At 45.9% G+C, this 64098-nt stretch overlaps 2 protein-coding genes across 2 annotated transcripts; both read left to right on the plus strand.

Annotated features, from left to right (window-relative positions):
- The first annotated feature begins 7111 nt into the window (after nt 1-7111).
- On the plus strand, nt 7112-28203 carry PYCR1 (pyrroline-5-carboxylate reductase 1). The gene is made up of 8 exons (XM_077251310.1): nt 7112-7261; nt 9894-10018; nt 17991-18061; nt 21068-21247; nt 21400-21621; nt 24072-24164; nt 24252-24415; nt 27406-28203. The coding sequence occupies exons 2-8, from the start codon at nt 9952-9954 to the stop codon at nt 27566-27568; spliced, it is 960 nt and encodes a 319-aa protein (XP_077107425.1). The 5' UTR covers nt 7112-7261; nt 9894-9951; the 3' UTR covers nt 27569-28203.
- A 14018-nt stretch (nt 28204-42221) lies between these two features.
- On the plus strand, nt 42222-53738 carry MAFG (MAF bZIP transcription factor G). The gene is made up of 3 exons (XM_077251311.1): nt 42222-42360; nt 50746-50809; nt 51439-53738. The coding sequence occupies exons 2-3, from the start codon at nt 50771-50773 to the stop codon at nt 51889-51891; spliced, it is 492 nt and encodes a 163-aa protein (XP_077107426.1). The 5' UTR covers nt 42222-42360; nt 50746-50770; the 3' UTR covers nt 51892-53738.
- The last annotated feature ends 10360 nt before the right edge of the window (nt 53739-64098 follow it).

The raw sequence follows: 64098 nt of genomic DNA on the forward strand, positions 1-64098 counted from the left end.
TCCTTAGTGGTTGAGGATCACAAATTACTCCAGCTAAGTAACAAACATAGGACAAGCTCTAGGGAGGTGGCAAACTGGACTGACCGCAAATCTGAACCTATCCAAACACACTAGAAGTAGCCGGTGAACGTGCCTAAATATCCTAGACGTCTCGAGCCAGCCTGAGGAACTAACTACCCCTAGAGAGAAAGAAAGACCTCTCTTGCCTCCAGAGAAATGATCCCCAAAGATATAGAAGCCCCCAATAAATAATAACGGTGAGGTAAGAGGAAGGCACATACACAGGGGTGAAAGCAGATTCAGCAAATGAGGCCCACTAATACTAGATAGCAGAAAACAGAAAAGGGAATCTATGCGGTCAGTAAAAAACCCTTACAAAATATTCACTCTGAGATTTCAAGAACCCCCGCACCAACTAACGGTGTGGGGGGAGAAACTCAGTCCCCTAGAGCAAACAGCAAGCGAGGAAATCACATTTTAGCAAGCTGGACAAGAAACATGATGAATGCTGATAATCAAAAAATGAACAAACAAAAACTTAGCTTGTCTTGGAGAGACTGGGAGCAAGGTAGTCACAAGGAATCTGAAGAGCACTGAATACATTGATAGCAGGCAAGGAACTGAGTATCCAGGTGAGCTAAATAGGAAACCAACCAAGGATAACGAACCAGCTGATGCAGCCAACCTGCAGAAAGACAACACTACACAGTACCGCTTGTGACCACTAGAGGGAGCCCAAAAATAGAGTTCACAACAGCATGGCTCATATCCCCCCTCCTGTATGCATGGCTCATATTCCCCCCCCTGTATGCATGGCTCATCTCTCAACCCCCCCGCTCCCGCTCCTGCTCCCATCTTGCATGGCTCGGCTTACCGTCCTCCTTCATCCCCCCGTCCCCTGTCCCCCCTGTCCCTCATACCTTTCCCACACCGCGCGGCCGCGCCGAACATCCTTCTGGCTCTGTCCTGACTCCCGGCGCAGCACCTTCTTCCTGAGTGAGCGGTCATGTGGTACCGCTCATTAAGGTCATGAATATGCCCATATTCATGACCTTAATGAGCGGTACCATGTGACCGCTCACTCAGGACGAGCTGCAGACGCTGAGACCAGGCGTCGCTGGAGCAGGGTGAGTATGACGTCTTCAAGGAGGGTGGGAGGCAGGCAGGCAGGCAGGCGGGCAGGTGGCCGCCCCCCGCATCGTCCCGCCCTAGGCACGTGCCCTTAAGTGCCTAGTGGCAAATACGGCCCTGACAGTAACCTGAGTTCCCTTATAACAACAAGTGCCCACTTTACATGTAATAATGTCCCGAGCCTCCCCCCTGTACTGCTCCACTATGCACAGCATGATGCTCTCTTATACACAGTATAATGCCCCCTCACTGTATAGTACCACCCACACAGTATACTGACCCCTTAGCAGCCCCCAAACTGTTTGATGGCTCCAACACTGTATGATGGCCGCTGCACTGTAATCCCCACTGTATGATGGCCCCCTAGATAGCTTCCATATAGTATAATGCACCAGATCATCCTAAATATAGTATAATGCACTCCCCATAAGCAGACTCTATAGCACAAGACAGCACCCCATAGGCAGACTCTGTAGTATAAGGCAGCACCCCATAGGCAGATCCTGTAGTATAAGGCAGCACCCCCATAGGCAGACCCTGTAGTATAAGGCAGCACCCCCATAGGCAGACCCTGTAGTATAAGGCAGCACCCCCATAGGCAGACCCTGTAGTATAAGACAGCACCCCATAGGCAGACTTTGTAGTATAAGGCAGTACCCCCATAGGCAGACCCTGTAGTATAAGGCAGCACCCCCATAGGCAGATCCTGTAGTATAAGGCAGCACCCCCATAGGAAGATCCCGTAGTATAAGACAGCACCCCCATAGGCAGACCCTGTAGTATAAGGCAGTACCCCATAAGCAGACCTTGTAGTATAAGGCAGCACCCCATAGGCAGACTCTGTATTATAAGGCAGCACCCCATAGGCAGACCCTGTAGTATAAGGCAGCACCCCATAGGCAGACCCTGTAATATAAAGCAGCACCCCCACAGGCAGATCCTGTAGTATAAGGCAGGACCCCCATAGGCAGACCCTGTAGTATAAGGCAGGACCCCCATAGGCAGACCCTGTAGTATAAGGCAGCCCCATAAAAAAAACAATACTCAACTCTCTTCCTCCTTGTTCCAGCAGTGCTCTGAGCTCCCGCTCATCTCCTGACAGCGGGCGCTGGGTGGTGATGCCATTGTGCCCCCTGTCAGTGTCAGTGACTTCAGATCAAATGCTAATGCTAAATGCCGAAACAGCTGACCTTGTGGTGGGGGGCACTGTTGGCACCGCCCCCCCCCCCCATGGCGGGCGGGCGGCAGAGCAGGGAGATTGATTCACCGATACAGTTACAGTAGCGTAGCTCCGGGTGGTCCCCCTCTGAGCTCCGGGCTCAGGGCGATGGCCCCCTCTGCCCCCCCCGGTAGCTACGTTACTGATTTCATCCCAGTGGGAATGGCAATTGGTAATAAATCTCACTTGCTTTTTCTTGATTTGAGGTTTCTGTAAGGCCAGGATCACACATGCGAGAAATACGGCCGAGTCTCGCATGTTAATACCTGGCATTGCCGCCGTCACCCAGGAGCGGAGCGTGCGGCTTCGTGTATTGCTATGCGGCCACACACTACGCTCCTGAGTGACGGCGGCAATGTCGGATATTAACATGCAAGACTCGGCCGTATTTCTCGCATGTGTGATCCCGGCCTGGTGGGGTGTTTGTTTGGCCCTCAGGTATCCCCTTTTAACAGATTGGAGGCTATGGTCGAGGAATCGGCCTGTAAGGTTATTGGCTTGTCTCTCAAAATCTTGATCTGTTGGAACTAAATCTTCTCATTCTAAGAAATGACCCATAGGGATAGATCTGATGGTCTGTATCAGATGAAGCATGCAGAAGAGCATTAGTAGATGTCTTCTTCTGGAACACATTTGTCTGCATGATGTCCCTTCGTGTGGTCACATCTATCTCATGTATTTATTTGGGTTGTTGGACAGACGAATATCATACGTATTGTTATTGAGCTCATTCATGAAGTGGTCCAGTTGCTCGATGGATCCCCGCAGGATCCAAAAGATTTCATCCGTGAACTGCACCCAAAGGTTGACGAGATCCATCTGGTCCTACAGGAGCAGGACCCTCTCCCAAAGACCCATGAAAAGATTCCCATGGTACATTCATGACTAAAAGCTGACAACTCCTGTGAGAAATACTCTACTAAAACAGACTAAGAGGCCTTTTTTTAGGAAGCCTTTGCAGGTGTTTTTTGTTAAAGGGAACCTGTCATCCCCAAAATCGAAGGTGAGCTAACCCCACCAGCATCAGGGGCTTATCTACAGCATTCTGTAATGCTGTAGATAAGCCCCTGATGTATCCAGAAAGATGAGAAAAAAAGGTCCCCTGTTGAGGGCAGAGCAAAGTACTGCAGTGCGCAGGCGCCGGGAAAGGTCAGAGAGGCCCGGCGCCTGCGCACTGCAGTACTTTGCTCTGCCCTCAACAGGTCAGACAAAGTACGCCTGCGCCGGAGCCGCAGTGTGAAGACAAGAAGAGGACGTCATCGTATGAAGATGGGAGGCCCCAGACCAGACCGCGACGCCCATCGGACCGGACCGCAGCGGGACCGCCCCGGGGTGAGTATAATCTAACCTCTTTTTCAGGATACATCGGGGGCTTATCTACTGCATTACAGAATGCATTACAGAATGCTGTAAATAAGCCCCTGATGCCGGTGGGCTTACCTCACCATCGATTTTGGGGGTGAAAGGTTCCCTTTAATTATTCTAATTTACTGAGATAATGACTTTTGGGTTTCAATTGGCTGTAAGCCATAATCATCAACATTAACAGAAAAAACACTTGAAATAGATCACTCTGTAATGACTCTATATATGAGATTCACTTTTTGTATTGAAGAACTGAAATAAATTAACTTTTTGATGATATTCTAATTGTGTGAGAAGCACATGTATACTGTATATATATATATATATCTATATATCTATATATATATATATATATATATATATATATATACTAGCTATTGAACCCGTTCTACGCCCGGGTGGCGAGCATTTATATTGGTATATGGTCTCCATCCTGGTATGTGCTGCTCCCATCTTGCTCTCCCATCATGTCATGTGCTGCTCCATCCTGCGCCCCCATCCTGTCATGTGCTGCTCCACCGTGTCATGTGCTGCTCCATTCTGCATCCCCATCCTGTCATGTGCTGCTCCACCGTGTCATGTGCTGCTCCATCCTGCGCCCCCATCCTGTCATGTGCTGCTCCACTGTGTCATGTGCTGCTCCATCCTGCATCCCCATCCTGTCATGTGCTCCCATCCTGCGCCCCCATCCTATCACGTGCTGCTCCATCCTGCGCCCCCATCAGTGCGGGCAGCTGTGCGGAGTGCGGGCGGCTGTGCGGAGTGCGGGCGGCTGTGCGGAGTGCGGGCGGCTGTGCTGAGTGGGGGCGGCTGTGCTGAGTGCGGGCGGCTGTGCTGAGTGCGGGCGGCTGTGCTGAGTGCGGGCGGCTGTGCTGAGTGCGGGCGGCTGTGCTGAGTGTGGGCGGCTGTGCTGAGTGCGGGCGGCTGTGCTGAGTGCGGCGGCTGTGCTGGGTGCGGCTGCTGTGCGTGGCTGTGGGCGGCTGTGCGTGGCTGTGGGCGGCTGTGCGTGGCTGTGGGCGGCGGCTGTGCTGGGTGTGGCAGCTGTGCGTGGCTGTGGTGGGTGCGGCGGCTGTGGGTGGCTGTGCGTGGCTGTGCTGGGTGCGGCGGCTGTGGACGGCTGTGCTGGGTGCAGCGGCTGTGCGTGGCTCTAGGCGGTTGTGCGTGGCTGTGGGCGGCTGTGCGTGGCTGTGCTGGGTGCGGCGGCTGTGGACGGCTGTGCTGGGTGCGGTGGTTGTGCTGGATGCGGCGGCTGTGGGCGGCTGTGCGTGGCTGTGGGCGGCTGTGCGTGGCTGTGCTGGGTGCGGCGGCTGTGGACGGCTGTGCGTGGCTGTGGGGGCTGTGCGTGGCTGTGCTGGGTGCGGCGGCTGTGCTGGGTGCGGCGGCTGTGCGTGGCTGTGGGCGGCTGTGCGTGGCTGTGGGCAGCTGTGCGTGGCTGTGCTGGGTGCGGCGGCTGTGCTGGGTGCGGCGGCTGTGCGTGGCTGTGCTGAGTGCGGTGGCTGTGGTGGGTGCGGCGGCTGTGGGTGGCTGTGCTGGGTGCGGCGGCTGTGCTGGGTGCGGCGGCTGTGGGTGGCTGTACTGGGTGCGGCGGCTGTGCTGGGTGCGGCGGCTGTGTGTGGCTGTGGGCGGCTGTGCGTGGCTGTGCTGGGTGCGGCGGCTGTGGGCGGCTGTGCTGGGTGCGGCGGCTGTGCGTGGCTGTGCTGGGTGCGGTGGCTGTGGTGGGTGCGGCGGCTGTGGACGTAAGTGGCGTAAGTAACAAATAGCTGTGGCATGAAGTGCCACAGCCTCATGGCACAGCAATTTGTTACTTGCGGTACCTTATTCATTTCCGGCGCCATTTTCTGTGTCCTCCTGGTGCCGGAATCGGCGCCTGCGCAGTCTGCGCTTTCCGGCGCCATTTTCTTGAAGACACACTGCAATGTGTCTTCAAGAAAATGGCGCCGGAAAGCGCGGACTGCGCAGGCGCCGATTCCGGGAGCAGGGGGATATTCATGGCCCGGAATGGCGTCGGTGGAACGGGACAGGTAAGTATACTCACCCTCCGCCTCCTGGCTCGTCCCTGTTTCTCCGTTGGAGATCGCGGTGTGCGTTCAGCGCTTACGCATACCGCGATCTCCTGGGAGCGTCGCTCTGTGGGGTCCAGACTGCGCCGGCGCTTGCGCTTGCGCAATCTATAGAGGCTTCGGACGGAGTGACGCTCCCAGCGTTATAATATATATATATATATATATATATATATATATATATATATATATATATATATATATATATATATTAGGATGGGCCCAGGATAGGGGAGAGTACTACATAATGTGGGGGGAGGTGTAACCTGTATGTCCTTATAGATTTTAGAGCGCAACAAGGGCCAATACGTATAGCATGCGAGGAGGGGGGTGTCCGGTCCAAATCTGGCATCAAAACTCTAGTTACGCCACTGTCAGCAGCTGTGCTCCCATGCTGTCCTGTCTGTAGCCTCTTCTGTCGCTTCCCCTGCCCAGGAGCTGTGGTATATACAGACCGTGGCCCTGTACTACCAGACACAGCCAGCAGAGGGCAACTATATGACCGAGCTTGCCTGGAGGACTGGCCACACTCCCTTATGGCCTTATTAACACATGCGCTGCCAATGACCGTGACCCTTCACCCCTTAAGGCCGTGATAATGGAACTGTATGAAGGACGGGGTTTTTTTTAAGCTTCCGGAGATATAGGCCTTTTTATTTAGTGCTATTAATACAAATCTATCCTCACCTACTGTATCCTCACCCATCCCTTGTAGATTGTGAGCCCTCGCGGGCAGGGTCCTATCTCCTCCTGTACCAGCTGTGACTTGTATTGTTCAAGATTATTGTACTTGTTTTTATTATATATACCCCTCCTCACATGTAAAGCGCCATGGAATAACTGGCGCTATAATAATAAATAATAATAAAAAGGAAGCTATAAAATATATATATATATATATATATATATATACAAGGGATTAATCAGTAGTTAGCTTCTCCGCACTGGACCACCTCTTTAACCATAAGTTGCTGAGGTGGCACAGTGCCCTAATGCCAAGCTGGCAGCCAGAGGTGCCGGAGGCTTCTCTCACTGTATGAGGTGGTCCTCCAGGGGCAGCTGACGGTGACCACCAGCAGGGAGCTGCGTCACGTGCTCCTATCACAGGGAACAACGGTCCCGCACATTCAGCCTCGGACCCGCCCCCTACTGCTCCACTAGCTGTCACTGGCTCTTTAGAGAAACAGGCGGGGCTTTCTCGGACTTCTGTTATTGGTGGCACACGATAAAGGGGCGGGCCGACTTGACCTAAGCCATGCGGCGTGAGGGCGGTGCATTGGCAATAATACAGGGGGCGGGGCCTCGGAAAGGTCCTATAGGGAAACGCTAATAGGGCGTGGCATGCATAATCTAGGATTGAGGGCGTGGCTTCCCCTGGCACCCGGTAATTCGGTACCGGTATTGTTCTGCAGCGTGTGCAAGACGAGGAGGAGGAGGACGCGGAGCAGCTGACGGCCGAGGCAAATTGGTGGAAGCCGGAGAGGAGGTAACGGAAAGGGAGCGGGTGCTGGGAGGCCACGTGTCATGGAGTTACATCAGACACGTCACACACAGATTTCTTCCCCCCTCTGGCAGTGATGCCACAGAATTGCATCATTCTTACTGCGGGTGTGTGGACCTACTCCATACCAGGCACCAAGTCAGGTCTGCACCTGTGGGGAACTACAACTCCCAGCGTGCAGAATGCAGACTTGTCATTCCACATGTTGTCACCCTCTGGTGCTGAATCCTGGCACCTGTAGCTAGCTGAGACTTGTGGTTCTCCTTATCACCCCTTAGTAGGACTACAGGTGGTCACCTGACACGAGGACCACCGCCACGCTGTGACGTCACGTGCTGAAGCCCACCCTGGTGGACCCTCATAGCCAGGCGGCCCCTCACTTGTGACCCGGCTGCTGCACTACTGTATTCACAATACGAGTGCCCAGCTGCAGGATGTATGGGCGACCTGCGTGTCCCTGCGGACTGGGGATAGCGCCTGGGGGCACGCGGGGTCTTCTGCTGGGGACAGGACATGGCTGCTGCTTCCCCAGCGCCCATCGAGGCCGCGGTCACATGAGCCAATATGCCCTTGTGGGAGAGAATCGGGTCAGTTACGCTAATGACACCCGGATCAAACTGTGTGAGCCGATTCTCTCCCATGAATGGCAGCACAGGTGCCGAGAAGGTGGAGAGCAACATTTCTCCATTGTCTCTGTGCGAGTACATTGGACTGCACTCTGATGACATCCGAGTGCAGTCAGATTTTTCACTCACACCCATAGACTTGAATGGGCAAGTGAAATCCGATCATCAATGTGCAAAACATTCATCTGAGTGCTATCTGACTTTTTCTGGGATTGTACTTGGCCGTGTTTTACTGGTGTGAGCGAGCCCTAACTGCAATTTCCCTCCTGCTCCCAAGTGATACAGCGCACCTAGAGAGCATCTTGGTGCCCCTGGCATCTATTTCTCTTAATAATGGTATGCACACTAATGGCCCAGTGTCTCATACCACCACGAATTACAGAACTGTGCCAAAGGTTTAGGCAGCCGTGAAAAACAACCTTTATTCCTCCCAGCAACGTTCCAGTTTGTCACCGTGGCGACGTGGGCACTGGTTCAGCCACCACTCTGTATGGTGGCTGTATCCGCGCCCCTGCACTGGTCCTGGGGGCACAGTTAGAGCCATGCCGATACCCCCGTGCATGTAGGATTAGTATCGGCCTGTATTTCTCAGCATTGAGGCCGCCAAGAAATGGCCAACATTGAGGACCATGGATGCAGTGGGTGGCCAAACTTAGTGCAGCAGATAAGACACGTCATAATTACATCCCTTTAAATTGGATGCTGTCCAGCAGTGCCATCAGCTCAGAAGTAGCAGCCACCGCTGGGACCCAGCTACACCCCTGTACTGTTCGGAGAAGTCTGTCCAGAAGAGGTCTTCATGGAAGAATTGTGGGTAAAATCCAAGAAACAAGGGCAAGAAACTCAACTATGCACGAAAACATAAAAACTGGATGCAGAAAATTGGTCGTCAGGAGCTCGGCACTGATAGGTCACTATGTGAAATATTTGGCTGAAACAGAAGGCAGTTTGTTCAATGAAGGTCTGGAGACCACTATAGTAATGAATCTGCAGGCAACAGTAAAGCATGGTGGAGGCTCCTAGCAAGTTTTGGGCTAATTGAGTCCTTAGCCATAGAACTGGAGACAAATTACGCGATCGCTAAGGTTCCAACCTCTTGGGACTCCGAGCGATCATGAGAACGGGGCGATGGTGATGGGCATGCTTGGCTGCCGCTTATTCATGGTCTATGGGACTACTAGAGACAGCAGAGTAAAGCTGGCGCCGGGAAAGGTCCGAGAGGCCCAGCGCCTGCGCACTGCAGTACTTTGCTCTGCCCTCAACAGGGCAAATCAGTACGCCTGCACTGGAGCCGCAGCGTGAAGACAAGAAGAGGACGTCATCGTATGAAGATGGGAGGCCCCGGACTGGACACCCATCGGACCAGACCGCAGCGGGACCGCCCCCGGGTGAGTATAATCTAACCTGTTTTTCTTACCTTTCAGGTTACATCGGGGGCTTATCTACAGCATTACAGAATGCATTACAGAATGCTGTAGATAAGCCCCTGATGCCGGTGGCCTTAGCTCACCGTCGATTTTGGGGGTGACAGGTTCCCTTTAAGAGACCTTGTCACGTTACTTTAGTGTCTCCTGGACTAAGATCCACATATGAAATGCTTGTATTGCTACATTCCCCTCATAGTTCTCTACCTGGTGTTTTCATCAGCAGTATAGGTAAGGATTCTTTACAATAAGTTCTATATTAAAAATAAGAGAAATACTAAGACATTTATCTTATGACTTCTAAAGATGGATCATCACTTAGAATAAGGCTTTAAGAGCAGTGTGGACTGCAGGTGGTCTTTTAGGTGTGAGGTGGTCTTGGACCGCACTTGCCACCCAGTAAATGGCTGTGTCTGCTGTTTCCATTGCGTGTCCATGGCATGCTGCAGGTCCGGGGCAGGTGTGCGGTGCCGGCTGTTCAGTGGGCAGGCTGCCTGTCTGGGATGTGTGTATATATATATTATTGCACCATGACTGCTAATCACATGTTGCATGTCCACTTTGCAGGCTCTAGTCTGCACCCGCTGACTTTGTGACCACGGTATTGATCGTACCAAGGATCATCATGAGTGTGGGGTTCATCGGCGCTGGACAGCTGACCTATTCCCTAGTCAGGGGCTTCACTGCAGCAGGTATATACAATTCATCTATTTCTTTTCTGAGATTGCAAGATATTTGCTTAACATTCAGTTCCTACACATACCTTATATAGGAAAAAACCAATACAGGAACATAATGATTAGATAAATAGCATAGTGCATAACAATAATGCGCGGTATTTAGTTAACATGTTTTTTTTTTTAATCAAAAAAATGCGAAAGCCATCCCACCTTCCTACCTTTATATAGGTAGATATATTGCCTTATTATCATAATAAAATTGTGATAATCTGAAGACCTTATTATTGGAGAATTACCTCCTACAGGTAGGGGGCTCCACAGCTCTACACTATGCTCTATGGCTAGTGCACACCTCAACAGCTAGGGGGCTCCACAGCTCTACACTATGCTCTATGGCTAGTGCACGCCTCAACAGCTAGGGGGCTCCACTGCTCTACACTATGCTCTATGGCTAGTGCACACCTCAACAGCTAGGGGGCTCCACTGCTCTACACTATGCTCTATGGCTAGTGCACGCCTCAACAGCTAGGGGGCTCCACTGCTCTACACTATGCTCTATGGCTAGTGCACACCTCAACATCTATGGGGCTCCACTGCTCTAGACTATGCTCTATGGCTAGTGCACACCTCAACAGCAAGGGGGCTCCACTGCTCTACACTATGCTCTATGGCTAGTGCACACCTCAACAGCTAGGGGGCTCCACTGCTCTACACTATGCTCTATGGCTAGTGCACACCTCAACAGCTAGGGGGCTCCACTGCTCTACACTATGCTCTATGGCTAGTGCACACCTCAACAGCTAGGGGGCTCCACTGCTCTACACTATGCTCTATGGCTAGTGCACACCTCAACAGCTAGGGGGCTCCACTGCTCTACACTATGCTCTATGGCTAGTGCACACCTCAACAGCTAGGGGGCTCCACTGCTCTACACTATGCTCTATGGCTAGTGCACACCTCAACAGCTAGGGGGCTCCACTGCTCTACACTATGCTCTATGGCTAGTGCACACCTCAACAGCTAGGGGGCTCCACTGCTCTACACTATGCTCTATGGCTAGTGCACACCTCAACAGCTAGGGGGCTCCACTGCTCTACACTATGCTCTATGGCTAGTGCACACCTCAACAGCTAGGGGGCTCCACTGCTCTACACTATGCTCTACGGCTAGTGCACACCTCAACAGCTAGGGGGCTCCACTGCTCTACACTATGCTCTACGGCTAGTGCACACCTCAACAGCTAGGGGGCTCCACTGCTCTACACTATGCTCTACGGCTAGTGCACACCTCAACAGCTAGGGGGCTCCACTGCTCTACACTATGCTCTATGGCTAGTGCACACCTCAACAGCTAGGGGGCTCCACTGCTCTACACTATGCTCTATGGCTAGTGCACACCTCAACAGCTAGGGGGCTCCACTGCTCTACACTATGCTCTATGGCTAGTGCACACCTCAACAGCTAGGGGGCTCCACTGCTCTACACCATGCTTCATGGCTAGTGCACTCCTCAACAGCTAGGGGGCTCCACTGCTCTACACCATACTCTATGGCTAATGCACTCCTCAACAGCTAGGTGGCTCCACTGCTCTACACTATGCTCTATGGCTAGTGCACACCTCAACAGCAACGGAGCTCCACTGCTCTACACTATGCTCTATGGCTAGTGCACACCTCAACAGCTAGGGGGCTCCACTGCTCTACACTATGCTGTATGGCTAGTGCACACCTCAACAGCTAGGGGGCTCCACTGCTCTACACTATGCTGTATGGCTAGTGCACACCTCAACAGCTAGGGGGCTCCACTGCTCTACACTATGCTCTATGGCTAGTGCACACCTCAACAGCTAGGGGGCTCCACTACTCTACACTATGCTCTATGGCTAGTGCACACCTCAACATCTACGGGGCTCCACTGCTCTAGACTATGCTCTATGGCTAGTGCACACATGAATAGCTAGGCGGATCAACTAATAATAATAATCTTTATATAGCGCCAACATATTCCGCAGCGCTTTACAGTTTAACAGTTTCAAACACAACAGTCATAAGTAACAATGTTAACAATACAATAATTAAAGCAAAATAAGACGACCCTGCTCGTGAGAGCTTACAATCTACAATGAGGTGGGGAGTTACAAAGTACAGGTGTGTATTTACAATGATGTGTTTACAATGATGGTCCAGCCATCTTCAGGGGGTGGGGGATAGATGGTGATAGTGAATAGGCTACACACAAACATAAAATGACTTTGATTAGTGAATGGGATAGGCCGCTCGGAACAAATGAGTTTTGAGGGAGCGCCTAAAACTATGCAAATTGTGGATGGTCCTAATATCTTGGGGTAGATCATTCCAGAGGATTGGCGCAGCACTGGAGAAGTCTTAGAGACGGGAGTGGGAGGTATGGATTAGTGCAGAGGTTAGTCGAAAGTGATTTGCAGAGCGCAGCGGTCGGTTAGGCCGATAGACAGAAATGAGGGAGGAGATGTAAGGGGGGGCCGCACTGTGGAGAGCTTTGTGGGTGAGAACAAGTACTTTGAATTGTATCCTGTAATGAATGGGCAGCCAGTGTAACGACTGGCGAAGAGCGGATGCGTCTGAGTAACGATTAGCCAGATGGACAACCCTGGCTGCTGCATTAAGGATAGACTGGAGAGGGGAAAGTCGAGTAAGGGGGAGGCCAATTAATAGAGCATTGCAGTAGTCCAGGCGGGAGTGGATCAGGGCAACAGTGAGGGTTTGTGTTGTTTCCATGGTGAGAAAAGGGCGGATTCTAGAGATGTTCTTTAGGTGTAAGCCGCAAGAGATTGTATATGGGTTGTGAAGGAGAGATCTTGAGTCAAACATAACACCCAGACAGCGCGCCTGCTGCCGAGGTGTTATTATGGTGCCACCCACGGAGAGGGAAATGTCAGATTTAGTAGATGTCGGGAGCAGAAGAAGTTCCGTTTTGGAGAGGTTGAGTTTCAGATAGAGAGCGGACATGATGTTGGAGACTGCAGACAGTCACTGGTGTTCTGTAGTACAGCGGGAGTAAGGTCAGGGGATGACGTGTATAGTTGTGTGTCATCAGCGTAAAGATGGTACTGAAAGCCAAATCTGCTCATGGTCTGTCCAATTAAGGCCGTGTAGAGGGAGAAGAGAAGGGGCCAAGGACTGAGCCCTGAGGTACACCGACAGCGAGAGGAAGAGGAGATGAAGTGGAGCCAGCGAACAGAACACTGAAGGAGCGGTCAGAAAGATAGGAAGAGAACCAGGAGAGAGCAGTGTCCTTAATGCCTAGTGACTGGAGCCTAGAGAGTAGGAGAGGGTGGTCAACAGTGTCGAAAGCTGCAGAAAGGTTGAGAAGAATGAGCAGAGAATGGTCACCATTGCATTTTGCTGTCAGAAGGTCATTGGTCACTTTGAGTGCAGATTCTGTCGAATGTAGGGGGCGGAAACCGGACTGTGAAGGGTCTAGGAGGGAGTGAGTGAGTGGAGAGGTAACGGGTAAGGCGGGAGTAGATCAGGCGCTCCAAGAGTTTAGAGATGAAGGGGAGATTGGAGACCGGTCTGTAGTTATTTGTGGAGGATGGGTCGAAGGCGGGTGTCTTTAATAATGGAGTAATGAAAGTGTTTGAAGGAGGAGAGGAAGATGCCAGAGGAGAGGGAGAGATTAAAGATTGTAGTTAGGTGAGTTGTGACAACTGGAGAGAGAGACTGGAGCAGATGTGAGGGAATGGGGTCAGTAGTGCATGTAGTCGGATGAGAAGAAGAGAGGAGCTTGGAGATGGGATCGAATGTGGAGAGTGAGCCAGGGGAAATGCAGGGAGGGGATGGGAGTCACTGCACTTAGTGGCTGGGAGCGGATTTCCTAACAGATGGTATCTATTTTGTCTATAAAGTGGGAGGCCAGGTCATCAGCACAAATGTCTGTGATAAGGGCTTGTGCTTTTGGCCTGAGGAGGGAGTGAAAGGTGTCAAAAAGTTTCTTGGGGTTGTTTGGATAGTGAGGAGATCACGGTGGTGTAGTAGGTCTGTTTGGTGAGGTGAAGGGCACAGTTATAGGTCTTTAACATAAATTTGAAGTGGATGAAGTTTTCTGGTGTGCGAGTTTTCCTCCGTAAGCGTTCAGCACACCTAGAGCATCGCTGGAGAAGCCGAGTTTGCGATGTGAGCCAGGGCTGTTTTACTCTGTGTTTGGAGGTTCTGAGGGTGAGGAGAGCTACTTGGTCCAGGGTGCTTCTAAGGGTATGTGCACACGTTCAGGTTTTTTCGCGATAAAAACGCTATAAAAACTCATTAAAAACGCATGCATTATGCATCCTATAATTTAGAATGCATTCTGCAATTTTTGTGCACATGATGCGTTTTTTTTCCGCAAAAAAAAACGCATCGCGGTAAAAAAAAAAAAGCAGCATGTTCATTAATTTTGCGTTTTGTTCGCGTTTTTCCCGCTATTCTATGCATTGGGAAAAAACGCAAAAAAACCGCATCAAAAACGCGGTAAAAACATATGCGGATTTCTGGCAGAAATGTCCGGTTTTTGTCAGGAAAATTTCTGCCAGAAATCCTGACGTGTGCACATAGCCTAATAGTGTCATTGAAGTGATGTACAGCGAGATCAGGACAGGAAAAAGAGGAGATTGGGGACAATGATGAGTGTAGGGAGTCTGAGAGCGTATGAGGGTCAATAGCATGTAGATTTCTGACAGAATGGTAGGTAGGAGTGTTCTGGGGTGGGCGAGGATTTGTGAGCGTGAAGGAGAGAATGTTGTGGTCAGAGAGGGGAAGCGGTGAGTTATTTCGGCAGGAGATTGAACAGAGCCGGACAAAGACCAAGTCAAGGCTGTTACCGTTGTGTGTCTCAGAGGTTGAGAGCTGTGAGAGGCCGAGAGAAGTGGTTAGTAATAGAAGCTGGGACGCAGATGTGGAAATGGGGCTGTTGATGGGGATGTTGAAGTCTCCCAGGATAAGGGTTGGAAGTTCTGAGGACATAAAGTACGGCAGCCAGGCTGAGAAATGGTCCAGGAAGTGGGTGGGCAAACCTGAGGGCCGGTATATGACCGCTACTCTGAGGGAGAGGGGCCGAAAGAGCCTGATGGTGTGGACCTCAAAAGAAGGGAATGAGCGTGACGGAACTGGGGGATGACCTGGAAGAGGTGCATTGTGGGGACAGGAGTATGCCGACTCCACCACCAGGTCTGTTTGTGGGTCTTGGGGAATGGGAGAATTGTAAGCCACCATGGGAAATGGCAGGAGGAGAGACAGTGTCAGAGTCCTGGATCAAGGTTTCAGTGAGGGCCAACAGATTCAGAGACTTATTCAGAAAGTAGTTGTACAGGAAAGGAAGCTTGTTACATACAGACTGTGGATTCCAAAGGGCACAATTGAAAGAGAGAGGTGAGGGAGTGCAAGTAATATTAATAAGGTTAGTATGGTTTTGATATGAGGAAGGGTAGCGGTTGAGGTTGGGGGATGGGGGACCGGAGTTGGGGGAGATTTCCCCCGAAATCAGTAGGAGCAAGAAGATAAAAAGCAAGTAGTTTTTGGAAGTGTATGAATTTTTTTTGTGCAGTGTTTTTGGGCAAGATGGGCTGAGGTTTTTCAGGAAGGTGAGAAGTGCATGGGAGCTGTACATGGGAGAGGGAAGGAGAGATGAGCTGATGAATATGAGTCGTGATTGAGGGGGGATGCAGCGGTGAAAGTGGATGGCCAGGGAACATAGGAGGATAGGAATAAAGCACATGGATAAAAGGGAGAGCAGAGTGTGGGTTACCTGACTCCTGCCCTGACTAACTGCCATGGAATAACTGCCCTTTAACTTGATGCTTAGCTAATGCGATGCTTTGCTGAATGCGTGCGACCCCTAAGAATGAATCTAAATTTATAGGCCCCCATTGCAGGGAGAGGAGAGCGGGATTATAGGAGCTGGTTAGTTATAAATTAAGGTACCTTCACATTAAGCGACGCTGCAGCGATAGCGACAACGATGCCGATCGCTGCAGCGTCGCTGTTTGATCGCTGGAGAGCTGTCACACAGACCGCTCTCCAGCGACCAACGATGCCGAGGTCCCCGGGTAACCAGGGTACACATCGGGTTACTAAGCGCAGGGCCGCGCTTAGTAACCCGATGTTTACCCTGGTTACCAGCGTAAAATGTGAAAAAAACAAACAGTACATACTTACATTCGCGTCCCCGGCGTCCGCTTCCTGCACTGACTGAGCGCCGGCCCTAACAGCAGAGCGGTGACGTCACCGCTGTGCTGTACTTTCACTTTCACTTTACGGCGCTCAGTCAGTGTGGGAAGCGGACGCCGGGGGACACGAAGGTGAGTATGTAGTTTTTTTTTTTTTACATTTTACACTGGTAACCAGGGTAAACATCGGGTTACTAAGCGCGGCCCTGCGCTTAGTAACCCGATGTTTACCCTGGTTACCAGTGTAAAACATCGCTGGTATCGTTGCTTTTGGTGTCAAACACGACGATACACGCCGGTCTGACGACCAAATAAAGTTCTGAACTTTGTTCAACGACCAGCGATATCACAGCAGGATCCTGATCGCTGCTGCGTGTCAAACTAAACGATATCGCTAGCCAGGACGCTGCAACGTCACGGATCGCTAGCGATATCGATTAGTGTGAAGGTACCTTTAGGGACAGCTGCTCAACACATCCTGGTGTGGAGAAGGTGATCAAAGACGCTGTCCTGATTACATCTCTATATTATAGCACCTCTGCTGAGATAACATCTACAGAGATCCACCCTGGAGCTACAACAGTAAGTACTGGGAGCCATGTAACTGATGAATTCTAGCAAAGGAGTTGAATGACGATTACCATTCAGGCTGCTTGCTGAGAGTCAATTGCTCGAGTCTACACTTTGCTCTAAAGGTACCGTCACATTAAGCGACGCTGCAGCGATATAGACAACGATGCCGATCGCTGCAGCGTCGCTGTTTCGTCGTTGTGTGGTCGCTGGAGAACTGTCACACAGACAGCTCTCCAACGACCAACGATGCCGAAGTCCCCGGGTAACCAGGGTAAACATCGGGTTACTAAGCGCAGGGCCGCGCTTAGTAACCCGATGTTTACCCTGGTTACCAGTGTAAATGTAAAAAAACCCAAACACTACTTACTTACATTCCGGTATCTGTCGCGTCCCCCGGCGTCCGCTTCCCTGCACTGTGTAAGCGCCGGCCCTAAAGCAGAGCGGTGACGTCACCGCTGTGCTCTGCTTTACGGCCGGCCGGTGCTGACACAGTGCAGGGAAGCGGACACCGGGGGACGCGACAGACATCAGAAGGTGAGTATGTAGTGTTTGGGTTTTTTTACCTTTACAATGGTAACCAGGGTAAATATCTGGTTACTAAGCGCGGCCCTGCACTTAGTAACCCGATGTTTACCCTGGTTACCAGTGAAGACATCGCTGAATCCGCGTCACACACGCCGATCCAGTGATGTCAGCGGGTGATCCAGCGACGAAATAAGGTGCTGGCCTTCTAGCTCCGACCAACGATGTCACAGCAGGATCCTGATCGCTGCTGCATGTCAAACACAACGATGTCGCTATCCAGGACGGTGCAACGTCACGGATCGCTGTCGTTATCGTTGTTAAGTTGTTCAGTGTGAAGGTACCTTAAGACTGGTGCACACATCTGCTCTATACTAATCTGTACGGCCATCAGTGGCCCTGTGTGAGGACTTGTTTGGTTTGCATGCCAAGCTGTATTTTTATTTATTTTAATTGGTACCATTTTACACTGTTATTGGTATGTGCTGGCTGTATAGTACAACCATCTCCTACCCTCTAGGGAGCAGGCTTGGTTCCTGGGGCCAGTTCTTACATCCGCTCCGTCCATTGTACATGTGCTATTACATCCTTCTTACACCTCCTTTTTTTTTTTTTTTTTTTTAACTGAAATAGATTTTTATTAAGTATAAAATCACAAACATTTTACAACAATACAGGGATTTTGAAAAGATGATTTCTCTTGTTCCAGGGGTATTGGCGGCACACAAGATCACTGCTAGCTCTCCGGATACTGATCTGCCCACCGTGTCTGGACTGAGGGTGAGACGTTCTGATGATCTTCTGTCGAGATGACCATAAGGATAATATAGAGGAGAGCGAACCAGATACTAGTCCAATAGACAATCGTATAGCCACACTTTATTCTGCATGACACATGGAGGAGGCTGGCCCAGGACTGCAGAAGGTGGTGAATGTGTGACCTTACACAGCAGACATCACTATGGTCACATAGACAGCTCTATATGGCAGTCCGTCACTGACTCCAGTAGACATTTCTGTAGAACATGTATTACTAGTGAACTAACTAATGATAAAGGGGTTGTCTGTTACTCGGACCACCTCTAATTACCATTCTCCCCCAAGGAAAATAAGAACTGCCCTGGGTCTACTAGGATTCTCTAATAGGCCGCTTCTCCCCCACCTTCATCAGAGGATGTGGGACAGGTGGTCTGTTTTGTGAGAGTGAGGTGGCTGCTGATATCAGACCACAGACAAGTCACAGAACCCAAAAATTTGCAATTTTGATGCAAAAAAACAGATGGGATGCAAGTAAGAGCACGGACCTTACATTGTGGTCATTTATGGATGGGGCCTGTGATGGTCTCCTGACCCCGCTCGCATTATGTTGCGATCTTCATGTCTCGGGATGGCTTCGGCTCTTTGTCACCTAACGTTTATGTGACATTGTGAGCTTTCACTTGCCCCGTCTGGAGTTTGTCATATTTCCTATTTAATCCATATTTATTGGTGCAGCAAACCATATAGATAACACAGCTGTCTGGAAGATGCAGTCATCTATGATCAGACATCCATAAAGAGCCATAATTCCAGTGTGACACATCACCACTCAGTTATATTACATACCTCATGGAGCGAGCTGTACGCCCCAGAATGTGATAATTGTGCTAAAAATCTACAATTAATTGCTGTCACTTCATAAAATACTCCCTACATGCTGCAAAACTTTGGAGAACCTATCACCAGGTGAAAAAGTGGTCCGTTTCTCTTATTTTATTCCCGCCGCTCCCCTGAGTACTCTGGTTATTTATTTTCTAAAGCCTTTAGGCTATGTTCACGCTTTGCGGTTTTTGCTGCGGATCCGCAGCAGATTTGACGCTGCGGATCCGCAGCAGTTTTCCATGCAGGGTACAGTACAATGTTACCCTATGGAAAACAAAAACCGCTGTGCCCACATTGCGGAAAATCCCTTTAAAAACCGCGCAGAATTGCTGCGGAAAAAAAGGAGCATGTCACTTCTTTCTGCGGATTCCGCAGCGGTTTTCAACATGCACCAATAGTAAAGTGCTGTTGAAAACCCGCAGAGGAATCCGCGGAAGAAACCGCAGGAAAATCCGCAGTGAAAACCGCAGCGGTTTGGCACTGCGGTTTTTCCAAATCCGCTGCGGAAAAATCCACAGCAAAATCTGCAAAGTGTGAACAAGCCCTTATACAGTTCCAGAGATCTGGGCCTTGTTATTTTGGTGCAAATTTTTATGGTCTTTACCAAGGGGGGTGGGGCTCACATTGTAATTAAGCAGAGCGTTACATGCCCCCAAAGAATCCCGATAACACCCCCCACCCCACTTAGAAACATATGGCACTTTTTAAATATACAAAAAACTGAATACTCGGGGGAGCAGCGGGAAAAATTAAAGGGAACCTATCACCCCGTTTTTTAAAGATTAGATAAAAATAGTGTGAAATAGGGGCAGAGCTGGGCTTTACATTAGGGCCTTTTTGTTGCCTTTATTCCCCCGTTAGGCTGCCGAAATACCTTTGTGAAGTGGCCGTTTTGTCCTGTCACTCAAGTTGGTCAGGTCGGATGGGCGTGGTCACAGCGCTGTTTGTCCCCCAGGATCCTGCTCATCATTACGTTGGTGGCGTAGTGGTGTGCGCATGTCCAGCAGATGAATCCACTGCCCAGGAGATGAATAACGGCGCGGTCTTCGCTATTCAGCCGTTTACCGGTGGGCGCGGCCATCTTTCCTGTGGCCGCGCCTGCGCAGATGGAGCGCTCTGCTGCCCGGGGCTTCAGGAAAATGGCCGCGGGATTCCGCGCGTGCGCAGATGGAGATCGCGGCGGCCATTTTCCTGAAGCCCCGGGCAGCAGAGCGCTCCATCTGCGCAGGCGCGGCCACAGGAAAGATGGCCGCGCCCACCGGTAAACTGCTGAATAGCGAAGACCGCGCTGTTATTCATCTCCTGGGCAGTGGATTCATCTGCTGGACATGCGCACACCACTACGCCACCAACGTAATGATGAGCAGGATCCTGGGAGACAAACAGCGCTGTGACCACGCCCATCCGACCTGACCAACTTGAGTGACAGGACAAAACGGCCACTTCACACAGGTATTTCGGCAGCCTAACGGGGCTGTAAAGGCACCAAAAAGGCACTAATGTAAAGCCCAGCTCTGCCCCTATTTCACACTATTTTTATCTAATCTTTAAAAATCGGGGTGATAGGTTCCCTTTAAGAGCAGAATCTGGCTCGTTTTGACCTGGTGAAGGCTGCAATATACATTAAAGATGGTCGAACCCACCGATATCGGCAGGCTTAGCTGACTGCTGTGTAAGGAGGCCTCTCATTTCTTCTATAACAGATGATCTGGTGTGTCCGATTTCTTTTTTTTCTTTTCTTGGTAAAATAGGCCATTTTGTAAAGAATACAGGACTGATCGGCAGAGCAAATGCTTCTGTGTATGGAGGAGTTGGAAGAGATGGCTACTGGACAAAAGATGGTTTAGCTGACCGCTGTCTATTGTGTATGTTGCCTCTCAGTCTCGCCACGTTTGCATCTATGTGTCAAGGTCTGAGCACAGACTGACGCTTGGACTACCTGCGGGTCATCTTACTTGAAATTGACAGCTTCGTATATCCCTATGAGCTGCCAGGAGACCCGCGGCCGGTCCATGAATCCCAGTTCATGCTCAGGTCGGGACATATGGAAGTGTGAACACGGTATGATGCTGGGAATGTTACTTTGCATGTTGGTTTACATAAAATTGTTTTATGTTATATTAATGTACCTTTTTGCATTCTCAGAAAATTGGTATAAATTTTACCACTAGTAACAAAGACACAGTGAAGAACAGCGATGTCATCTTCCTGGCAGTGAAACCTCCTATCATTCCCTTTGTGCTGGATGAGATTGGCTCTGACATTGAGGATCGTCATATGGTTGTGTCCTGCGCGGCCGGTGTCACCATCAGCACTATAGAGAAGGTAACATCGATGTGTCCTATACTACATATAGTCTGTGGCGTGTGTGTAATACACCATTTATAATGTGTCACTAGATCAGTACTCCCCCCATATTTCCAAACCCTTATAGCCAAAGTTCTCCGTTTCTTATTTCATCCCTTGTAACTTTACAGAAACTTACCGGCTTCCATCCAGCCCCCAGAGTCATGCGCTGCATGACCAATACTCCTGTGATTGTAAGAGAAGGGGCCACAGTGTACGCCACGGGGACCCATGCAGAGGTGGAGGATGGGCAACTTCTTGAGCAGTTGATGCAGAGTGTGGGCTTTTGTACCGAGGTGGAGGAGGACCTGATTGATGCTGTTACAGGACTAAGTGGAAGTGGGCCTGCTTATGTAAGTTCACAAGTGTCTTATTCCGTACTACGTAGACCAATGTAGTGTTTATGGGGTATGGCTGACTTTCAGTGCCTCAAGAAATAAATGGCTCCTAAAGATAAACAGTGCCAGGGGTGTCAAGATGCTGCTTAAAAGGTTTATCTAAGAATTCTGTGCAGGGCTGGCCATAGACTGAATGGTGTCCTGTGCAAAATTGCCATTGGCTCCCCCACGCCATGGTTTTTCTGAGTTTCCCCAGGACAACTGCATGTTTTTGATAGCACTGGCTCATTCAAGAAATCCACTACAAACCATAGCCCAGACTCCTACTTGCCCTTCTTGCTTCGGAGCTTCTCCTAAGCACTGGGTGCTCATGTCAGCCATCAGCACATTGTATTGTGTCCACTATGTCCTGCTTCTGAACAGTCGGGATCTAGATGGAGCTAAAAAGGAGACTGGATCCAATATTGTTTCATTGTATAAAGCTAATAGATAACAGCCAGCCTTGGGGTGGGGGAGGGACACGCTGGGTGGTCCACCAAGCAGCTTCCCAGGACAGGATATCAGGCCTGGGTCCCCGCAGACCACTTTCTGATGACACTGTAAGGGGTGGGTAATTACACAGTAATATAATAGTTATCACATTGTGTATATACATTGCTTATAGGTCTTATGAATGAGATCACATATAGGAGCACTTTATAGTTTGGGAACTCAGGTAGAACTGCTCAGGAACCTTTAAACTTCACCAATAAAGAATTAGTATCTTCCTGGAAATATACAACACACTGGGATATAACACTACAAACATGCAGTGTATATATTGCAGGGTTTCACTCTCTGGTAGGCCTTGGGTAATGTTCACACAGGCAATGGCGTTTTCGTCCAAACACGTGGATTGCTTTCCACAGGTTGCACCAAAACAAACTCCTAAACATAAATCCCTAGCCTTGTCCAGGCGCTAACTAAACAGAACAAACCCTGGCTACTCATACAAGGCTAAGCTAGTCCCTGCTCGGTCACACAAAATAGCTATTGTCCATAACCACTGATACTTGTGGTTCCCTGTACACGGCCTGTGCAGACTCTTCCCAGAGCGGGGTTCTGGCTTCTCTTCAGCTCCAAGCCACCTCCAGTCTTCCCTGAGGTAACTGACTAAGATGAACGCCTAGCCTGTTTATCTGCAGGGCCTGCCAGGTGCACTAATCAAACCCTCGCCTACCTGGCACGCTAATGTACACAATATAATATACACATATACCGATCTCTCCAGACAGAAGAGAGATTGCAGCTCCAAGCACATTTCTTATGTAATTCATGGGTGCTAGTGGTCCAAAGAAATCAAAAGCAAGAAGATGTGAGCCAAGATACCTACACAAACCAATAAAAATATAAATTTTATGTTTATTTAATACAATTTCTCTATGGAGTACCTCCTTTTCTCATCATTTTTATATAGTGTGGTAGTTCAACTCACTTGGTGGTACACAGAGGTAGAAAACTGGAACACTGTCTCTTTAAATCTTCAGTGGGTTTTATTATAGTGCAGGATAAACCAACAAGAAGGGGAAAGTAAACAGTCCTTCAGGCAAAAACAGGAAAACAACAAAGAAAATGTTATAACCAAGTCCATACGTTTGCAGCAACACAGGTTCAATCTTTACTCCTCAGTTCACAAACCACTGAAGAGTCCTCTCTCCAGTCTTGCTGAACCCAGACTGCCCCTTGAGCCATTTAAGCCCCATATCATGTGACTCCTCCATCATGTGTCTGAACACATGACTGTGATATCACACAGGTCCTGTCAGCAAACAGCGGTGTCGGCTCTGCAGGTGGAGATAAGGTGGACACCCTCCCACCAACCCTATGGATGTCCACATAAAAACCAGCCCATTTATGCAACTTCACTAAATCCTCACAACACTTAATGTACTGGAGGAAAATACTCTGGGTTTTGCGTCACTAACTCCATTAAGCGTAGTGACACATATCTCCCCTCCAGCACTCCACCAGTCACTATAGATAGATAGATCAAATGCTTCCAATAGCTGGTATAGAGTATGGAAATTTCAATCCCTTATCATAGTGTTCCTTTTTCTTCTTTCAGTCCATCACAATTGCAGTCAGTTAACTGGAATTATCTTAGTGTTTTTTTTTCTTTCTTTAATATGTCCTGTATAAACATCTAATTTTAAGCCCTATTCACTTATGCAACTCGCTTATTATTACTTGGATATTACTGCAATGTGGATACCCTTGGAAAGATCACGTATTATGTACCCACCACTATCTAATTACATATGATGGCCAAGGAACACTAGAATGTAAGTTAATGGTCACATCAGTCAGGGAGTACGTGGCTAGCTTGTCCTACAGTTGGGCTTCAAAAAATTGCATGAAAGAAAGTGGAGACATAGGACTGTTGTCTGTAACCATTGAATGGACATGTATGATTTGCCCTTCTTCAGGCCTTCACAGCTCTCGATGCACTTGCAGATGGAGGGGTAAAGATGGGCCTTCCCAGGCGGCTCGCAGTTCGTCTCGGAGCTCAGGCCATGCTGGTAAGTCATGACTTCTGTCCTCTGCCACCACTTGTTCAGCCTCTTCTGTAATAAAGGTAAATGTATTAGTTATTTCCTCTTAATCAGGGAGCAGCAAAAATGCTCTTAGAATCGGAGCAGCATCCAGGACAGCTGAAGGACAATGTATGCTCACCAGGGGGCGCTACCATTCATGCGCTGCACTTTTTGGAGAGTGGTGGATTCCGTTCTCTTCTCATTAATGCTGTGGAAGCATCTTGTATCAGGACCAGGTAAGCATCCAGCCATCAATGTATTATATGCTAGCGTACTTGTAGGATTTTTCCATTCACTGGCGTAACATGGGCCAAATTTATTAACCTGCTCCTTTTAAGGAACTTGGTGCATCTTTCAGCTGTCGTGTGCTACTGGAAGGAATGGTCTCCAGTCATTGTCTGTTGTAATGTCTGCCATATTTTTGGCATAATTTATCATGAATTTGTTGGCTGTGTCTTTTTGGCCAAGCTCTGGCCTTTTTCCCAAAAGTGGGTAGGACTGCCAAAAGTCACAAATATAAATTGCTCAAAATTTCAAGCAGTTGTAGGCAATAATACTGATTGGTCATAGTTGATAACATTAGAGAAGGTGTCTGCAGTACAGCCTCTATCCATATGCCTGCAGTCACTCTATGCAGTGCGCAAGCTGTGAGGATTCCCGGGTGCAGAGGACGGGATTTGCATACTTCCGGACACATTCCAACTAGACGTTTCCGGCCTCACTCATACATTTGTATTGTCTAGTTGGCATGTGACCACATTATGCAAATCACATACTTGGGGTCACGATCCCAGCAACTTAGGGTGACTGCAGACTTGTGAATCCTCACAGCGAGCTCACTGTGAGGATTTACAAGTCTGCAGTTATGCTAAGGTTGGACAACCTCTGTAATGATAGTTTCAAAGTTAGAACATCCCTGTAAACAGCAGTGAGAGCAGGGCGTGTCAGGTTTGGTGACAACAGTAGTAAAGCTTGCAGTGCCATTTTCGCCATCTAAATGACAAAACCAATTCTAAGTCAATGGAGTATGTTGGTCATCTTATCTGGCACATGACTAACAGCCGAGGATGGAATCTCAATCCAACCGCGGCTGTTAGCATGTTAATTGCTGCTGTCAAATCTCTGCCCCATGATCGCGGGGCGCTGATGCTTTAGCATGACAACCTGGCGTCTGCAGGAGACTCCCATAGTTGTCATTGCGGATCTGCTATGAATGCCGTCCCATGGTCGTCATTCATAGCAGATGATCACAGCTTCAAGTTTCCTAAGGAGGCTATTGAAACAAGTAAAAAAAATAAAATAAATAAAGTTCAAATCACCCCCCTTTTGCCCCATTCAAAATAAAATATAAAAAAAAATACACATTTGGTGTTTTATAAGATACAGTGGGGCAAAAAAGTATTTAGTCAGTCAGCAATAGTGCAAGTTCCACCACTTAAAAAGATGAGAGACGTCTGTAATTTACATCATAGGTAGACCTCAACTATGGGAGACAAACTGAGAAAAAAAAATCCAGAAAATCACATTGTCTGTTTTTTTTATCATTTTATTTGCATATTCTGGTGGAAAATAAGTATTTGGTCAGAAACAAACAATCAAGATATCTGACTCTCACAGACCTGTAACTTCTTCTTTAAGAGTCTCCTCTTTCCTCCACTCATTACCTGTAGTAATGGCACCTGTTTAAACTTGTTATCAGTATAAAAAGACACCTGTGCACACCCTCAAACAGTCTGACTCCAAACTCCACTATGGTGAAGACCAAAGAGCTGTCAAAGGACACCAGAAACAAAATTGTAGCCCTGCACCAGGCTGGGAAGACTGAATCTGCAATAGCCAACCAGCTTGGAGTGAAGAAATCAACAGTGGGAGCAATAATTAGAAAATGGAAGACATTCAAGACCACTGATAATCTCCCTCGATCTGGGGCTCCACGCAAAATCCCACCCCGTGGGGTCAGAATGATCACAAGAACCGTGAGCAAAAATCCCAGAACTACGCGGGGGGACCTAGTGAATGAACTGCAGAGAGCTGGGACCAATGTAACAAGGCCTACCATAAGTAACACACTACGCCACCATGGACTCAGATCCTGCAGTGCCAGACGTGTCCCACTGCTTAAGCCAGTACATGTCCGGGCCCGTCTGAAGTTTGCTAGAGAGCATTTGGATGATCCAGAGGAGTTTTGGGGAATGTCCTATGGTCTGATGAAACCAAACTGGAACTGTTTGGTAGAAACACAACTTGTCGTGTTTGGAGGAAAAAGAATACTGAGTTGCATCCATCAAACACCATACCTACTGTAAAGCATGGTGGTGGAAACATCATGCTTTGGGGCTGTTTCTCTGCAAAGGGGCCAGGACGACTGATCCGGGTACATGAAAGAATGAATGGGGCCATGTATCATGAGATTTTGAGTGCAAACCTCCTTCCATCAGCAAGGGCATTGAAGATGAAACGTGGCTGGGTCTTTCAACATGACAATGATCCAAAGCACACCGTCAGGGCAACGAAGGAGTGGCTTTGTAAGAAGCATTTCAAGGTCCTGGAGTGGCCTAGCCAGTCTCCAGATCTCAACCCTATAGAAAACCTTTGGAGAGAGTTGAAAGTCCGTGTTGCCAAGCGAAAAGCCAAAAACATCACTGCTCTAGAGGAGATCTGCATGGAGGAATGGGCCAACATACCAACAACAGTGTGTGGCAACCTTGTGAAGACTTACAGAAAACGTTTGACCTCTGTCATTGCCAACAAAGGATGTATTACAAAGTATTGAGATGAAATTTTGTTTCTGACCAAATACTTATTTTCCACCAGAATATGCAAATAAAATGATAAAAAACAGACAATGTGATTTTCTGGATTTTTTTTTTTCTCAGTTTGTCTCCCATAGTTGAGGTCTACCTATGATGTAAATTACAGACACCTCTCATCTTTTTAAGTGGTGGAACTTGCACTATTGCTGACTGACTAAATACTTTTTTGCCCCACTGTATATTACAAAGTTGCTTACTTTCATGTGTACTAATGATTTATATCATGGTAACAATCATTTTAATTTTTAAGCAAGAATGGTATTGAGGCTTTCTGCTTGCCCCGGGACACCTCTATGCAGGAAACTTATTGAGGGGGGACTTATTGCTTGTGGTTCAGTTTCTGATAAAATAGCAGACCCTTTTTTTCTATGCCACAAAGGCCTCTTTAACCTCTTCTGTCTCGTACATCACAGGGAGCTCCAGCATTATGCAGACCAGGAAAAAATCCCTGCAGCTGCCATCAAAAAGACAACTCTAAGCAAAGTGCAGCAGGAGTCGCCATCAGTTTCCACTGCATCTCCAGGAGTAAAAGTCAGTCTCTTCAACAATAAAACACCGGGAGTAAGGAAGTTCTGAGTAATTCCAAAAATCCCAATCGACCAAAGTCATACACAAAGATGGCATCTGAGAGTGTTTAAATGGCCATACAGGTTGGTCTCAAGGTGATCAAAATGGATGTCTTCTACCAAAACAAGTGTTTGCTGGGTGATCATTTTAGCTGACAGATGACAGTCGTCATATGGAAAAAAATGTTATTCAATAATTGTTAGTCCACAAAAGAACGTTCTGTACTATAATATTGCCAGAAAGATTGTTTGCCCATAGTCATTGAACATGTGGCCAGATTAATGGGAACCTGTCATGTGAAGATGGTATCTGTCCTAGAGCAGGAGGAGCTGATCAGATTGATAGACGTATTTGTTGGAAACGTTTCAGTAAACCTTCATTCATTCATTGAAATCCCTGGTGTTTGTATTTATGAGTCCAGTGGGCGGTCCTCCTAGAGATTGACAGTCTGTATGCAGCGATAGTGGTCACTGACTAGTAGGACCTCCCACTGGACTCCTATATAGAAATATTTTAGGGATATCCATGAATAAAATGCAAGCTGTACTGAATCTTTTCCCACAATCCTATCTGATCAGCTTCTCCTCTACACTGTGGTTTCCACAAAAAGGTTTCTCAGGACAATAAAGCTCTTTTTTGTTTTCTCCTTTTGAAAGTAGCATTTTATTTAATTGAGTGGTATAAAAATAATGCAGAATATATATGATTACGTCTAGGGGGCCGGGAACCCATGAGCTCTGTTTATGTGCTGCGTGGCCACGAATTGCTGGAGGTTATGTGCGGTTTTCCTTTTTGGGTCTAAGCTGCGCAGCACATTGCCAATCCCACAACCGAAACGCGTGGACTCGGCCTCAGTATGGTCTATGTACATGGAGAAGGCTGTTGTGGTGCAATGAGCAGGAAATTATTGCACTGGTCTTAAAGGGGATATCCAGGTCTTTAATCACTGGTCCTGGGCTAGTTCCTGATGGTGGAGGAGACAAATAGCAACTACACCAATGCTTGCCGAGAGTATCCACCTAGATTCCTGGTGGCATCTAAACATGGACATCATTGAGCAGGTGGTGGAGAGAGGCCAAATTCAAACTGTAGTGCCCCCTTTGATGCATCACCGTGAACTGTGTTGTGATGATTGTGGTTTTTTTTGTTTGTTGGTTTTCGGTTTGATATATATATATATATATGTGTGTGTGTGTGTATATGTGTGTGTATATATATATATATATATATATATATATATATATATATATATATATATATATATATATATATATATATATATATATATATATATATATATATATGTATATATATATATATATATATATATATATATATATATATGTATGTATGTATGTATGTATGTGTGTGTGCATGTATGTATATATAGTACAGACCAAAAGTTTGGACACACCTTCTCATTTAAAGATTTTTCTGTATTTTCATGACTATGAAAATTGTACATTCACACTGAAGGCATCAGAGCTATGAATTAACACATGTGGAATTATATACTTAACAAAAAAGTGTGAAACTACTGAAATTATGTCTTATAGTCTAGGTTCTTCAAAGTAGCCACCTTTTGCTTTGATCACTGCTTTGCACTGGAACCTAGAGTGTGCAAAGCAGTCATCAAAGCAAAAGGTGGCTACTTTGAAGAACCTAGACTATAAGACATAATTTCAGTTGTTTCACACTTTTTGTTAAGTATATAATTCCACATGTGTTAATTCATAGCTCTGATGCCTTCAGTGTGAATGTACAATTTTCATAGTCATGAAAATACAGAAAAATCTTTAAATGAGTAGGTGTGTCCAAACTTTTGGTCTGTACTGTATACACTACAAAGTACCACTTCTCCTGTCCTGTACACTGGGTGTAATTCTCAGTATATGTATTGTGTGTGTGTATATACACACTGCACAGTACCAGAGGTATATACACAGACTAATACATGTACTGAGAATTACACCCAGTACACAGGACTGGAGGAGTGGTACTGTGTAGTGTATATATACAGGAAAGGAGGAGTGGTACTGTGCAGTGTACATATACAGTACAGGAGGAGTGATACTGTGCAGTGTATATATACAGGACAGGAGGAGTGGTACTGTGCAGTGTATATATACAGGACAGGAGGAGTGATACTGTGCAGTGTATATATACAGGACAGGAGGAGTGGTACTGTGCAGTGTATATATACAGGACAGGAGAAGAGGTACTGTGCATTGTATATATACAGGAGGAGTGGTACTGTGCAGTGTATATATACAGGAGGAGTGGTACTGTGCAGTGTATATACAGGAGGAGTGGTACTGTGCAGTGTATATATACAGTACAGGAGGAGTGGTACTGTGCAGTGTATATATACAGGAAAGGAGGAGTGGTACTGTGCAGTGTACATATACAGTACAGGAGGAGTGATACTGTGCAGTGTATATATACAGGACAGGAGGAGTGGTACTGCAGTGTATATATACAGGACAGGAGGAGTGGTACTGTGCAGTGTATATATACAGGACAGGAGGAGTGATACTGTGCAGTGAATTGTTGAGTCCTTATCCGTCCCTGGCTTTCTGATGTAGAGAGATCCAAGTAATAACACACAGCACAAGAGATGTGTATTCATATGCAGGGATCGCCCAGGAGCTCGCCTCTGACTCACTGGGCTCACCCCTCCTGTTTATATAGGAATGAGATAAGCATTTACAGACATGCGTACAAGGGCTCATATTCTCTAACAAAGAGTATCTATTCTACTGATAACGTTCACTTCTGGAATGCAGGTTACAATATGGCAAAGGAATGCGTCCATAAAAGGAAATGTCTACCTTGCTCAAGTTTCTTCATATACGTCTCTGAGTAGAGGAAGACAAAATGGATTCTTCAATCTGATCTCTACAATTCCCCCCTTTGACATATTCCTTTTATGATCTATCACAAATCCCCTTTAACATATCCATATTTTAGATTACCACAGGGCCAAAGACAAAGCCTTTATTTTTGGTATTACACATGTACACGCTTATATCATTAATAAGAGAATCAAATCTAGTATCAATTCTTCCGTTTAACTCTCACAACCTTTTCTTTGTTTTACAATAAGTATACTAAAATATAAAAACAAAAATTAGTACGGTAATATTAATTAGAATCACTAGAGGATAACATAAGAATAAAGAAGAAAATTTATACTCTTGCATCTATTACACAAAATTTATCTGTGCATACTGAGATACTCTTGAGCACAATCTGGAATAGTACGTATATGACTACAATAATCATAACTATATGTATTATGCTCTGCATAATCCCAGCAACCCACCCGCCGATTCCTCTGAACCAGTTGGCTGGGTTGAGAAAAGAGAAAGTATCAGACCACCAGCTATCCTTATTCTGGTCATTGTCTTTATCATACTGATCTCTGAGTCGTTGTACGTCCTTTAATTTAAATGTCATGTACTAATTTTCTATGATGTTGCACGAATCTATTATTCAAAGGGGTTAAAGAATTTAGTCTATCCCATGCCTCCGTTGAGGTTAATACTATTAACATCAATGTTATGAGTTTTATACTGCTCTTTTGCAATGGCTTGCATGTATCCATGATGCCTTTCCTTCGAGCTTGACTGATGTAGGTGTTGTCAACAGGACTTGGAAGGGTCCGTCAAATCTTGGTTCAAGAGCCTTTCTGGTGTGTCTTTTTACATAGACTTGATCACCTGGTTCCAACTTGTGACTTCCTTCAATGTTGTCAGGATCTGGAAGGGAAGTAAAAACTTGTGCATGCACCTTAGTTAATTGTTTCTGAAGATTTTGCACATAAGAAGTCAATGACTCAATATTTAACACAAGTTGTTGTGGAAAATAACATCCTAAATTGGCAGTCCTGCCAAACAAAATTTCATATGGAGACAGTTTAGTCTTACCCCTTGGGGTATTGCGTATTGAGTAAAGGGCCAGTGGAAGGCATTCTGTCCAAGGCTTTCCTGTTTCAGCCATGGCTTTCTGTATTTTTAATTTTAAAGTTCCATTCATGCGTTCCACCTTACCAGAACTTTGAGGATGGTACGGAGTGTGTAACTGACTTTCAACACCCAACATTTTCAGTACATTTTGAAATATTTCTCCAGTGAAATGAGTACCCCTATCTGACTCGATCACTTCAGGGAGACCGTAACGGGGTATCAGTTCGGCAACTAGCTTTACAGCAGTGTTTTTAGCTGAAGCCTTCCGAACTGGATAGGCCTCTGGCCACCCTGAGAACATGTCCACACATACCAACACATACTCATACCCATTACTTTTTGGCAGCTGGATAAAGTCTATTTGTAATCGCTGAAACGGATAGAGAGGTCGGACGTGGTGCTTCATAGGGGTCTTTGTTGTCTGTCCGGGATTATGTGCCAGGCATATAGCGCATGTTGCACAATAGTCTCTTGCGTAGTTGCCAAAACCTGGAGCCAACCAGACTTGCTTTGCCAGTAGTGTCATTGCATTTGCAGACACATGAGTAGGGTGGTGCAGTCCACCAACTACAATCGGGTACCAGGCTCTAGGTAGACATATTAGTCCATCTTTCTTCCAAATTCCTGCTTGTTCTTCTGCCCCTTCCTTTTTCCACCTGTCCCTCTCCTCTTCTCCTGCATCTTCCTGTGCTTGTCTCAGTCTATCTTCAGTATTTTCTGTGGGGTTTACAGTATGAACCTGCTGTAAGGGTTTGACCGCTGCTGCCTTGGCTGCTTTATCAGCCCTATCATTTCCCCTAGATTCCCTAGTGTCGAGTCTCACATGTGCAGCTACCTTAATTACTGCTACTTCTTTTGTTTCTTGTGCAGCCTCTAAGATCTGTTTGATCAAAGAAGCATGTTTTACAGGTTGGCCTGACGCTGTCATGTAACCTCTAGCTCTCCAGATTACTCCAAAGTCAAACACAATACCATGTGCATACCTAGAATCAGTGTATATATTAGCTGTCTGATTCTCAGCTATTTTTAGCGCTTCAATCAATGCTGTTAGTTCTGCTTCTTGTGCAGACTGTTTCGGTGGAAGAGGTTCTGCTTTGAGAGTTTCAGATTCTGACACAACTGCATACCCTGTATGGAAATTACCTGTGTCATCTGCAAACCTACTACCATCTATAAACAGCTCTAAATCTGGATTTTGAAGTGGTGTTTCGGATACATTGGGTAAGCCTACCGTTTCTTGTAAAATGAGCTCTGTACAATCATGTGTGTCTGTAGGGAAAAAATTTGCGTGTGGATCAGTGTCCTTATTCCCCCCTTCAGACTCGAGAGGTAGCAGTGTTGCTAAATTAAGAGTCTGAAGCCTTGCAAATGTGATAGTAGAGGGGAGCAGCAAAGAACACTGTAGCCACAAATGTCTGGCCATGGAAATGTGTTTTGGTTGGACCTGGTTTAATATCCCATAAACATCATGTGTAGTTTGAACTGTGAGTGGATGCTCTAGGACAATTTCTGATGCTTTGTCCAACAATAGCGAGACAGCAACAACCACACGTACACAGGTTGGCGCTGCCTTAGCCACTGGATCTAACCTTGCTGAAAGATATGCAATTGGTCTTTGTTTCCCTGCATGCTTCTGGGTAAGAACTCCTGTAGCATGGGAATCAACTTCTGCAGCCATAAGCTGAAATGGTTTGGTGTAGTCTGGTAGCCCTAACGCTGGAGCTGAAACAAGGGCATCTTTTAATTGTTGGAACGAAATCTGACCTTCTTTTGTCAACAAATAAGGTTCACTTTTTACACAGTCATACAGTGGTTGCATTAGTTGACTGGCATGTATAATCCATTGTCTACAATGAGACACTATTCCTAAAAATGCTCGTAGCTGTTTATGATTTCTAGGCTCATTCATCTGTCTTATTGCTTCAGTTCTTTGAGGTGTAAGATGCTTTTTACCTTGAGAAATGCAATGACCTAGAAAGACCACTTTGGTCTGACAAACTTGTAACTTTTGTCTATTCACTTTACACCCTTCTTTTTCTAGAAAACATAGTAAACTCACAGTGGACCTTTCTGCAGTTTCTAGATCTGGGCAGCAAAGTAGTAGGTCATCCACATACTGCAAAATTACTACCTGTGGTTCGGGTTCAAACCTCTGGAGGACTGTTTGTAGGGCATTTGAATAAAGAGTAGGGGAGTGTATCATTCCCTGTGGAAGGCGTGTCCACGCCAACTGTTTGCCCTTAAATGTAAATGTAAACAAATGCCAACTGTCTTGGTGTAAAGGAACCGAGAAAAATGCATTTGAAAGATCTATTACAGTAAACACTTGAGAACTGGCTGGTATCTGTGATAGTAACGTATGAGGATTGGGTACAACTGGGGTGATTGGATCTAGAACTTTGTTTATTTCTCTTAGATCATGTACCATACGATATTTGGGCATGGAACCCTTATCAAGAGTTCTCTTCTTGACTGGATACAGAGGAGTGTTAGCAGGTGATTGTATCTCTACCAAAACTCCTTTCTCTCTATATCCCTCTATCTGTTTTGTAATTGCTAGTTCCTGCTGGGCACTCACACGGTATTGTCTGAGCTGTGGGAGAACAGTTCCTGGTTGCACAGATAGTTTTACAGGAGAGATATGCAATAATCCCACATCAGTGTCACCCTGTGCCCACAGTGTTTCTGGGACCATTGAGAGGTCTAGATCTATGGTGTACTCTTTTTCTTCAGCATAATCCTCAAAAGCCTGAATTCTGACATATTGTTCTAATGTTTCTGCATCATCAGGGATAGTCAACATAACTGTGCCATCGTCCCTAAAATGGATGTTAGCTTCTAATTTCTTTAGGACATCAGTTCCTAACAGACATGTTGGGGCACCTCTGGCATACAAAAATCTGGATGCAAAACATTTAGGTCCTAATGAGACCTCTAGGGGCACAGTATATGGCAGTGTTCGAATTACCCCATCATAACCCTCAGCAAAAGTTGTTTGTTCTGAAATATCTTCCGGATTCGGAAGAAAATCTTGATTCAAAATTGAGGAAGTTGCACCTGTATCTATCAAAAATGGAATCTCTCTCCCCCCCACATTCACCTGAATCATAGGTCTTCTAGCTGGTAGGGAAGTTTGTAACACATTGAGTCAATCTGAATCTGGTATGGGACCATCTATGATGGTAGATTTCTGCTGGTTGTCCGTTTGGAGAGGGTTATTTCTGGGAACAAATTTGCCTGACTTTATATCTGCCAACTTTTTCCTGCACTCTCTTTGGAAATGACCTGGCTTTTTACAGTAGTGACAAGGAAAATTGTGTCTCATTCTTCCTCCTGTATTAGCTTGTGCTATTCTAACAGGCTTACGATTCTCTCTCATATCCATGGCTATTCCTAAACATCGTTGTTTCACAATATTTGGTTGTTCAATTGTTCTCCAATCTGGAGTAGAGGATTTAAATTTTTCTCTGATTTTTGGATCTAGCCCCTCTATTAATTGTTTTGTAAAAAGTCTCCTTACTGAAGCATCAGTCAAATCCAATCCTTCATCCCTAAAGCTATTTTCTAGTTCCTGACTATATTCTTCAATACTTTGCCCAAATTTCTGCATAATCACACCTGTAGACCCCCTTTCCCTCTGTTTTCCCCTCATGAAAATTATTAATGCCTCTGTGAACTGGGTACCTGATGCTTCTGTCTGTAAGGCACCCCCTTCTGCCACTGGTCTATTGGGCTGTAGGTGTGTCAATAATTCCTGAAAAAGTCCGGGGGACATTTTCATTCTACATAATTCTTCCCCGTCCGCCCAGACCCCAGCATGAGTCTGCATGATTTGTTGTATGTATTGTGCAAATCTAACTGGAAACTGGACAGGATCTGGTGCGTTATGTAAGAGGGACATACCCTCGGCAGGGGACCAAGGGAAGTATTGCCGTGTGTTATGGTAGTGGGTTGCCATTACTCCATTGGCGCCAGCTTCTCTAAAAGGTCTAGGTACTACCCTAACAGGGGCAAGTACAGCGCCATATCTAGGTGTACCACAGGCTAGGCAATCATTTCTCCAATCTGGATTTTGTTGTCCACAGTGTGAACATTCCCATCCTCCTACCCCACCAAGATTGGGATACAAGGCTGGAAATTGTTTTCCTCCTTCTGCTCTTCCAGATGGTACAAATGATTGGGCTTTTGGATCTAGGTAAGGTGGTGGGATTATATCACAACTTTTTCCCTTTCCCATGATCCATTTGGAAGTGTCTGGATCATACTTCCAATTCTCCTCTTTAGCTGTTTTTGAGACCTCTATCATACAGTGTATGATTTCTTCCCACCCATTGTCTTTGATAATTCCACCTCGTTCTTTACTCAGTCTTTCCCATTCTGTACTGAACATAAGTGCTTCTGAAATTCCCAATTTTCCTCTTACTCTTCTAATCTGTTTTCTGACTATCTTTCCACATCTTTCCTGTATGATATCTGCTGCTTCCACTTGTCCTAAGACAGTTTTGGTCTGTTTATTTCTCATTTTAGCTATTTCTACCCCAGGTGACGTTTGGACAATCACTGTGGTGATGTCTCGTTGCCTTCTCTCCTAGGGAGCTAAAATATCCTTTCAATATTTGCTATTTCTACCCCAGGTGACGTTTGGACAACCACTTCCTCTGTTGGTGGCGTCTCGTTGCCTTCTCTCCTAGGGAGCTAAAATATTGAAGGGCTTGTCTGCTCCGTTTCTTCTAATATGCAGGACGTACTTAAGTGCTATTATGCACACAGACCCAGCAACACCATACAGATCACAAAACTTTCTGTGTCAGTTAGCATACTTGTCCCAGGCTCATGAAAACCGCGTCCTGGGCTCATTCTATCACACCTTATCCAGGGAATGTAGAAACAAGTTCTATAGGAGAGTCAAGCATGGGCGGAGGTCTCCCAGAAGGACGCAACCACATGACCCAGTTAGGCTGACTTCACCAATAACCTTGTTCTAACAATCGTGGCTTATTGTTCTACGTACTTCTATTCTTCTTTCACAACATGTCACAACCTTCACACTGCTCACACACTGTTCACACACTGCCAGGGACTAGACTCATAAATCTATACAATATGGTAACCCGAGTTTTATAGGTATCTACTCACTACTAGACTAACCCAGCGTGACACGGCTCATAGAGATCTTTCGGATAATACAGGGCAGATAAAAGAGAACTAATAATGTCTCTTACCTGGCCAGGTTTTTCAGTTCATTTGCCGTCCATTATCCGAGATCTCCGTTGTCCGTATCCGCAGGTAAATCTCGAGCAAACACTCTCTCCTCAGGTCCCTGTTCAGGCGCCAGAATTGTTGAGTCCTTATCCGTCCCTGGCTTTCTGATGTAGAGAGATCCAAGTAATAACACACAGCACAAGAGATGTGTATTCATATGCAGGGATCGCCCAGGAGCTCGCCTCTGACTCACTGGGCTCACCCCTCCTGTTTATATAGGAATGAGATAAGCATTTACAGACATGCGTACAAGGGCTCATATTCTCTAACAAAGAGTATCTATTCTACTGATAACGTTCACTTCTGGAATGCAGGTTACAATATGGCAAAGGAATGCGTCCATAAAAGGAAATGTCTACCTTGCTCAAGTTTCTTCATATACGTCTCTGAGTAGAGGAAGACAAAATGGATTCTTCAATCTGATCTCTACAGTATATATACAGGAGGAGTGGTACTGTGCAGTGTATATATACAGGACAGGAGGAGGGGTACTGTGCAGTGTATATATACAGGACAGGAGGAGTGGTACTGTGCAGTGTATATATACAGGACAGGAGGAGTGATACTGTGCAGTGTATATATACAGGAGGAGTGGTACTGTGCAGTGTATATATACAGTACAGGAGGAGTGGTACTGTGCAGTGTATATATACAGGACAGGAGGAGTGGTACTGTGCAGTGTATATATACAGGACAGGAGGAGTGGTGCTGTGCAGTGTATATATACAGGACAGGAGGAGTGGTACTGTGCAGTGTATATATACAGGACAGGAGGAGTGGTACTGTGCAGTGTATATATACAGGACAGGAGGAGTGATACTGTGCAATGTATATATACAGGACAGGAGGAGTGGTACTGTACAGTGTATATATACAGGACAGGAGGAGTGATACTGTGCAGTGTATATTCAGGACAGGAGGAGTGGTGCTGTGCAGTGTATATATACAGGACAGGAGGAGTGGTACTGTGCAGTGTATATATACAGGACAGGAGGAGTTGTACTGTGCAGTGTATATATACAGGACAGGAGGAGTGGTACTGTGCAGTGTATATATACAGGACAGGAGGAGTTGTACTGTGCAGTGTATATATACAGGACAGGAGGAGTTGTACTGTGCAGTGTATATATACAGGACAGGAGGAGTGGTACTGTGCAGTGTATATATACAGGACAGGAGGAGTGGTACTGTACAGTGTATATATACAGGACAGGAGGAGTTGTACTGTGCAGTGTATATATACAGGACAGGAGGAGTGGTACTGTGCAGTGTATATATACAGGACAGGAGGAGTGGTACTGTGCAGTGTATATATACAGGACAGGAGGAGTGGTACTGTGCAGTGTATATATACAGGACAGGAGGAGTGGTACTGTGCAGTGTATATATACAGGACAGGAGGAGTGGTACTGTGCAGTGTATATATACAGGACAGGAGGAGTGGTACTGTACAGTGTGTATATACAGGACAGGAGGAGTTGTACTGTGCAGTGTATATATACAGGACAGGAGGAGTGGTACTGTACAGTGTATATATACAGGACAGGAGGAGTGGTACTGTGCAGTGTATATATACAGGACAGGAGGAGTGATACTGTGCAATGTATATATACAGGACAGGAGGAGTGGTGCTGTGCAGTGTGTGTGTGTGTATATATATATATATATATATATATATATATATATATATATATATATATATATATATATATATATATATATATATATATATATATATATACACACACAGGAGGAGTGGTACTGTGCAGTGTATATACAGAATAATACAGGTACTGAGGATTGCACCCAGTATACAGGACAGAAATTGTAGTGTGCATAACATAGTCATGGCTGAAAGTGTTGGCACTTTCAACAGGGCAGATAAGTATGCCTGCGCAAGAGTGCAATGCCGGGGAGCCATGAATCAACAGGAGGGCGGCAATCATAAGAAGATGGGAGGTGCCGGACCTGTGACACCCATTGGACCGGACTGCCCCCCCGGGTGAGTATAATAAAACTTATTTTTCTTGTCTTACAGGTCAGGTCGGGGGCTTACCTACAGCATTATAGAATCCTGTAGGTAAGCCCTGAAAGGCGGTGGCTGTAGCTTATAGTGGCCAAAACAGATGACCGGTTCCCTTTAAATGTTGATGGATAGTTCTTGCTGACACTGGTGCATCCTGAGCCTGCAGGACAGATTGAATTTCCTTGGAAATTGATTGGGGCTGCTTATTCACCATCCATACTATCCTGCGTTGCAACCTTTCACCATGTTTTCTCTGCTGTCCACGTCCAGGGAGATTAGCTGCAGTGCTGTGGGTTGTAAACTTTGATTATGTTGTGCACCATGGACAAAGGAAAATCAAGATCTCTGGAAATTCTTAAACAATTTTGGTTTTTAAGCCCTTAGATAGTCATCTCTTTCTCTTCTCCATGCTTAGTGTGGCACACTCAGCACACAATGCAAAGATTGTCATCTCCCCTTGTTATCTGGGTTTCGGTGTGATTTTCATATTGCCAACAGCTATTACTTGACACAGGTGAGTTGGAACAAACATCACATGCTTGAAACAAAGTTCATTACCCACAATTTTGGAAAGGTGCCAACAATTTTTCAAGCCATTTTGGGGGATTTGTGAGAGACAGAAACTAAAAATAAATCCAGGAAATCATATTGGATGGTTTTTAAAGGGAACCTGTCACCCCCAAAATCCAAGATGAGCCCGACGCCGGTGGGCTTGGCTCATCTACAGCATTCTGTAATGCTGTAGATAAGCCCCCGATGTATCCTGAAAGATGAGAAAAAGAGGTTAGATTATACTCACCCAGGGGAGATCCCGGTCCGATGTGCGTCGCATGTCCGGGTCCGGCACCTCCCATCTTCTTACGATGATGTCCTCTTCTTGTCTTCACGCTGCGGCTCCGGTGCAGGCGTACTTATCTGTCCTGTTGAGGGCAGAGCAAAGTACTGCAGTGCGCAGGCATCGGGCCTCTCTGACCTTTCCCGGCACCTGCGCACTGCAGTACTTTGCTCTGGCCTCAGCAGGACAGATAAGTACGCCTGCACCAGAGCCGCGAAGACAAGAACAAGACGTCATTGTAAGAAGATGGGAGGCGCCGGACTGCTTCGGGACCGCCCCTGGGTGAGTATAATCTAACCTCTTTTTCTCATCTTTCAGGATACATCGGGGGCTTATCTCCAGCATTCCAGAATGCAGAAGATAAGCTCCTGATGCCGGTGGGCTTAGCGCATCTTGGATTTTGGGGGTGACAGGTTTCCTTTAAATAATGACATTTTATTGCATGAAATGATTATTTGATGGCCTACCAATCAGCAAGAATTCTGTTTCTCATTGCCTGTTAGTTTTTCATTAAGAAGCCCTCCTACTCTGCACTTATTACCTGTATTAATTGCACCTGTTTTTACTCGTTATCTGTATAAGGCACTTGTCCACACAATCAATCACACTCCAACTTCTCCACCATGGCCAAGACTAAAGAGCTGTGTAAGGACACCAGGGAAAAAATTGTAGGCTGCACAAGGCTGGGATGGGCTACAGGACAATAGGCAAGTAGTTTGGTGAGAAGGCAACAACTGTTGGCATAATTATTAGGAAATGGAAAAAACACAAGATGACTGTCCATCTTCTTTGGTCTGGGGCTCCATGCAGGATCTCGCCCTGAGGGGTAAGGACGAATCTGAGAAAGGTCAGGAATCAGCCCAGAACTACATGAGACGACCTGGTCAATGACATGAAGAGAGCTGTGACCACAGTCTCAAACATTGTCATTAGTAACACCCTATGCCGGCATGGATTTAAATCCTGCAGGGCGTGCAAGGTCCCCGTGCTCACGCCACGACATCTCCAAGCCCATTTGAAGTTTGCCAATGATGATTTGGATGATCCAAAGGAGGCATGGGAGAAAGTCATGTGGTCAGATGAGAGCAAAATAGAACTTTTCGGTATCGACGCCACTCGCCGTATTTGGAGGAAGAAGGATGAGTATAACCCCAAGAACGCCATCCCAACCATGAAGCATGGTGGGAGAAATCTCATACTTTAAGAGTGCTATTCTGAAAAGGGGACCGCACCGTATTGACAGGAGGCTGGATGGGGTCATGTATCGCAAGATTTTGGCCAACAACCTCCTTCCCTCAGTAAGAGCACTGAAGATGGGTCATGACTGGGTCTTCCAGCATGACAATGACCTGAAATACACAGCCAGGCCAACTAAGATGTGGCTGCGTATGAAGCATGTCACGGTGCTGGTGTGGCCTAATCAGTCTCCAGACCTGAACCCGATAGAAAATCTTTGGAGGGAGCTGAAACTCAATATTTCCCTGTGACCGCCCCAAAACCTGAAAGATCTGGAGAAGATCTGGATGGAGGAGTGGGCCAGATTCCGTGGGCTAGTGCAGTCATCAAAGAGCAAATACCACATTGGTATCAGAGATCAGCAGTAGATCGGGGGGGGTCTGTTATAATCAACCAGGTCACATTCAAAGTGTTGGGGCCGATGAGTTAGGAGGAAACCCAGAATTCCTGTTCTTCTAGGAGGAGCATTCAGTAGCGGAGAGGACGTGTCGCCGTCCTGTGGGTACCTGCTTGTTCTGAGCCGGGACAGTCAGGGACTGGAGTAACATTTCTGGTGTTACCGATGCCGACACTTTATGAATTTCACAGGTGAGCGCAGCCACGACTCATCCTCATCTGCTGAAAAGTGACAGCTCCAGAAATCACAACGTTTTCACCCAATTTTATGTTGCACAAATATTTTGTGTTTTCCGCCAATATTGTGGTGTGAATCGGATCGGGGCTGTGTGTTATGCCCCTCCTGCCCGGGTGATGACTCCTGCAGGCAGGTTGCTACTGGCTCTGCCCCATGGCTTTTCTGGGGGCCTCTGCGGCTCCTCCTGCCACTGTTCCTTTTTGTCTATCCATGGGCTATGGAGATCACTGGGGGTCCGCCTGCTGGGATCCGCAGGCCTTACTGGAGTGGGGGCACCAATGTTCGCCTTTCTAGCCACATTCTCAGGTCTGCTGGGGGCAGTGATCAGTACGTTGGATATAGACCACTTTCAATTCTGGACATACCCTTTAAGTGTTAGATCCTATTTATGAATAGCCCTTTAAGTGGTCCCATTTGTGACTCCCCCTTTAAGTGCTATGTGTAGGCCGGTCCCTTGTGGCAGCACTCCCCGAGGGCAGACATCCCCCCACTTTGTGCCCCAGCCCCACTGCTCCCCATGGTGAGTCCCCGGCCGGCACACAGGCCTGCACACAGGCCTGCACTTCCCCTACCTACTACAGCCCAGCGCCTGGCTCCTCCCCCACATGTGACTGATCACATGGTCATGACATCAACAAAGGTCCTTTAACCCCCTGTGCTCAGGCATCTACCAAGGATCCAGCGCCGAGGACCGAAGTGAGGGGTCATCGATCCCGGAGCCGTGTCACGTGATCCCCCGGCAGCGCTCGGTCACCGCGGACGCCCCTGATCTGCGAGCTGTTACGTCACTGCTGCCGTGATGTCATGAGGAAGACGAAGGGGCGGAGTTGTGATTGACAGGTGCTCGCCGGGTTTGGGGCTGGGGCAGGTGGCTGCTGGAGGCTCCGGCCGCTCGGTGCCCTGGCTGTGCGCAGTGTGGCGGGCAGTGTGGCGGGCAGTGAGCCGGTGTTCTGTGCCCTCCGCGGCGGACACCCACCTCACCCTGCCTTCTGCTCACGGCCAGTGCCGCCTCACACAGCTGCTGCATCTGGGCCAAACTTTGGCGTCTCTGAGACAATGAGCCGCATACAGGCACATGGTGCTACTGTAGCAAACAGCCAGCTGTGAGCAGGGGAACAAGCCCTATTATAGGCCATGAGCTGCACCTGGACCACCACAAGTCCCAGCACAACCTCGCCCCCAAGACTGCCAGTTCTGCCCATCCCCCCGGCCATGCTGTGATGTGCGGAGGCTAGTGCAGATGTTCCGGTAAATGTGACGTAGTGTGAACACTGACCGAGCGGCTGCTGCACATGCACTGTCATGATGCTGGCTGCACTGTGACTTTGTCCCACTAGATGGCGCTAGCTCACTACTCATCGCGAAGTGACGGCTGATTCCTATAGTCCCGCTGGTGTGAGGTGTCGCCTGTAGTGGTGCTGCCGTCCGTCCTGTCACAGGCTCTACCTATGGGACTTGTGTCCCTCCAGAGGTCTCATAGTTATCCATAGGGCCAAAGTGTCCCAGGGGCTCTTTCAGCACGACGAGGTCAGGCCACATGTTGGTCCTAGTACTGTGAGCAGCCTATAGGTGCCACCATGGCCTGCAGCGTCTCCAGACTTGGCTCCCATTAAGCACATATCATATGGGACATCATTGGTCAGCAGTTGCAGAGGAAGCTGCCAGCAGCGGATCTTGATGATTTGCCCAAATTCATTCAGTGCAGCGGAACATTCCTCAGACAACCATTAACCCCTTAAAGGGAACCTGTCACCCCCAAAATGGAAGGTGAGCTAAGCTCACCGGCATCAGGGGCTTATCTACAGCATTCTGTAATGCTGTAGATAAGCCCCCAATGTATCCTGAAAGATAAGAAAAAGAGGTTAGATTATACTCACCTGGGGGCGGTCCGGGGCCTCCCATCTTCTTACGATGACGTCCTCTTCTTGTCTTCCTGCCGCGGCTCTGGTGCAGGCATACTTATCTGTCCTGTTGAGGGCAGAGCAAAGTACTGCAGTGCGCAGGTGCCGGGAAAGGTCAGAGAGGCCCGGTGCCTGCGCACTGCAGTACTTTGCTCTGCCCTCAACAGGACAAACTAAGGCTTCTTTCACACTAGTGTCGGGCTCGGCCCGTCGCAGTGCGTCGGGCCGAGGTTACCGACGCTAGCGTCCTCTGCGCCGCACAACGGGGGCAGCGGATGCATTTTTCCAGCGCATCCGCTGCCCCATTGTGAGGTGCGGGGAGGTGGGGGCAGAGTGACCCCATTTTAGAAAGTAGACCCCCCTAAGGAACTTATCTAGATGTGTGGTGAGCACTTTGAACCCCCAAGTGCTTCACAGAAGTTTATAATGTAGAGCCGTGAAAATTAAAAATTCATTTTTTTCCACAAAAATTATCTTTTAGCCCCCTATTTTGTATTTTTTCCAAGGGTATCTGGAGAAATTGGACCCCAAAAGTTGTTTTGCAATTTTTCCTGAGTTCGCTGATACCCCATATGTGGGAGAAAACTGCTGTTTGGGCGCATGGCAGAGCTCAGAAGGGAAGATGTGGCATTTTGGAATGCAGACTTTGATGGAATGGTCTGCGGGCGTCACGTTGCGTTTGCAGAGCCCCTGATGTGCCTAAACAGTAGAACCCCCCCCCACAAGTGACCCCATATTGGAAACTAGACCCACCAGGGAACTTATCTAGATGTGTTGTGTGCACTTTGAACCCCCAAGTGTTTCACTAAAGTTTATAACGCAGAGACGTGAAAATAAAAAAACTTTTTTTTTTCTACAAAAATGATTATTTTAGCCCCCAGTTTTGTATTTTCCCAAGGGCAACAGGAGAAATTGGACCCCAAAAGTTGTTGTCCAATTTGGCCTGAGTACGCTGATACCCCATATATTGGGGTAAACCACTGTTTGGGCGCATGGTAGAGCTCGGAAGGGAAGGAGTGCCGTTTTACTTTTTCAACGCAGAATTGGATGAAATTGAGTTTGGGCGTCATGTTGCGTTTGCAGAGCCCCTGATGTGCCTAAACAGTGGAAACCCCCAATTCTAAGGCTGGGTTCACATTACGTTAGTGGCGTCCGTTAGACCGCAGCATAACGCGGTGTAACGTAGTCTGTTTAACGCCGCCATTGACTCCAATGTCGGACGCATCACTAGCGCACGCCCATTGAGGGGATGTGCAGTCATTGAGTGACGGACCCCAAGAAGTGGGCTGCAGCGTTTCCGTCACTGCTAGCGCAGATAGAGCTAGCAGATGCTAGCGTGCTGCCATACCGGCACTTGCGTTTACAGCAGCTCGTTACCGTATGTGTTGAACGGGTTGCTGTAAACGCAATGTGAACCCAGCCTAACTCCAGCTCTAACCCTAATCCCAGCCCTACCTCACCCCTAACCCTGACACACCCCTAACCCAATCGTAAACGTAATCCAAACCCTAACTTTAGTCTCAACACTAACTTTAGCCTCAACCCTATCCCTAATGGGAAAATGGAAATAAATAAATTTTTTTATTTTATTATTTTTCCCTAACTAAGGGGGTGATGAAGGGGGTTTTGATTTACTATATATAGCGGGTTTTTTTATGATTGGCAGCCGTCACACACTAAAAGACGCTTTTTATTGCAAAAAATAGTTTTTGCGCCTCCACATTTTGAGAGCTATAATTTTTCGGGCACGTGACTTTTTTTTTTTTTTTTTTTTTTTATTCCGATTTTTGGGAGGCAGAATGAACAAAAACCAGTAATTCGTGAATTTCTTTTGGGTGGGGCGTTTATACTGTTCCGCGTTTGGTAAAATGGATAAAGCCGTTTTATTCACGGGTCAGGACGATTACAGCGATACCTCTTTTATATCATTTGGCGCTTTTATACAATAAAAACTATTTTATAGAAAAAATAATAATTTTTGCATCGCTTTATTCTGAGGGCTATAACTTTTTTATTTTTTCACTGATGATGCTGTGTAGCGGCTTGTTTTTTGCGGGACAAGATGACGTTTTCAGCGGTACCATGTTTATTTATATCTGTCTTTTTTATCGCGTGTTATTCCACTTTTTATTCGGCAGTATGATGATAAAGCATTGTTTTTTGCCTCATTTTTTTTACGGTGTTCACTGAAGGGCTTAACTAGTGGGACAGTTTTATAGGTTGGGTCGTTACGGACACGGCGATGCTAAATATGTGTACTTTTATTGTTTTGTTTTTTTTATTTACATAAAGAAATGTATTTATTAGAACAATAATATATATTTTTTCTTTAGGTTTTTTTTTTAATTTTTATTTTTTACACATTTTATTTTTTACTTTGTCCCAGGGTGGGACATCATGGTATAGTGTCAGATCGCTGATTTGACACTTTGCACAGCACTGTGTCAGATCAGTGATCTGACAGGCAGTGCTGCAGGATTTCCGGGCCCTGCTCTCAGCAGGTGCTTGAAAGCCACCTCCCTGCAGGACCCGGAAGGAGCCCCGCAGCCATCTTGGATCCAGGACCTACAGGGAGGAGATGCGCAGAACAACGCGATCACGTCGTGTTGTTCCGAGGGTCTCAGGGAAGCATGCAGGGAGCCCCCTCCCTGCCCAATGCTACCCTATGCCGCCGGAACACTGTGATCATGATTGATCGCAGTGTTCCGGGGTTAATGTGCCAGGAGCGGTCCGTGACTGCGCCTAGCACATAGTGCCGGATGTCAGCTGTAATAATCAGCTGACACCCAGCCGTCATCGGCCGCGCTCCCGTATGACGTACTATTCCGTCCCTGGGAATTAAAGGGACTCTGTCACCTGAATTTGGAGGGAACAATTTTCAGCCATAAAGGCGGGGTTTTCGGGTGTTTGATTCACCCTTTCCTTATCTGCTGGCTGCAATATTGGATTTAAGTTCATTCTCTGTCCTCCGTAGTACATGCCTGCACAAGGCAATCTTGCCTTACGCAGGCGTGTACTATGGAGGACAGAGAATGAATTTCAATCCCATATTGCAGCCAGCATGCAGCCAGCGGGTAAGGAAAGGGTGAATCAAACACCCGAAAACCCCGCCTCTATGGCTGAAAATTGTTCCCTCCAAATTCAGGTGACCGAGTCCCTTTAAGTCCCCGGTCACCTCCCCGGGATAGTACGTCTAATAACAGAAAGGGGTTAATAGTCACTGATAGAAGCCAAAAGTGCGGTGATGTTTGCATATGGTGCTCATACTCAGCACTGAACAAATCAAGATGGTTTTAAAATTCTGTTTCTATTTTTCTATCATTTCCATAGTTCTACATCTTTTCCTTCTTGGTGCTGTAATTTCAGTGTTGAGGTGTGTGTGTATAATATATTATGTACAGTGCACTGACGTTTCTTCACATTACACCCACAAACATTTATTGGGATTTTATAAACCAACACAAAGTAGCAAGTATTTGTGACATGTAAGGCTACGTTCACACTTTGCGGGTTTTGCCGCGAATCCGCAGCGGATTTGACACTGCGGATCCGCAGCAGTTTTCCATGCAGGGTACAGTACAATGTTACCCTATGGAAAACAAAACCCGCTGTGCCCACGCTGCGGATTTCCGCGGAAAAAGCCGCGCGGCTTTTCTGCGGAAAAAAAGGAGCATGTCACTTCTTGGTGCAGAATCGCAGCGATTCTGCACCCATAGAAATGCATTGATCCACTCACTTTCCGCATGGGGCTGTGCCCACGTTGCGGGAAGTTAAGCGGATAATGTGCCGATGGTACCCGGGGTGGAGGAGAGGAGACTCTCCTCCAGGCCCTGGGAACCATATTTTGGTGTAAAAAAAAGAATTAAAATAAAAAATGATGCTATACTCACCTCTCAGCGCTGCCCGCGGCGTCCGGTCTCAGTTGCTGTGCTAGCAGGACCTGTGGTGACGTCGCGGTCACATGACCGTGATGACGCCGCGGTCACATGACCGTGACGTCACGAAGGTCCTTGTCGGCACAGCCGCCTGCAGCACCGAGGAGATCCGGACATCGGAGGGTGAGTATAACCAATTTTTATTATTTTTTACATTACTATTGATGCTGCATATTGCTGCATATGCAGCATCAATAGTACAGCAGTAATCCCGCAGCGGAAACCGCGGAACAAACCGCAATAAATCTGCAGGGATAACCACAGCGGTTTTGCCCTGCAGATTTATCAATTCCGCTGCGGGATTAACCCGCAGAGCAGGCCGCAAAGTGTGAACGTGGCCTAAAGGAAATGATACAGGGTCTTTGCATTATTTTAAGACAATAAATCTGAAAATTGTGACCTAATTTGTATTCAGCCCCCTGATTCAATACTTTGTAGGACCACCTGTTGTTCAATTACTGCTGCAAATATTTTGGGGTCTGTCTCCACCAGCTTTGCACATCTAGCACAGACATTTGTGTCCATTCTTTATTGCAACCTAGCTCAGTGAGATTGGATGGAGGCGTCTGTGAGCAGCAATTTTCATGTCTTGCCACAGATTCTCCATGGGATTTAGGTCTGGACTGTGACTGGGTCATTCATACCCATGAATTTGATTTGATCTAAACCCTTCCATTGTAGCTCTGGCAGTATGTTTAGGGTCGTTGTCCTGCTGGATGGTGAACCTATGAACCTACACCCCAGCTTCCAGTCTTTTTCAGCATCTAACATGTTGTCCTCCGGGATTGCCCTGTATTTAGCTCCATTGATCTTCTCATCAACTCTGACCAACTTCCACGAAGAAAAGCATTTCCACAGCATGATGCTGCCACCACCATGTTTGATGGTGGGGATGGTGTTTTCAGGGTGATGTGCAGTGTTAGTTTTCCACCACATTTAGCACTTTGCATTCAGCTCAAAGTTCTACTTTGGTCTCATCTGACCAGAGCACCTTCTTCCACATGCTAGTTGTGTTCCCTACATGGCTTTTTGCAAACTGAAAACTGGACTTCTTATTGCTTGCTTTCAGAAATGGCTTTGTTCTTGCCATTCTTCCATAAAGGCCAGATTTGTGGAGTATACGACTATTAGTTGTCCTGTGGATAGATTCTCGCATATCTGTAGCTCCTCCTGAGTGACCATAGGCCTCTTCACTGCTTCTCTAATTAGTGATCTCCTTGCTTGTGATGTCAGTTTAGGTAGACGGCCATGTTTTCGTAGGTTTACAGTTGTGCCATGCTTCTTATGTTTTTAAACAAGGAATCTCAAATTTAAACACACATGTAGTAACTAGATAGTAGCCAACAATGGGAGTACTTGGGGGTGAGAACGAGATAAAAATTAAAATCATCACCGCATGTGTTTATAGGATAGATGAAGACCCATCGGTGAGACTATAAATGTAAAGAAGGAAACAAAAACCGAATACAAGAGTCTATAATAGAAAAATGGTATAACTTTATTAATTACATAGAGATAAAAAGATAAAGAATTGGATGGGGTGGGAAAAAATAACCAGATGGAAAGCACATGTGATATCCAGGAACTATTACATAGTATAGATTGGATACATATACATAGAATAATGATGGTAGAAATGTAATTACAGTGATAAGGCAAAAAGGGGATGCAATCAATTGAGTATATAGGCATAAAGTGCATAACAGTGACTGATTAGCTCCAATGCCTAGATGGAGAATTGCTAACAAGAAGTATAATGTCAAGATTGTAAGGTGTATCTAGTTGTGTAAAGAGCTTGGCTATTTTTTGTAACCTATCCCTGCTTTACTCTTTTCCACAACTTTATCCCTGACCTGTCTGGTGTGTTCCTTGGATTTCATGATGTTGTGGTTCTCACACAAATCTCTGAGGCTTTCACAAAACAGCTGTAGTCTTAAGGTACCTTCACACTAAACGATATCGCTAGCGATCCGTGACGTTGCAGTGTCCTGGCTAGCGATATCGTTTAGTTTGACACGCAGCAGCGATCAGGATCCTGCTGTGATATCGCTGGTCGTTGAACAAAGTTCAGAACTTTATTTGGTCGTCAGATCGCCGTGTATCGTTGTGTTTGACACCAAAAGCAACGATACCAGCGATGTTTTACCCTGGTTACCAGTGTAAAATGTAAAAAAAACAAACAGTACATACTCACCTTCGCGTCCCCCGGCGTCCGCTTCCCACACTGACTGAGCGCCGTAAAGTGAAAGTGAAAGTACAGCACAGCGGTGACGTCACCGCTCTGCTGTTAGGGCCGGCGCTCAGTCAGTGCAGGAAGCGGACGCCGGGGGATGCGAATGTAAGTATGTACTGTTTGTTTTTTTTACATTTTACGCTGGTAACCAGGGTAAACATCGGGTTACTAAGCGCGGCCCTGCGCTTAGTAACCCGATGTTTACCCTGGTTACCCGGGGACCTCGGCATCGTTGGTCGCTGGAGAGCGGTCTGTGTGACAGCTCTCCAGCGATCAAACAGCGACGCTGCAGCGATCGGCATCGTTGTCGCTATCGCTGCAGCGTCGCTTCGTGTGAAGGTACCTTTACTGAGATTAAAATACACACAGGGGGGCTCAATTTACTAATTATGTGATAATTGGTAACTCAGGATTTTATTTAGGGCTATTAGACTACAGAGGGCTGAATACAAATGCACGTCACAATTTTCAGATTTATATTGTTAAAATAATTAGAAAACCATATATCCTTTCTTATGCACTTCACAAATGCTTACTACTTTGTGTTGGTATATAGAGCATAAAATCCAAATAAAATACATTTAAATTTGTGAGTGTAACTTGAAAAAAATATGGAAAACTTCAAAGGGGAATGAATACCTTTTAAAGGCACTGTATGTAAGTGACTTTTTTTTTGCACACAGTGACATGAAATAACATTATTGTTCCCATAACTACATTTGTACAGGAAAGACCAACCACAATGTGAATTCCTGGTTTCACGTGTAACATGGCTCCTGTACATGGGACTTTTGTGCCTTAGTATGTCCAGCTCTAGCACTTTTCTCTCTCTGGCTCCGATTCTCTGTGTATACGGCTACATGTCTTTGTGGGTATATATGGTTGCACACACAGGATACAGCGTGCTGCTGTCTGATACAGCATTGTGCTGACTCAGCATGACTCGCCTGCTCGGCTCCTCTTTCCCTCCCAGCTTATTTTTAAAGTTAAGTCCACTGGGGATTGTAATTGCCTTTGTCCTCGTCTTTATTAAATTGGGTGAGAGATCAGGACCGCAGGACACATGGACAGCAATAGGTTAGGGGGCAGATGAGATGATGTGCTGAGAGGCCAGGTTTTGGAGGTCAGACTAACACATTGCTTCCTCTCTCTGTAGTTTGCTGACACACGGTTCCCAGGGTATGACGACTCTCAGCAAGGGAAACAGCAAAGCTCTGAAGGTAAGAACCCCCCACATTTGGTGTAGACCCTGGATCTAATCATGGATGCATTGCTGGTGGTCCACGTGACAAATGCCTTCTCAGCTTTTGTCTTGGAGATCACAAAACTATAAAGTTGATCATGCTGCCATAGACTCCAACAGTTGCAATCCTCTGAATTGTCAGTAGACTGTTTAACCAGAAGATCATTTTTAGGCTGCTTTCACACCTCAGAATTAAATAGGTATTCTGGCTCCACAGGGTGGGTGATAACTTATAGAATGTTGGGGGTTCAATTGCTGTGAAGCCCCCAGATTGTATAGTTTTCCCTAACCGTCTTTTATCCTTCTTCTAACATTGCTGTTTTAATAACTTGTCAATAGATTCACTATTTCTGTCCCCTTGATTTGGTAGTTTTATGGCATTTCACCCTTGATGTTGGGTCAGTTCACACAACCTCACGATGACGTTTGCCTTGTGAGGAGTTTGATCTCCGGTAACACAATGAAGATGCTATGTACCCACTAAGGGGCATGAATACTTCCATAAATACCATCTATCACATGGCATATTAGGACATAAAACCTTTGACACGTGTTAGTGTGCATCTTTCTGGTGCTATTTGTACTATTTTTGTGCTTTACATTTAGGTAAAGAGGGAGCCCGGGGAGAATGGAACCAGTCTTACGGATGAAGAATTGGTCACCATGTCTGTGCGGGAGCTGAACCAGCATCTCCGTGGTTTGACCAAGGAGGAGATCATCCAGCTGAAGCAGAGACGACGTACGCTAAAGAACCGTGGCTATGCTGCAAGCTGCAGGGTAAAGCGGGTAACGCAAAAAGAAGAACTGGAGAAGCAGAAGGCAGAATTGCAGCAGGAGGTGGAGAAGCTCGCCTCTGAGAATGCTAGCATGCGCCAGGAGCTGGACTCTCTAAGGTCAAAGTATGAAGCCCTGCAGAACTTTGCCAGGACTGTAGCCAGGAATCCCATCAACCCTCCGAGGGGGGCATATACACCTGGCATGAGGCCTCTTATACCAGGGAAAGTAGCTGCCACTAGTGTCATTACCATAGTGAAGTCTAAAACAGAGGCACGTTCTTAGTGGTGCGCCAAAAATGATGCCACTACTGACCTCCCCAAGCATTTCCCAAAGCTCAAGTACCCAAAGATTTCCTTAGCTACTGGAAAGGTTTCTATACACTAGGTGGTATAATCTGTAGAAGAAGTTGGGGTTTTGGGTTCTGTGGCTGGGAATATGACTTTTCGGCATTTGTGTCTTTGCAGCAGGAGTGGAAGTGACAATTAGTGGGAGGTCTCGCACTAAGCTTCATGACGCGGTGTGTCAGCACTCAGTCCAAACCTTGGCCATCAGAATGGCTAGTGATAGAGCTGCAAAGTCACCAGCTTTAGTTTCCACACTTGAAAGTCCGTAGGCTTTGTCTGTGTTTCCGTCCCGTTGAGCCTTCAGTGTATAGTGTGACGTCAGGTTGTGCTACTCGTCCTGGATCGGTGTGTGCAGTGGATACTTGAAGTACGCGGTGTTGTGGCTCCGTCTGTACTGTGTGATGCCGGTGGTTCTGCTTCTTTGTGGAATAGTGACTGGCGCCCTTGTATGCAGTTCTTCCGCGTGTCGTGTAGTTTGTGATTTCAGACTATGCTGCTCCTTTTTGGATTCGTGGTTGTGGGGTCACGCAGCTTCTGGGTCGGCGTGCTGTCCTGTGTTGTCCGAGTATGCGTTCTGTTGTGGTCAGTGTGCAGTTGTCACTTGGGCTAGTGAATGTTATGGTTTGTTCTCAATGTGGTGAGATATCTTTTGAAGTTGGTGGCGTTTCTGTGCCAAAATTTATGTATTCGAAAATGTTGATGGCTGCTTTCACGTTGCTTTGATGGGAACAGCCATTTGCACTCTGAGGGTATATACACTGTACTTATCGAGTAATAACTATGTGGCCCTGTCCAAAATTTCCAGACCTTTGTAAGTTGTGCTGAAACGGACTGTGTCAGCACAGAATGACTGTTCAAACCAAGTACAAGCGCTCTGTGCACCATGGCGGGGCCAATCATTTAAGTGCACCTTTTCACCTGCTTGTTTTCCCTCTATCTCATTCCCCTCTTTTGATTGACAGCTCTGGCTTTATAGACCAGCAGGAGGGTGGAGATAGATGCAAAATAAGTAGGTGGGATTTACTGAGTGCCAGTGCTTTGTTTGAACAGTCATTCTTTGGTAACAAAGTCCCTTGGAGCTTCCTGTATGAAAGACACTAGGGTCATTTCTACACTTTTAACAGAGGCCATCTAAACCAGAAAGGTGTTTAATAGTGGTGGGATTGTCTTGAGAGGAGCTATACCAACCATGCCATGGTCCAATTCTTTGGGGTAATTTATGATCAGATATCACAATTTAAAGCCTTTTATCGTTAGGATCGACAAACGTTACTATCAAATACTAAGTCAAGAAGATTACCTTTTGAGCTCCGAAGAAAATGTACCAGTTAAAATCTGTTCACTAACCGCCTTCCACTTCCACTTCTGGTCTTCCACATCTTGGGTCTAATTAAAGTCCGAATCTGCAGAGTAATGTTGGCCACGTTCCTACTGGTGGCATTGTACAAATGAGGTAGGGTTTATTATTCTGTTATTTGTAAGGTACAGCTGTTCATAGAGCGTAGAAAGCAGATGCCCAATATGTATATGAGTATTCATGACATCACTGGACATATTGATGATGTCATCATTCCTAATAATTTGCTTTGTAAGCAAAACGAGGAGCCCTGTATTAATAGTGATATGTGTGCAACACGTTGGTTTTAATTGTGATGATGTTGTAAATTATTAGGGTCCAACAGGTTTCAGAAATTCTTTTGATTTATGTTATATATAGGATATTTTATGGTGCAAATATGCGTTGTCATAGAATGATCAATACAACCGAATATATCCAATCATACGTATATGAGGTGTGTCGCTTACATTGTTGTGACTGTCCATGGTCTGTGTTCACATCTGCATTGCATTGCCCACTGAGGAATCCAATACAGGAGGGAACATGGACCTGAAATATGGTGGGAAACAAGACTAACACAATGTCACGTCTGGAACGTTCTTACCTCCCGTTCTTGATGCAGCTGCCCATTCTAGACATTTGTGTTTTGTATGGCATATTACACACATATTGATGACCTTCTGATTAGTTATCAGATTATGATATTATGCAAAAGGTTAACAGGGCTGAGTGTTCACTAAATATACTGTTTTTCAAATGTTTCTATACCCTGGCACTGTGTACCAGTCATGGCACTTACAGTGGTGCAGATGTAAAAGAACAGATCCCAGACATATCCTGCAAGAGGTGCTGTACTATGTTTCACTCCTGTTGGTCTGAGAGAGATGTTTTGCTGCATCCATACTCCTCCTCATGACCCACAAGCCCGAAAGGGAACCTGTCGCCTTGGCTAACGCTATTTACCTGCAGTTGTAGGGTTACACTGCATGTAGATAGTGTTCCAATGCTGCCTGGCCACCTTACTGAAAGTGCGGCTACTGGAGAAAACGAGCTTATTTCTTCCTGGGAGCCTCCAGCTTGAGTCATAGGGGCAGTGTAGGGAGTGCACTTTGACTGACAGCCTGCTCTGGAGTGCACCTGTGCTTATAGCTGTCACTCACCGTATATTGAGCGGTGCTCTGATCACTGACTGCAGAACCTCACAGCTGAAATACGGCTGTTTCCTGGAGAAAATAAGTTCATTTTCTCCCAGTAGCTGCACTTTTTTTTTTTTAAATGACAGGTTCCCTCTAATATTAGTTGAGAGAGAAGCATCACTGTGAAGGGGGCATATTTTACCCCACCCCTATTGTTGTCTACAGACCTTTAAAAGGAACCTGTCCCTTTCATGCAGTCCGTTCTGTGGACAGGATAGTATAGAGCAGAATGATATATATTGGTTTTGGGGAAAAGTTTCAGTAAACCTTGTATTTTATTCATTGAAACCCTGGTATTTGTATGAGTCCAGTGGGCGGTCCTACTAGTGATTGACAGCTATCTCTGCCAGCACAGTCATACAGGGAAGACTGTCAATCACTAGTAGGACCGCCCACTGGACTTGTATGTATACAAACACCAAGGATTTCACTGAATAAAATGAAAGTTCTACTGAAACATTTCCCACAAAAATGTCTATCCATCTGCTCAGCTCCTGCTCTATAATACGTGGCCTACAGATCAGATACCATTTTCAACATGACAGGTTCCCTAAATCAAAGACCATTGTAATCAACATAGATCATAGGAGTATTTACGGCCTTATATTGGTGGAGCATCCTTTTATGTTAATTAGGTCAATCTGCCCATAATATTTACAGTGAAATCAACAGAAAAATAGCAGTCAACTATTAAAAAGCATACATGGTCAACTGGACCCAAAAAAATGTAGGTAGATGTGCCAATATCTGACCTGTCGTCATATTTTTACAGAAATGTAAGTACTAGTAAGGGGGCAATTACTCGATTCCCAATAATCGTACGGTCTAAACAGTGCTGATCACCCGATTAATGAGCGAAACTGGCTTTCATAAAATGATCCTTTGGTTTGCTTGCTTAAAAGATCATCATTCTGATCCTGTGTAAGCCAAGAATAATGGTTGCTGGCTTTCAGTCATGGGGGCGTGCACGGAGTGGGTTGTCACCGCTCAGTATACTGTGAGTTGAGACTGTAAGCGCGCCCCGGCAACGATGCACATGTGAGCTGTCATTCATTGTGCCAGTGCTTGCTCTCAATGCTGTGAATGGTGACTGTAGCCACTCCGGCCGAGCCTCTATACTAAAAGCTGACGGCCCCCAGGAGGAATACAGTTACTTTTCTCCACGTAGTCGCCCTTTCAGTACAGCCGCTATTAACGCAATATCTGCTAGCTAATAACGTTTGGGGATGACCGGTTCCCTTTCCAGTAATGTACTTACCTGGTAAGGCAGCGCTTAGTGCACAAATTAAGCATGTTATATTACGGCGCAAGTAGTTCAAGAAGGCTAACATTTAGCATGGAGAGTCCTAAGGCGGATGTTGGAGGTTGAAAATTGGCTAAAATATTGAATCTCCTGGAATGAGTGATTCCAGGCTGCTTCATTTTCGGTTTTGTATGTTGTAAACCTACTAATGGCCGACAGAGACAGGCGTTCGAATCGCTTGCTTTGAGCTCTGCTGATAAGAAATGATCCAGGTTCAGTTAGCTTTACCAATTCCTGATGAATAGAAAGCTGTCCAGATTTCCTAGGTGCACACTGAACTATATTTTGGGGGCTTTTTGCCATTGCATACTTTAACATTCCCATAAGCTCCCTCTATTAGCTAGACTGAGTCCAAACATGTGTTCTTCTGGCCTCCATCTTGCTGGTACAGTGGCACGTAAATGTTTTTGGGCACCCCTGGTCAAGATTACTGTTATTGTGAATAGTTAAGCAAGTTGGAGATGAAACGATCTCTAAAAGGCCTAAAGTGTGTGTGTTTGGGTATATTTATATATGTGTATATATATGTATGTATATATATATATATATATATGTGTGTGTATATATATATATGTGTGTGTATATATATATATATATATATATATATATATATATATATATATATATATATAGATAGAGAGAGAAAAAAAACAACCATCACTCCAATGTGTACACATGCACGCTGCAAAACTGCATCATATAGATAGAAAAGGAACACAGCAGCACATGTGCATGAATCTAGGCCATGTGAAAACACAGACAAATATTCAATATAGATTATACTTCTCAGAAATATTTTTTCACAAATTTTTTCAAAACATTTTTTTTCATAAAACTTACAGTAATAGATGAAATGAAGGTTCTTAGCGCATAAATTGGCCAATTCATGTGTGCCCATCAACCACGGCAAGGTGACCTCCCTCTGATGGGTCCTACTCTACAGTGGCAGTAGAGTAGGACCCATCAGAGGGAGGTCCCCTTGCCATCTATTACTTTACGTATTATGAAAAGAATTTTTTTTTTTTTTTAAATTGTGAACAAATATTTTTGAGAAGTATAATCTTTGTTGAATATTTGTCTGTGTTTTCACATGGCCTAGATTCATGCACATGTGCTGCTGTGTTCTTGATATATATATATATATATATATATATATATATATATATATATATATATATATATATATATATATATATATATATATATATATATATTATACTGTATTTTCCATTTTAAAACTCAGAAAAAGGAAAATGGGCCAGTGCTAAAGTTTGTGCACCCTACATGGTCCCTAGTATTGGCTGCAACACAACCCCAAAGCATGATTCATCCACCCCCATGCATAATGGTTGGCAAGATGTTCTATTCCTGAAATGTTGTGCCCTTTTTTCTCCACATATTCCTCTGATCATTGTGGCCAAAGAGTTCTATTTTAACCTCATCAGTCTGCAGGACTTGTTTCCAAAACGCATTAGGGTTGTGTAGGTGTTTTTCTGCTTACTTGTGACGCTGACTTTTATGGTGAGGACGCAGGAGAGGTTTTCTTCTTATGGCTCTTCCATGAAGATCATACTTGTGGCAGGTGTATCTGAACAGTAGAAGACTGTACCACAACTCCAGAGTCTGCTATATCTTTCTGAAGGTCTTTTGCAGTTAAGCGTGGGTTCTGATTTGCCTCTCTAGCAATCCTACCAGCAGCTCTCACTGAAATCTTGGTTTTCCAGACTTTATCTTGACCTCCACTGTTCCTGTTAACTGCCATTTTTTAATTACATTTCAAACTGAGGAAAGGGCAACTTGAAAATGCTTTGCTACCTTCTTATAGCCTTCTCATGCTTTGTAGACATTCACCATTTTAATTTTCAGGGTGCTAGGCAGCTGCGTAGAAGAACCCATGGCTGCTGTTTTTTGGCACAAGAGGAGGCTGCGTTTTTATAAAGCTGGGAAATTTGCATCATGTGGCCTTTCCTAACAAGCCAGAACCCTAACAGGCTAAATAAGGTCTGAAACGTTGGTCAGAGTTATCTGAGCACACAAATCTCCAAGGGTGCCCAAACTTTTGCATCGGCCCATTTTACTTTTTGTAAATTTTAAAATTGGAAAAAAATGTTTTATATATAATTTTTTTCCCCCTGGAATACAAATTAAATGTGTCATCTTTAACTCTAGGCCTGTTAGAGATCATTACATCTTCAACTTGCTTAACTGTTCACAATAACAGTAATTTTGATCAGGGGTGTCCAAACTATTACATGCCACTGCATATGTATGCATTCTATCTGATTGCCTGTATAGGAAAACACAGTAGATTGTACTTTGCTATACAGAAGGTCACTCCCAAAAAAATGTATACCATGCAATATACTTTATTACAATGGTTCCTTATGGTGAACGGATGCTTGAGCATCCATCCTGACTCTGGCAACTGTGCATTTACCTCCTGCTTGTATGCACCCGTCAGTGGCCGTTAATGCAGTACTTCTCTAGCCATGGATAGGTAGTGGAACTACTGTGTTTCTCCGAAAATAAGACCAGGTCTTAAATTATTTTTTGCTCCAAAATATGCGTAGTGCTTATCTTCAGGGGATGTCTTTTTCTTTTTTTTTTTTTTCAATGAACAACAATTCACATTCATTCTTGAACAAAAAAAAAAAATCAACATTAATTCAAATACCATGTGCTTACATTATGGAACATCAACATAACTCTCCAAACCCTCAATGCCACCATGAATTTTTTTAGATTCTATTTCCTTTTCAGATAAGAAAATGTGCAACTGAACCAGTAATAGGATTAGCACAAAATGTATTATCAAAATGTAGCTACAATGCAATTTATTGAAAAAATGGAAATTAAAATATAAATATATGACTTAGACAGTAGATGACACCACATAACAACAAATAAATAGGGAATGATATGAACATACAAATTATGGTAGTAACCAGGGCTGTGGAGTCGGTAAGCCAACCCACCGACTCAAACTCCTCAATTTCCATGACTGAGGCTCCACCAAAATGGACCCCGGACTCCACAGCCCTGGTAGTAACCCTGAGTGAAGTAATCATCAAATGATAAGACCTACAATTTCCAAAAGGAATTAATACCACATCTATTTATCATATTCATGTTAGGTAAAATTCCTTTAGGAAATTGTAGGTCTTATCATTTGATGATTACTTCACTCGGGGTTACTACTGTTAATTTATATGTTCATATCTTTCCCTATTTATTTGTTATATGGTGCCATGTACTGGCTAATTCATATATTTATATTTTATTTATCATTTTTTATTTACCTGCTTAAATTTAAATTATTATTCTCTATGTACTTGGACTGATTGTTCATATTAGACTGATTGCTCATATTGGATTACCCCTCGAAAGAAAGCAGTCGCTCCCCAAAAGAATAGCACTCGCCAGATCCCAAACAATTAGAGTTGCCAAGTGAATGGGTTCTCGCACACAAATCTGCATCACTGTTGGGTCTCCCTGACAGCGGTTGGCTCCTCCTGGTGACCGGACGCACGATCACTCGCGCTCGGGAGTAGAGTGATACCGGTACCCGAGCGCTGCAGTACAATGCAGCCGGAACGGTGAGGGACCTGACAGTGGCGCAGATCTGTGTGAGAGCGCATCCACCACTGGCACTTTCTGATTGTAATTGTTTTGGGTCTGGTGAGTGCGATTCTTTTGGGGGTGTCTTCTTTCTTTGATGAAGGGTCTATCTGTGTTCTGTAACTTTTTTAGCTGCCTGGAAACTTTCTTATTGAACTGCAACTAGGGCTTATTTTTGGAGTAGGGCTTATATTTTAAGCATACTCCAAAAAGCCCACACAATTTTGGTTGGGCTTTTGTGGGGGAAACGTAGTAGTAGCCAGACACCAGTAACCACTGAGCCGAACCATAGATATAAATATAAGATGCCTGGTGAGACTCCTCATGCCAGCACTTATCAAAAGCAACTGAGCTGGAGAGCTTTTATAATAAATAAGGATATTGAGTATCTTTCTATATTGTATGAATAGGAAAGTGGAGGAAAAAGCCTGATCCCTTTGTAGAATTAAATCCCATGGCGTAAACCTCGGCCTTGAGAGAATAGGGCCTTGACTCCTCATTACCATATATTGTGCCATGTGGTGGTCTCACTGTGAACACTCGGGTGTTTGCTTGTCTGTGGTTGGCCTTGCTGAACCCACCTTCCTGAAAATCTGTCTTCGAGTCACTGATGCAGGTTGTATCACGGACATATATACTGGTATTTATTGCTAAATTATTGTAGCATTTTCATCTGTACATAACTATAAAAGTGTATATGGTGTTATTTATTTCTGTATATTTGGGATGTCCATTTCTGATCCATGATCTCCAGCTGTCCTGGATCTCTGCTTGAGATTCGGAGGAGCCTGTTTGGAGCTATGGATGGTTTGGGAGTACCTCTGTTGTATATTATGTATGTTTGATATAAGGTCTATTTTATATTGTATATTGCCAATAAACATCTTATAAGGAGCTGTGTTTGTCTGAAATTAATTGGAGGAAGGGGATGGTGGCTCATTTCTATACCACTGAAAAGTAAAGAAACACCATTGACAGGCTATATATGACTGGCACTTTATAATGGGTCCTGCAGAATTCTTTGCCCCACTTTTCAGTATCCCTGGTAAGTTTAGCTGTGATTGGGGTTTGGGGATTTTTAAAAAGTTGACAAAGAATAGAGAGTATTCTGAACAATGAGAAAATAATGACCTGTACGCTATTCTTTCACAAACAATCCTTTTTAGTGACCCATATACAGTCAGTTACGAGCGACTATCGGAAGAAATTCCAAAAAGATGCTAGCTTCTTTTCAGACAGTGACGATTTGTTATTAGTCACCCATATCGATGGCTCAGGAGTTACTTGAAACCATATTAGGCAACTGTCATGGTTTACAACCTTTATTTTCAAGAGCATTGGTCTCATGATTATGGCCACCAAGTGTACAACATGCATCATATGTGCTGGACCTGAAGCTTGCACCAACCGTCCCGCACCTTGTGCCCAATCCTTTGGAAATTCAGCAGTACAGAAGGCTACGTCCCCAAGTTTATGACATTGCCACCACCGTCGTGACCCTGGCAGGGATCAACACCTAGTGTAAGATCCTACAGACCTAACAGAGTCATTCTCACCATCACTGTGATTGAATCCCCAGATTGGGGAAATCATGTTTATCGTGTTTTATTACTCACTATTTTTTTTGTTTGTACAAGTACGGATACAGACTGTTATTAACTGCATGGAGGGTGTAAACAGATGCTACGAGAGTCCAGATTTGAAAGAAAATGTTGTAAAGGCAAAAGGGGAAAAGTTACATAAGTGGGGTGAGGCGATAGGCCAGTCTAAAGAAATGCATTTTTAGGCCACGCTTAAAACTGTGGGTTTGGGGAATTAATCTATTAGTCTGGGTAGTGCGTTGCAGAGAATTGGCGCGGCATGCAAAAAGTCTTTGAGAGGGGAGTGGGAGGTTCGGATTATTGAGGATGTTAGTCTTAGGTTGTTAATGTAACAGGGCACAGGTAGGGTGGTACAGTAAAACAAGGGAGGAGATGTAGGGTGGTGCTGAACCATGGAGTGCTTTATGGGTGAGAGTGATAAGTTTATATTGGACCCTGTAGTGGATGGACAGCTAGTGCAATGACAGGCACAGGGTAGAGGCATCGGTGTACTGGTTGGAATGGAATATGACCCTGGCTGCTACATTCAGGAAGGATTGGAGAAGGGAGAGTTTAGTAAGAGGAAGACCGATTAAGTAGAGCTTTGGAATAGTCCAGGCGAGAATGAATAAGAGCTACAGTGAGAGATTTTGCAGAGACAAAGGTAAGAAAAGGTTGAATTGTACAGATGTTTTTGAGGTGTAGGTGAAATGAGCAAGCGAGTGATCAGATGTGGGAGATGATTGAAAGTTCTGAGTCAACTATAACCCCAAGACAGAGGGCATGTTACTGGAGAGTAATAGGCAAAAACACAAGGAAATGGCAATATCGAGCATAGGTAGATTAGGCTACGTTCACATTTGCGTTGTGCGACGCAGCGTCGGCGACGCAACGCACAACGCAAATGTGAACGCATGCACAACGCAGCGTTTTTTGACACATGCGTCCACTTTTGCATGGTTTTGGGCGCAGAAAAAACTGCAACTTGCTGCGTTCTCTGCGCCCTGACGCATGCACCACAGCGACGCATGCGTCACAAAACGCAAATGCAACGCATGTCCATGCGCCCCCATGTTAAATATAGGGGTGCATGACGCATGCGGCGACGCTGCAGTGCCCGACGCAAATGTGAAAGTAGCCTTAGTGGAGTGAGGAAACACGACTTCAGTTTTTGACAGATTGAGTTTTCGATAGAGGAAGGACATTGTTAGAGAGAGTACAATCACTGTTATTTTGCAGTAATGCAGGGGTGATGTCAGGAGATTATATGCATAATTGGGTGTCATCACCTTACAGATAGATTCAATTTTCAGTACTACTGATGGTTTGTCCAATAGAGGCAATATACAGGGAGAAGAGGAAGGGGCCCAGGACTGATCCTTGTGGAACCCCAACAGTAGGGGGAAGAGGAGACAGCAAAAGATACAATCAAGGAGCAGTCAGAGAGGTAGCAGGAGAACCAAGAGAGAGCAGTATCCTAGAGGTCAAACGCACAGAGCAAAGTGAGGAGGAGCTGGTGATCCACAGTGTAGAATGCAGCAGAGATCCAGGAGACTCAGCAGGGAGCAGAGACCATTAGATCTAGCTGTTAGTAGATCATTAAGGAACCGTCACACTCAGCAACTTTGCAAAGAGAACGACAACAATCCGTGATGTTGCAGCGTCCTGGATAGCGATCTCATTGTGTTTGACACGCAGCAGCGATCTGGATCCCGCTGTGCCATCGCTGGTCGGAGCTAGAAGTCCAGAACTTTATTTCGTCGCCAGGTCGGCGTGTATCGTCATGTTTGACATCAAAAGCAATGACGCCAGCAACGAGCATAAGGGGCGTTGCAGCGTCTCCTTCTAGCCAGTCGGTACACTCCGGCTGTTTGACATGGAGCTTACAACCAGCGAGAACGAGAAGTGAGTCGCCGTTACGTCACTGGATCGCTCCTGCATCGTTCTTGAGTTGCTGTGTTTGACGTCTCTACAGCGACCTAAACAGCGATGCTCCAGCGATCTAGTTTAGGTCGGCTCGTTGTCTATATCGCCGCAGCGTCTCTGAGTGTGACGGTACCTTTACAGACTTTAGTAGGGGCAGTTTCAGTAGAGTGTAAGGAGCCGAAATCAGATTGAAAAGGGTAAAGAAGAGCGTTATCTTAGAGAGACTAGATTAGACATATGTGGACCAGACGTTCCAAGAGTTTAGAGATGAAGGGAAGTTTAAAGACAGGTCTTTAGTTAGCAGCACAGTCCTGATCACAGGTTGAAAGACTGGAGGGTCAATTTTCAAGTAAGTCGCACAACTGTATAAAAAGAGCATGTTAGAGAGGCACAGTCTCAGATGCAAAGATGGTCAGGGGTTCACCAATATGTGAACAACTGCTGCTATCAAATTATAGAACAATTTCAGATGTTTCCTGAAAGTGAACTTGAAACACTTTGGAACATCCTGTCAGCTACAGTACATATTATCAAAAGATTGAGAGATTCTAGAGCAATCCATGTACACAAGGGACCAGACAGACAGTCCATATTTGATGCTTGTGATCTACGAGCCCTCAGGCGGCACTGCATTAAAATGATTTGGTGCAAATCACCGCATGGGCTCCAGGATACTTCTAGAAATCCTTGTCTGTGATCACTGTTTGCCATGCGATCCACAAATGCAAATTGAAGCTCTATGATGCAAAGAAGAAGCCATATATTGTCACAATCCAGAAACGCTATTGTCTTCCCTGAGCCAAAGCACATTTAAATTGGACTGAGGCAAAATGGAAAACTGTTCTGTGGTCAGGGGAATGAAAATGTTAAATTCTTTATAGAAACCAAAGACACCTTGTCCTGCAGACTCAAGGAGAGGGACCATCCAGTTTCTTACCAGTGCACCTTTCACAAGCCTGCATCGCTGATGTATGGAGATGCATTAGTGCCTATGACATGGGCAGCCGACACATCCTGAAAGGCACTATCAATGCAGGCATTATATAGAGGTTTTAGAACATATGCTCCCATCCAGACAACATATATCTCAGAGAAGGCCTTGCATAAAATCAGCAAGACAATGCCAAACCCCATACTGCATCCATCGCAGCATCATGGATTCACAGAAGAGTTCAGGTGATGA

This window comes from Ranitomeya variabilis, chromosome 4 (genome assembly GCF_051348905.1).
Source record: "Ranitomeya variabilis isolate aRanVar5 chromosome 4, aRanVar5.hap1, whole genome shotgun sequence".
Lineage (NCBI taxonomy): Eukaryota > Metazoa > Chordata > Amphibia > Anura > Dendrobatidae > Ranitomeya > Ranitomeya variabilis.

Coding starts and splice junctions, on each gene's coding strand:
- PYCR1 (XM_077251310.1), top strand. CDS start 9,952: ATGAGTGTGGGGTTCATCGGCGCTGGACAGCTGACCTATTCCCTAGTC. Junction 24,165..24,251: donor TCGGAGCTCAGGCCATGCTG/GTAAGTCATGAC, acceptor CCTCTTAATCAG/GGAGCAGCAAAAATGCTCTT. Junction 24,416..27,405: donor GCATCTTGTATCAGGACCAG/GTAAGCATCCAG, acceptor CGTACATCACAG/GGAGCTCCAGCATTATGCAG.
- MAFG (XM_077251311.1), top strand. CDS start 50,771: ATGACGACTCTCAGCAAGGGAAACAGCAAAGCTCTGAAG. Junction 50,810..51,438: donor GAAACAGCAAAGCTCTGAAG/GTAAGAACCCCC, acceptor CTTTACATTTAG/GTAAAGAGGGAGCCCGGGGA.